The sequence below is a fragment of the Aphelocoma coerulescens genome, unplaced genomic scaffold (assembly GCF_041296385.1).
Source record: "Aphelocoma coerulescens isolate FSJ_1873_10779 unplaced genomic scaffold, UR_Acoe_1.0 HiC_scaffold_121, whole genome shotgun sequence".
NCBI lineage: Eukaryota > Metazoa > Chordata > Aves > Passeriformes > Corvidae > Aphelocoma > Aphelocoma coerulescens.
Genome location: NW_027183479.1, coordinates 91,424 through 162,088, shown reverse-complemented (window position 1 = coordinate 162,088; position 70,665 = coordinate 91,424). Strand labels below are relative to the sequence as shown.

The 70,665-nt window shown below is 46.8% G+C and overlaps 1 protein-coding gene across 4 annotated transcripts; it reads right to left on the bottom strand.

Annotated features, from left to right (window-relative positions):
* Nucleotides 1-45,204: 45,204 nt before the first annotated feature.
* On the bottom strand, nucleotides 45,205-66,808 carry LOC138100627 (kelch-like protein 8). 4 transcript variants are annotated; one of them, XM_068998501.1, is made up of 10 exons: nucleotides 66,738-66,808; nucleotides 58,974-59,279; nucleotides 55,493-56,041; nucleotides 52,894-53,080; nucleotides 52,045-52,188; nucleotides 50,760-50,871; nucleotides 48,931-49,099; nucleotides 48,239-48,398; nucleotides 47,084-47,285; nucleotides 45,205-46,692 (listed from the first exon to the last, which is right to left on the bottom strand). In XM_068998501.1, the coding sequence occupies exons 2-10, from the start codon at nucleotides 59,175-59,177 to the stop codon at nucleotides 46,569-46,571; spliced, it is 1,851 nt and encodes a 616-aa protein (XP_068854602.1). In that variant the 5' UTR covers nucleotides 59,178-59,279; nucleotides 66,738-66,808; the 3' UTR covers nucleotides 45,205-46,568. The 4 variants fall into 4 exon arrangements, 3 of the variants coding, with proteins under 3 accessions (XP_068854602.1, XP_068854603.1, XP_068854604.1); XM_068998502.1 differs by having other exon boundaries at nucleotides 58,974-59,217; nucleotides 66,738-66,806; XM_068998503.1 differs by lacking the exon at nucleotides 45,205-46,692 and adding an exon at nucleotides 47,803-47,861 and having other exon boundaries at nucleotides 47,161-47,285.
* Between the last annotated feature and the right edge of the window lie 3,857 nt (nucleotides 66,809-70,665).

The following is a 70,665-nucleotide window of genomic DNA, read 5'->3' as shown; positions in this document are numbered from 1 at the left end:
GAAAAGCTCTTGAGATGGGTACATAAGGTTTAGGTCTCCAAGCAGCCTCCAAGCTTCCTTGCTCCTTCAGAGCAGCTCTTTGCCTGTGGCTGGACGGAGAAAGGCAGCAAGAAGAGCAATCAAAGATGTCCTGCTAAGGGATGCAGCAATGAGTCTGGCCAAATACAGCACTGTCAAAACCTTGTAAGAATTCCCATCAGGGTCACTTGGGTACCTGCCTTCATCTCCCCAGCGAGGAAAGCTCGTGTTCAGAAGCACAGCTTGGTTGCAAAAGCATTTGTGCCCTGTGGCAATCGTGTCAGGTTAAGGACGCCTGCGCAACCTCAGATCCATGGGGCGTCAGCGAGGTTGAAAACCTGGCCCTGTCCAGGGCATTTGCAAAACTTTTTGCCTGTCTAGTGAAGTCTGGATTTTGCTGCTGGCCACTCACGTGCTTTGTGGCCATGTTAAGGACAAGCTGGTGACAGAGCAGGTTTCCCTGCCATGCTGTCTATTCACATGGGTGCGTGCATCTCTCTCTGCCCAAGTTGTGCCAATGCCCGGTCCATTCAAGAGAAGTTGGAAGAAACCTGGAATGACTCCTCCCAGTATGCGCTTCCAACTTCTCCCACCTTTGTTTCTCTTTAAATCCAAGTGGGCACCTTGTTCTTTCAAGGCAGTTTATTTCCCAGCCAGTGTTACGGTTTTCATGATTGTGAGGAGGGAACAAAGCTGCAGTGTTTGTTTGCTTCCAGATCTGTCCTCTCAGCTTAGTGTGAGTGCCTATTCTGAGGCTTCCCAGCTGCAGGGGGAGGTGGGGGTCTGACAGGATTCCATCCGCAGTGGCCCGTGTGTTTCTGTGGCTTGCAGAATGGTTCCCTGCTGGTCCCTTGCCTGGTGTTAAAGCCGTGGCCTGGAGCTCAGCTGCTGCTTCCCCTCTTCCCCCAAGTGTCTGTGCTCCTGTCTCATGTCAGCTGCCCTCAGTGGGGTGGTTCACAAGACTTCCCACAATGCTCCTGTAGCCTCCTCCCCAGTGAGAATTCATTCTGCTCCCTCTGGACTGTGAGATGCTGCAAATGAAGGTCACAAATTGAAATGGAAATGTTTTCAGTCCTGTTTCTGCCTCTTGGAGATTTTTTGCTTCTGCTGAGGGATCTCATTACCTTTTAATCTAGAGCTGTCTTTTTAGGGCTTTCTTTTCTCCTTTTCTTTCCCTCCCCTTTCCACAGATGCTGCCATTCACGTGAGGCCCATTTGGTTGTCCAAGGGCAGGGTTCTAAGGGCACATTTACACTTAAAATGGAACCAGATATCCTGGAGCGTGTAGCATGGCCTGGTTTGTCATGCTCTTGGCCCAGTGTGGAGCTAGGAGCTGACCTGAAATGCAGCACCAGCACTGGGGGCAGGGGAAAATGGATCTCTTGGTTCTCCCCTTCTCAGCTACGTGGAATCCCCATGTTTGCATGGTTGATGTTTAGGAGCACTGCAGTGACTCCCAGTTGGGCACTCAAGGCTCTGAGTGCAGCAAGTCCCCGGAGATCTGGACCCCTGCTTTAGGTCTGAACTCATGCAGATGGTGAATTCTGTTTGTTCTCTTCCAGAGAAGCTGATCGAACTGAGGCTTCGTAATGGAACCTACGGACAACCTGAACAGAGACAATAGGTAGGAATTAATTTGATGTAATCTTGGCTTCCCAGGTGCTCTGATGAATGTTGAGACAGTTTAAAAAATAATCCCCCCTTAATGCAGTTAAGTAAGGATTGTCCTGTCAGTGGGAGTGGCTTCAGAGCACCTTGGTATTTTCAGAGCTCCTGTAACAGGCTCAGGCCTGGATGATGTCGTGGGTCTGGGCAGGTTCTGGGCTGAACTTTCTGAAGCCAATCTCTTGTTCCTGGGGCCAGGGCACTCCCTTCTGCAGTTTGGGAAGCTTTGGGCCTAGGAGTATTTTCCTGTTTCAGTGTGCAGCAAAGCAGGAGCTGTGTTTTTTGGGGTGGGGGCGCTTTGTGCAAGTTTTTACTTCTTGTGGAACATGTTTGAAGGTGAGGAGGCCTGAGCTGATGTTTCAGGGCAGACATTCAGTTTCACCTGCCTCTTTGAACAGTCGGGATGTTTGGGTTTTCCTGGTGACACATCAAGTGTAGACCAGCTGCAGCAAGTACAGCACTGTTTTTAACTCTCCAATACTGAGCTGTGTTCCCCCTGGAGATGGAGGGGGTAGGACTGTGGAGTCCCCCTGTTCCAAGGTTCCCAGGTGCTGGGCGTGTTGGTGCTAAGGCTGGAGGTCCAGTTCCCAAAGCTTCCAAAGTTCCCTGGCCTTAAGGGAAGTGTGCAGGCTTGTGAGGAACAGCAGAGCGCAGGTTTGCAAAGGTTTTGAAGAGCATCTTGCCAAACACCTTCAATGGCCAGGGCAGAGATGGGCAGCAATGGTGTCTCCAGGGCTGCGGAGGCTGGGAGAGCTACGGGCTTATCTGAAGAAGCTGGGCATTTCAGTAGACAGCAGACTCTTCTACTCTGAATTAGGAATGCCATCCAGTGCAAAAACCTGATTTATTGCCAATAACAGCCCCTCAGCATGAGATGAGGCAGCTGTGCTTCTGCTCTAGGGGTGATTAAACTTTCAGGAGCTGATTATGGGTGTGGTATTTGGGAAGGTGTCATTGCAGGGGCACACAAGGCTCTCCCCTTGCATCCTGGGGCACTTGGGAAGTTGGATGAGTGAAGAAGAATCCAGGAATTGTAGGTATAGAGTAGACTGTGCAGTAGAGTAGAACTAGATTCCTGCATCTACCATGCCTGCTGCCTTTTCCTTCCCCAATGTCCACAAATGTCAGAGGCAGAGTTTCCCTCATTTTGCAGTAGCCTTTCACAGACCAGGGACAGTTTAAAGGATCTGGTTTCCCATGATGGGACACAGCCTTATCAGTGTTTTGATGTGGGGCTGGTGGAATTGAGTACATGCACATGTGGCTGAGGAGGAACAGGGGCATTTGAGCTGGTGTTTTCTGAATGTCTGAGATCTCCTATCTAATCTCGTTGGTGGGAAGGCTTTAAATGCAGCTACATGATTGTCAGTACGCAGCTCTCCGCATATCCGTTTACAGTAGAGAGTGCATTTGTAAGGCTGTTTATAAAGTGGACAAAGTTCAGGCGTTGAAAGTGGCAAGACCTTCAAAAGAGAGGATTCTCTTTGACGCTCAGTGGGAGAGTGGGGTGGGAAGTCAGAAAGAGAACAAGAATGGCAGTTTCTCCCATTGATCACTGCAAGTGGGTTTGCCAGCTCACCTGCTGACCGCCCCCAGTGACTGCTTCCCCATTTGTTTCACAGGGAAATGGGGGGACAGTTTTTCCCTTCCCACCCTTCTTGATGGCTGGGATGAGCAGTAGCAATCCCTGAGAAGGATGCGTGCTGTTCCTTGTGTGTCTCGTTGCTCTGGGGCACAGCACACGCTGGACAGAACTGATTTGGGCACTGTCACCATCCTGTGGATTTCAGCATTGCTTTGCTGCTGGACCTGTGCCCTTGTGTGAACGCCCCAGTGTGTGCAGGGAGTAGAAACAGGGCTTCAAGTGTTAACTCTCCTTTCTCTTTCTCTTTCTCTTTCTCTTTCTGAAAGCTGGCACAACAACAGAGACTTGCTCCGCATTCTGGAGCGAGACAGGCGCAGGAGGCAGGCGGCTCCAGAGGAGAAAGATCCATTCTCGGAGGAGACTCCCCTCTTTGCCAAACCCTACAAAGTAATGGGAGTGGGGTGCAGGCTGGAAGGAGAGGAGGAAGGAGGCTTGGGGTGGGAGAGGGAGCTGTGTCTTCTGCATGGGCTGTAGCAAACTTGAGCCTGACAACTGCAAACACAGCAGCTTCCCATGTGCTCCACTGAGCTTGCCTGACTTCCCTTGTGGCGATGCGTGGGGATTCCATGAAGATCCTGAGGAGTGTCTCTTGCTGAGCTGCATCTTTGCTTGGGGTGGGAGAGGGAGCTGTGTCTTCTGCATGGGCTGTAGCAAACTTGAGCCTGACAACTGCAAACACAGCAGCTTCCCATGTGCTCCACTGAGCTTGCCTGACTTCCCTTGTGGCGATGCGTGGGGATTCCATGAAGATCCTGAGGAGTGTCTCTTGCTGAGCTGCATCTCTTGCTTGGGGTGTTTTTGACATTCCCCCTCTCTGTTGTTCGGCTGCAGACTGATAAAGAAGATGAGCTGTCGAGGCGCGTTAAGAAGGTGCTGGGCGATTGGGACTTCAAGGCGCTTCTGAGCCACAAGTGCCCTCTGAATCCCATATGGATTCCAAGAAAGTCCAAGTCCCAGTCACACACCCGCAGGCATCGGCGGACCTGCAGTAAGACAAAGCCCTATGAGGACATCTGGGGAAAATCCTCACCGGAATCACCAGACCTCTCACCTCGCCCTGAGCAGAACTGTGACAGCGATGAGGGTCCCTCCAATTGGAAGGCAGAAGCCAAAGCGGAACAATCGCAACTCCTGCCTGTCAGGGTGAGTGCAGTTGTTGGGGGCTCTGTTGTTGGCAGCCCCTCAAGGCCAAGGGAGCAGCACACGGGCCCTGCCTTTCTCGGGGCTTGGCCTCGCCAGAGCTCAAAGGCATTTGGTTCCCAGGTGCATGTTGGGGTTTTGGCAGGCTCATCCTTCAGCATCCTGGGATATTGCTGTGCCCTATGGAATGTAGGAGCCCATGGTGCTGAGCCATGGCAGCTGGGCCAGGAGAGCCACAGGGAAGGTTTTCAAACTGTGTTTGGCCTCTGGAAGGAGAAGGAAGAGCTAGAGGCTGCAGGCAGCTTTTCCTGGGAAAGGCTGGTGATCAGCTGCAAGGGACTGTGGGCAATACCTTGTGGAAAATGAGAGGAAGCTGAGAGAAGTAAAGCAGTGCAGGGCCTTGCCTTCTGCAGGAGCCATTCTTCAGCATCAGTTGCCAAAAAGATAAAGCACGATCCTGGCTCTCAAAGTCTTGGGAGTGCAGAGTGCTGCAACCAGCCCTCAGGCCAGCAGAAGTGGGCAGTGTTTGTCCTTGCTGCTGGGAAGCCCAGTTAAGGAGTGTCAGTGTGAAGTAAGGAGCAGGGATGCTGCATCTGCCTTGGAGTGGGTGGTGAGGGGGGGGAAGGAGGGGCTGCGTTTCTGAGAGAGGGGTGGAGTCCCTGCCGGCTTCTGCCATCAGCTGGGGGGCGACTCAGCTCCCTGGGGTAGCCCAAAGGCAACTTGTCTCCACAGTGTGTCTCTGGGCACCCCTGCAGAACATGCATTTGTCCAAATTTGGCTGCTAAATCCATCACTTTGCCAGGCAATGGGAGAGTGAGAAATGGTAGCTGGGGAGTTGCAAGTCCTGCAGGGGCAAGAACAGGATGGATAAAGTCAGCCAGGATTTGCATGAACTGTGTTGCATCTTTCCCGATGTGTGAGATGTCAGTGTCTTGTCCACACTGCTGTGGACTTCAGAAGGACTAGGAGTCTCATTTATTTGGGTGAATGAGAAATATTCCTCTTGCTCTAGGACTGGCTTAGAAGAATTGGGAACTATTATTTCTAACTGTTCTTTTTAACTAAGGAAACTTTTTGCTCAACTCTTTTAAATGCAGAGGCAGCCTGTGCCTTTGAAAGCAAAGCTTGGCTGCCTCAAAGCAAAATTCCATAAAGGAAGCAGACTGCAGGAACATACTTATATAATAATAATAACAACAGTAATGATAAATAGTAGCAGTAGTAGCAGGAGTAGTAGTAATTTAAGAAAGGAAACATTGTTCTCTGACTGCCAGGTTGCAAAGGGAACACTGGCATTTTTCTCAGAGGAAGAGGAGGTGACTGTGGGGATTTCAGTTCATTTTCTACCTGGCCTCCATTAGTAACTCCCCCTCAGATGGGCCTTTTAATCCTTAGCAGCACTTTATTATTAATGGGCTTGCAGGACATTTCTAGAGCTGTTGGTAAGCAAATGCTGGCTGAGTGCATGTCAATTAGTAAAAAAACTAACAAAAAAAACGCAAACAAACTCCTTCTGCCTCCCTCGTTCTTGTTTCAGGAAAAGAAGCCCATTGAGGTGCCATCAACTGAAAACACTTGGAAGGTTGGTGCTCTTCAATAATAGATCTCTGGTTTTGCCTATGTTTTGCGTCCATTAAGGAATTGGGAATTCCTGAAAATTGGGAATTTCCTTGAAAAAGGAATTGGGTGGGGAAGAAATACTTTGCTGAGCTCCTGTTCACTCAGCAGATGTTTCCCTCACTGAAAGTGTGTTTTGGGGTGTGCTGAGGAGAAGTAGAGGTAAAAGCTGGAGTTGTAAGATCAGCCTTCCTCTCAGTCTGTGAGTGTAGCATTCTCAAATGCAGTTCTAGAGCCAGAGTGACAACTCATCCCAGGCAGCCTGAGCTGCTCCTCCCTCAAGCTGGGGGTTGCTTTTCCCGAGTGGCCCTTGTCCAAAGGCTCTGCACCTGCTGCTCATGTCCTGAATGGACGTGCATGACACTTAGAGAGCTGCTGGTAATCAGATGTTTGCTGAGTGCATGCTTGTTTCCTGTCAATGAGTAAAATACCCAGACAAGCTCACACTGCTTCCCTCTTTCTTGTCTCAGCCCATTGTGCACATTTATGTGCAGTCCATTGAAGGAATATTGGAGGTAGGTGCTCTTCAATAACAGATCTCCAGGTGGAAGCCTGTACAAATCCATGAGGAGCTGGATCCCTCTGACTCTCTGCAGGGTGAAACGTTCTCTTGTGTCCATCAGCAAAACTCCTGAGAGCTGCTTCTCTCCCTCTCTTTCCAGAAAATGAGGAACTCACTGTCACTTCTCCTGCCACCTCTTCAGACGCCTCTGAGAAAAGAGACTTTCAATCTTCCATTGCCAGCAAAGGTAAGCCAGCCCATTTTTACCAGGGCTGCTGATAAATTCCAAGAGATCTTTCTGCTGAGCAGAAGTTCAGCTCAGCTGTTTGGCAGCTCTTAGGATGTTTTAAAAGTATTTATTCAAAAATGCACATGTCCCTAATGTGCCAGCAACACACCGTTTAGGTGTCAGTGGATGTATTTATTGTGAAGCTACACGCTGAACTACTTTGCACTTTGTCCTTTAATCCTAGGAATCCCAACGTGATGGGCAAGTGGCCAGGGAGTTTCAGAAGAGTTTTGGCCAAGTGGCCAAGGAGTTTCAGAAGAGTTTTGGCCAAGTGGCCAAGACTTCTCCCAGAAGCTGTGGCCAAGTGGCCAAGGCTTCTCTGGAAGGTCACGTTACAAGCAAACAGAGCTTCCTGAAGCGTCCTGTGCACACTGACGGGCCCTTGCCCAGGAAGACCATGGGTATCAAAAGGCCCGGCCAGCCCCTGGTGCCTGATGAATCCAAGAGAGTCCGGAAGGTGGAGAGTGAGCCTGGTCCTTTGGAGGTCACAGAGAAGCCTTGCAAGGACCAGCCCAAAGTCCTAGAAACAGTGAAGCCAAAAGCCATCAAAAGGACAGAAAGACAAAAAAGACCCACAGACAGGAAAGACCTGAAGCCGGCACCTCACAAGCTCTCTGAGAAGCCAAAGGACAAGGGCTCCCAGCAGGCCAACGCCAAAGGCTTTCTGGAGCCCCGGCCCCTGGGAGCTGGCCAGGAACGTGACGCTCTCATCCCCAGCAGGCACAGGCCTGGCAATTTGCACAAGGAGAAAGTGCCCTTGCCTCCTGGGGAGAAGAAGTTGTTCTCGCCTGCAAGGAAGCCGGACTGGAAGAGGAAAGCCATGAAGAGTCCTGAGGAGCCCCCTGGAAAGAAGAAGGTGAGAGGGGCAGGGGGAGGTGGGTTTGGACAATGACCAAGGTGGTGTTTGGAAAACCCATGTGGAGTTTCCACTTCATAGGTTGGCAGTAGAGCCATGATCCTTCTCTAATGGTGTTACCAAACTTCTAAGGGGTGTGTTCCCACCGCTGTTTCCAATTGGTCACAGATCCCCTCCTGAGCAAATGGAAAGCCCTGTAAGCTGTCTAACATGCTCTGGTGTTTTGGGGCTTTTCTTGGAATCCTAGTTTCCTGCAAGAAGAAATCCCCAGCCCTCCTCTGTCAGAGGAGGTTTTGGCAGCAGGCTGTGGCAGCTTGTGGCTGACCAGCCCCCGCCAGCACTGCTGGGTTTCTCTGGGTTTCAGCCCAAGCAGAGCTTTGTAGGGTGGCGGTGCCCCCTTCCTGTGCCCCCCATTACAAGCAGTGTGGTACTGAGGCACTTGGCACATGGATAAATGGGCAAAAAGCTTGCTTGGGTTTCCTTGGAGCTGCTGTGATGCCAGCAGTGATGCCTGAGAGGTGGCTGGGTGCACTCAGGGGCTTTCCAGGGAGCCCTTTGCAGAGTCCCTCAGCCATTGCAGTGGCTTTCCCTTGAATTCCAAGAGAGCCCTTCATTTAACTGAGCAGGTCGATGCTCCCAAGTGTTTTTTGGGAAGCTGACTCCCAAAGGGGCCTGGGTCAGCTGCAGCAAGAGTTGTCTGCAGGCTTCATGGTGAATGGGCACTGCCTGTGGACTCCCTGACTGCAGGAAATCCCAAGTCAGAGCCTGTATCCCAGACGGGAGTGCAGCCTGGAAGGAGAACTCATTGAGAGCAGCACTGCTGAGAAGCTGCTCCATGGTTCCATGTTTCTCTGCACTCTGGGAGAGAGGCAGAAACCAGCAGGCACACTGTGGGTAATGCCAAGAGATAAGGGCACTTTCTTTTACATTTTCTTGGCTTGTAGCAAACGGTTCTGAAGTTTCTCCTTCAGCTGAGCTGATGATTTGCACACTTGATGCTGCACAATCGATGTTATAAAATCTGTAAAAATCTTTCAGTGATTGGCTCTCTGCCTTAATGGTTCCCGTGCTTCTGGAAGACAATGGCAGCAATTTTCACTGACTGTTTAAATTTCACCCCTCTCAGATTCTTGTCAATACAATCAGAACCCCCTGCACATCTGGGGGATCTCAGGGATCTCACTCTCCTGTGACTGGAGTTTTTCCTTCCCTTCGATAAGGGGTGTCACAAAGCACAATTGCTTACCGTTCTTGACTGTGCCCCAAGGCATCTGAATAAGTTTCTGTACCATTCAGACTGAGTAGGAGGACAAAAAGCCCATCCAGGACAGATGGAATGCTTGTTTTCAGCAATGGAAGGGCCTTACTTTAGATTACAGTTTGCATCGAGAGGTTTAGCAGTTCCATCCCTGCCACTGGAAAGCAATTAATGTATGCAAGCAAGATAGGTAAAATGTCATTTTAGGTTTACTTGTCAGTGAGCCTGAAAGCTCTATCTGCTGTGCTTGGGTTTCCACTTTGTGAGTTCCAGTATCTTATTTTTTCTGTTTTCAACCAGAATCTGTAAAACTGAGCTGTATTGGTCTGTACTTTGTGTGAACTTTCAAGACATGAGTGATTTTTTTTCCTCCTTTTTTCTTTCTTCCTGTTAGAGGGAAGACAAGGGGGATACTCCCAGGAAGAAAAAGGAATGAAAACACCCAACAAAATAATTTCAGCCTTCAGCAAACAAAGGCCCCAATAAACTGAAGTGAGTATGCAGTGGTAGGATGTCAGAAAGAAGTGTAAATCTTAGTTTTTGTTCAGAAGGGTGAGACCCAGAACCCTATCTCCTGTCCTGGCACTCGAGAGTTTGCTTGGAACATCGTGTGCCTTCTGCAACTCCAGATGCTGCAGACTGGCCTTACCAGGCTGGAAGCACCCGGTGCAGAAAGCAGCTCTGTAGGTGTGGGTGGGTAAGGGCAGGGAGTCTTTCCCTTCTGACATCCTCTTAAAGCACAGAGGTGTTGGGGCTGACGTTTGGCTGGGGGAAGGGATGTTCCCATTGCGGTAGGAATGGAAGAGCTTTAATTCTGGAGTTCCTTCCTGCCTTTTTTCAGGGAAAATGAGCAGCTGCCTTAGTCATGTGCTGGCTTCTGGGGTGGGAAGGGTAGGAGGTGTTTTTGGGGAGAGAGGGCTCTGGATCAGGTGGGGGATAGTGCTGTGCTCCGTGTCAAACCGTGCTCTGTGCAGCATCAGCTGTGCCAAGGCAGAGCAGCTGGAGAGCACGTGGGCAGTGAATAGGGACCAAAGCACTGGAAAAGTGGGTGCTGAAAGAGGGGAGAGGACTGTCCCACGCACAGCAGAGTCAGGCAAGAGGTGCAGCCTCACACCCGAGCCTTCCCACTGGGTTTAACTTCATTGCCTCTTCTGATGCTGCAGCCCATGGGCTGGGATTCGCTGTTGGTGTGTTCTTGGAAACTTTGAGAAGCTGACTAAAAATGGTGTCAGTGAGCAGTGGTGAAACAAGGCTGAGAGCTCTTTGGTGCTGCTTCTTGCTGCCAGAGTTCCCTGGCCATCCTGATTTCAGATGACCAGAAATCTGCTAGGCCACTCTGTTAGTGAATGTGAAAGTCTCTGCCAATTAAAAGTCTCTCTCGCTTGAAGCCTCTCAGCTTTGGAAGTGTTGCCTACTTGAGGCACTGGCAAGAACTGGCCAGTTCAGGATGTAGCCAAGTTTGTCAGAAATCCCTACGGTGTGTGTGCATCATATTCATGAATTTGCTTCTCTTGTCCTGACCATCAGAAGCTTCATTCCAAACCGAGAGGAAAACTGTGGTGCTGCCACCACTGCCGGCCATGACTGCTGCACAACGGGCACCAAACTCGACCACGACGGCTCAAAAGAGCCCCAGAACCGAGAGTGACGACCTGGACCTGCCTGCCATGGATAACCCTGCCAGGAACCAGGATCCTTTGTTTGCCACGCTCAGGAAAGTGGAGAAAGATCCCGAGGAACTATCCCAGGGCATCAACACTGGTATCCAGGAGAGCTGGCGGGAGGTTTCCTGCAACCCACGCGTGCTGTGTGGTTCTCTTCAGAAACGCCCTCTCACCTAAGTGACCACTTCTGGTTGTGGGCAACTGCAGATACAAGCCTGGTGGGAGGAGGAGTACGTTTATAATAAGAAAGGGTGGTTTGCTTAAAATGAAGAAACAACAAAGCTGTGGGTTTGGCTGCAACCTGGGCCTAAGGTTTTATAGCTTTTTTTACAAACTTGCTCATGACCCTTGCAGCTTTGCATTCCCTGGTAATAAAATTGGATTACTTGGCTGTTTGCTGATGGCTCGGGGTGCGGGGTCTAGGGCGTTGGGGGGTGTGTGTTAGGCCAGCCTGTGCACACTGTAGTAGCTGCCTTCTCACTGCTTGCTTTTTCCTGACAATTTTCCTGCTTGCAGCCCTCACAGCTCTTTCAGCCACTGAGCGAGGAAACCTGCTGCTGGATTTCTCCGCGCTTGGGAAAAGTGTAATGGTGCAAAGCATTGTGAGCTGCCAGGTGAGAAGCCAAGGTTCCATTTCCATTGTCGGAGGGATTGCTGGGGAAGAAGGCAAGAGGGGGAGAGCCTGGAGAAGAGACTGTGCCTGGGACCAATGAACATTTTCTCTGGAAACTTAGGAGAGCCAGGCTTTGGAATGGCTTTAGGCATCTCTCTCTGACCAGCTTGTTCTCTGTGGTTTTTCAGGGATCTGCAGGGGATGACAGGAATCCTTTCCCAGTGACTTTGCTGCCAAATGAAGACAAGACAAGAAGACCTCAAGTCTGAACAGTAAGTGTTTGTTTTACAGCCCTGCCTGGAGTTTCTGCAGCCACCAGGCAGGGCTGGCCCTGCAGCCACCCTGGCTTCTGCTTCCTCATGAGCACCTCCTTTAGGAGAAAGGAGAGAGATTGGGGAGAGCTGCCCTGTGAGGGCAGCACCTGCTAAGTAGCTTGGCTACAGCTGGGCAGCACTTGAATTTTTGACTCCTTGCTGGGCCTGTGACCAGTATTGGCCAACAGAAATTCCTCGAGTTGCTGCCACATTTTTTATTGTACACCTTAGTCATTACAAATGTTGTGTTGTCCTGTGGTGCAAGCAGTGGGGAATACTCAGAAGCTGTAACCTGCCATCCCACGGGGCCTTTGCAGTGTCATTTTCCATAAAACACAAAGCTCTGTGAGCCCCTCTGGGCAAAGGGATGCATTGCCTTGATCTGCTGGCAAGCTTGCAAAAGAAAATGAGCACGATGTGCCTGGCTGAAGGGCTGGGAGGCTGTAAAAACCCTCTCCCTAAAGCGGCACCTGCTGAAAGCCAAAAGGCTTTGCAGGTCCTCTTGGAGCCAAGTGACTGCAGTCATTGACTGGACTCTGCCAGTGTGCCTGTTGGATGAGTCCAACCAAATGTTTTCTCTTCCCTCCCTTTGTTCCAGACCTTTCTGCTGGACAAAGCCAAGTGACGTGACCAAGAGCCGGACTGACCTCGTGCACCGAATGAGACCGAATTTACAGTGACCCAGACTGGAATCCAGTGTGCCTTGACTGGGTCTCCAGGATGTAAATAGTTCCAAGTTCTCTGTTCTTTTGAAGCCTTACAAACAGTTCTGTTTTGTTTTTATTGTTCAATGCAAAGATCTGCATATTATTTTTGTTTGAAATACAGTTGTAAGTTATTTTGGTTACCTTTGGGAAACTTTGTGGTTTTTGAGGGTAATGCTTTTCTGCCTTGCAAAAGAAGAGATGGAGGGGGGTACCTGCCTTTAAAAAGACCACGTGAAATTTTTGGAAAGGCTGGTTATTTACTTTAAAAATAATGATTGGAACAAAACTGTTAGCACTTTCTGCTTAAAATCTGAGCCCAAAGAAAGGTTGGTGAGTTATGCTGTGGTCTGCACTTCATTAGAATGGCCTAAGCATGGCAGAATTGGGTCTGTTGGCAAACAACCGCAAAGTCAGAACAGAAAACGGGACTGTTTGGGAAACAACTCCTTCTCACACACTCAGCTGTGGTAAATGCAGAGATAGTTGTGACTGGAGTGAAAGGAGCTGGTGCTGACTCCAGCTGTGCACAGCTGTAATTAGCAGCCCTCACTCTGCCCTGAGCCAGTCATACAGTGCCATGCACGAGTGATCCCTACATTGTCCCTTCCTGGTGCAGTATCTGGCATCTGCTGACTGAGATGCCATCATCTAATGTAGCTTCACTTTGGAATTTACTAGGAAAACAAACAAAAACAGAGCAAATGCTCATAAGCTCTGCTCAGTTTTGGCCTGTTAAGAACACCGATCCAAAGGCAGCAGTTTTGTGTAAACAGAAATGATGAAAAGTCAGCTTTGCTGAGGAGTCCCAGATGCAGATTTCCTGTACAGCAGCACAGCTCCTACTGGCACAGGACATGAGTTCCTATTTGCCTGTGACTGATTTGCAAACACCTGCTGAGAACAAGCTGAGTAACCACACTTGGCTCTTCAAAAAGTCCAACAACGTGATATGTGTAGCAGTGTTAACAGCCAGGCCACAGCATGTCACACGTTGAATTGTCCTCGCAGCCCTCGAAGAAATCAGTTAAACTGCTTAAACTTAGCGAACCCTAAAGGAAAATGCTTTAATGCTGAAGCTTTAAAAGTATCCATTTTCACCAAAATGCCATCAAAGAATCCCAATCCAAAACAAACCACGAGCATTTGGTTTTAAAGTAGTCTAAATAAAAACTTTTTGAGCAAGCAGAAGGGAAAGATTTATTAAGTAGCTAAGCAGCACTTCATTTGTAATAGTGGTTGAGTGTACACATGCAGTAAGTGAAAGGAACTAAACCTTAGTCTCCCAAATGGTGTCCTGCAAGTTAGAGAAAATCCCTTTTCTTTCAGTAAGTAAGTAAAACAAGCAAAATACTTTGCTTGTAGATTATTCAAGTGTTTCCCCCAGCATCTGGAAAAAATAAGCTCCCTTTTTAAATGTATTTTCCCGTATTTTGATGTTATTATCAAGCAAACAAATAGGCTCTTATTGTACAATATGGGAAAGCAGTCAATTATTCTGAAGTGCTAGAATCCATTTAAGAATGTTTGAAAGCATTTAAAGCATCGACATACTATTTTTCTAGTGTGGCTTTACAATAGTTTTAATTCTCACTGACTGTGTGCCATGCTTTCCTTGCAGACAACTGCAATTACAGCTTTACCTGTGAGAGCCTCCTGTCCTTATGGCTGGGATCCTCATTAAGATTTGAGACAACACTCTCTGCCACCTTAAAAAATACACCCAAACACATAGAAAGCCCCAACAAACCAGAACCCCCCTCGTGCACATTTACTATAAGCACCAAGTTTTCCATTTGGAAAGCACCAAGTATCAGATTCATCCAGACAGAGGTCCCAGGTCTGCTGTGAAATACATCTTAATTCAAGTCAATGGCAGAAAGAGGCACTTGGGGAAAGGATTCATCTTTTCTTAAGGCAGACTGCTGGAGTAGAGCAGATACAGTATGTTCTAAAAGAGCTTGTTTCTTCTTAGTGTCAATGCAGAAAGGCTATTGCATTTATCTAACAAAACACAGGTCTAATTCACGCAAAAACTCCACTTCAGGAGACCCAGAAAGAGGCACGGGGAATTCTAATTAATCTGACTTTTCTCTCCTTTTATTTCATAGAAATATATATATATGTAAATATATATGTTATATATATATACATCAATCACTTTTTTTTAAGTTGCAAGAAAATCAAGTCTAATTTCTTACGTTTTTCCCTATGCAAAAAGGCCCTCCGGATCTAAAAATGCCTGCCATCCCATGCATGCTTTGTTGACATACCAGGATCTTGAATCTGGGTGAGTCAGCCAGGCATCCATCCCAGACATCCATCCCTGTTCCTGATGGTCTGGCTGTACTTGGGCACTGCACCAGGGCAAAGGAACACCTCAGTGTTGCAGCTGAAGGAGACACAGAGATTCTGAACTGGATCCACCATCACTCACCCATAGATTTCAGATCCTGGTAAAGCGGATTAACACATTTACATTACACCAGTCAATCTAAAATTATTAAATCAGGTTGTTACCACGCTGTTCTCAAAAATTCTCAGGAGAGGAATTACCTAACTTTAGGCATATTTCTTTTTGTATGTAAAGACAGTGTGTTCCATGACCACCACTACTGTTTGATCATGGGTTTTAGTCTTACCTTCTGTTACAATTCATCCTGAATGGTGGCTCTTACAGTGCAGCTCTTTCTAAGGAAGTTCCCTTCTCTTCACTAGAGGGCAGCCCATAACCCCTTATAAGCAACTACCAGCCTGATAACATTACAGCAAGCAAAATAAAGTTCTTTAAGGACAGCTGAGTTTTAGACTGATAAATTGTAGATACAAAAATGCTGCTAGCAAGGATTTTCTTGCTATTTTCTAAGTCCGTGAGAGACTTTTCTCTCTCACAGAAGAGGTGGCAGGGAATGTAAACAACCAAGCCACCTGCAACCTTGAGAAGTCTTGTTTATGGTATAGTAGAAAAATATTTTGGCAATGGATGTTTTAGGATTTTAGCCAACCACCCCCAAGGGGTGGCTGATCCTTTGTCCAATTAGACTATAAAGAAAAAGTCTATAAAAGAGTTTGTAAAATAATTAAATAGATCAATCTTGCTGCACAATTCCTGCCTGCTGGATCTTCTGTCCTCCTCCTCCCTATGGCTGCAGGACATGGTGATATACCCTAGGGGCCAGGCCTGCGGTAATATTTGGTGCTGCACTCTCTGACGTGTCCTGCTGCTGCGAGCCAAGCCGAATTCCTCTAGAGGTACGCTGCTTCCCTTTGCCCCCTGGGACCGGGAGGTCCGACAGGACTGAGAAATGGCGAACAGTGGCTCACAGACCAATGCTGTGGTACTGCTCTGGAAAGGTGTGTTTTCAGTATAATGCACACCTCCACTCCTGAAAACTCAGTTCGGGAATTATTAGACTGGGCTACCTTAAAAGGGATTTCCATGGACAGAGATACTGCCCTGGACTTTGCCTTATGGCAGGAACTCAGCTGTGCTGTCCGACACGAGCTCCCGACTGGGGGGCCAGCAGCGTTAGAATTATACAAAACCTGGCGTTCGTTATTTATCCTGCTGACAGACCTTGACTGTGACAGCAGGGCTGGCTCGCCTGTTTCGGTGATGAGTGATGGAGGAATGTCCGGGGGGACCCCACTGACTGGGCTTCCGGGGCAAATGATGGTGGATTTGGAAAAACCCTCCCGGCTCCACAGGCAGAGCCTGCGCTGCCTCACCCTCCACAATCGCAGGACTCCGCGGCCCCCAGGGACCCCGCACCGGCAGAGGCAGGGGGGTCGGGGCAGCAGGAGGCTACACAGGCTGCCTTGCCGCTCAGCTCGGCGGTGGCCACGGCTTATCCAGGGCCGCAAATTAGCGGCTTAGCAAACTGGACCCCCAGAGCGGCTCCTCGCTCAGTTACGTATGCACCTGGATCTAACTTCTTAGCCAGCATAGCGCCGGGTGTGCCTGCTCCGAGACTGCCTGGGTGTGGTCCGCTGCCCTCCTTGGCGCTGGACTGTTCTGCGCAGTTGCAGAACTGAGCCATCAATGTTTTAATACAGCATCTGCCTTTGCTGACAGAGTTACCGAACATATCCCAAAGGGTGGAGGACCTGTTCAGCTTGGGAAAGCAGCGGATGCCAGAGCAACCCTGCCGTGCGGGGCGCGCCAAGCCTGCGCTGCCAGCACCCCCCGCGCCACCCGCGGGAGCCGCGGCTCCGAACCAGGAAACGGAGCGGCCGGCGGTGAACCCGGAGGCAGCGGCGGCTGAGGAACGGCAGCCAGGGGCGGCGGCGCCGAGCACGGCCATGGAGCAAGGGCCAAGAGTGGCACCGAGTGTGGCTGTAGCCCCAGAGATGGCGGCAGCAGTTCCAGTAGCGGCTCGGTCGGAACTGGCCGAGACAGCATCCTGTAAAGAAGCTGCTGTCCAAACTGCAGTGCAGCCAACTGCAGTCTGTGCTGTCTGTTCTGCCTCTAGCAAACTTAGCCAAAGTGACCCTCCCTGTCCATTTCTGTTCACTCCCAGCACCTCAGAGTTGCCTTTGCCTGATGATTCTTCGTCAGGCAGTGAGGCAGATGAGGTTCTGGCCCCGGGGCGTCAGGCGGCTGTAGCCGCACGGCGAAGGAAAAGGCTGCGCCGGTCTTGCCCCTGGACCTTTCAGGACTGCACAGCAACAGTGCGTCCGACCCACTACAATCGCTTCTTAGAGTCAGTTAAGATGCGAGCATTGGAGGAGGGTGACTGGAGGTTATTGGAAACACTTGGAATGCCAAATAGCTTTGAGGATTCTGGGCGTAACTGGGGAGCTGTCACACTTCATCCACAGGCTGTGCCAGAAGTTCAGGATGGTAGTGACTCCCCAAAAGGGGAGATCCAAGCTTTCCCAGTGTATAAGACTCTCCCAAATTCAGGCAAGCATGACAAGCATGAGGTAATTGCTTGGAAAGTTGCCCAAGACCTCCAATCCAAGGTGGCACAATATGGGCTAGGTTCTGCTGAGGTTATGCAGATAATAAGGGTGATAAATACAGATTTGCTTTCTCCATTTGATATCAGACACTTAGGTCCAATTCTATTTCAACCTGTACCATTTACAGTTTTTGAGAAAACCTGGAGAAAGCTGGCCAACAAGGTTGCATTAGGGAATATGCAGCTCCCTGCAGCTGATCCTAGACGGACAGCAGGAATGGATGCTTTGATGGGGACTGGTCCCTTCTCTGATCCCAGTCTACAGGGTACCTTTTCCTCTAGCATCCTGCAGCAAGCTCAACAGGTCAGCATGGCTGCCCTGTTGAAAACCATAGAGTTGTCTGCACCTAGAAAGCAATATACTGAAATAGTTCAAGGCAAATCAGAGTCATTCCTCTCTTTTGTAGAGAAAGTCGCTGCTTCTCTTGAGAAGCAGGTTGAGAATGATGGGTTAAGACAGATGTTGTTAAGGCAGTTAGTGAGAGATAACGCAAACGAGGAGCGCAGAAAAATCATAGATGCTTTACCAGGGGATCCTGAGGTAACAGACACGGTCGAAGCCTGTGCTAAGGTGGAATATGGGAACCAGAGAAGGTCTGCTTTGGCTGCGTTCCTGCAGCCTGTTCGTGCATCTTCTGGTTGTGAACCAAAGCAACCAAAACAGGTGAAGAAACGGAAGCGGCCTAAGCCGAGCCAAAAAGAGAACACACCGATCCCCCAGTGCAAGAGGTGTGGCAGGCCAGGGCATTGCTCGGACTATTGTAGATCCCCGACTCATGCCAATGGTCGGCCGTTGTCGGGAAACTTCTGCCGGGGTGCAAGGAGGGGGAATTGCTCTCCGATGCAGTCTCTCCCCCAGAGAGTGGCACAGGTACAGGCACAGGCCTACTCAGCCACCCTAGAGACGGCACCCAGGGATCAGACAGCACCCAGGGATCAGACGGGTTTGACGTCCACACCGCAGCCGCAGTCGTCTTAGACTCTAGCGGTATTTATAAGGTTCCCTTGGACGCATATGGACCCCTAGCCATATGCTAGGATACAGTGCAATGCTGGTGGGGAAACCTGACGTTGCCCATCAGGGAATCTTAGTGCACTCAGGAGTTATTGACGCTGCCTTTAAAGGTCAGATTTGCGCTATGGTCTCCACGCAAAAACCCCCTGTAGCTATTCCTGAAAAGACCTGCCTTGCTAAATTAGTGCCTTTTAAGTCTTGTGTCCCCAGGATAGAACAACAAACTCACAAAGATAACGGCAGTGGATCTACGGGACTTCCGCAGGCCTTCTGGACTGCAGACATCTCTGACCAAAGGCCACGATGACATGTACCCTGATCCTGCCAAACGCCCGTCTGCTCCGGATTCAGCTTCGAGGTTTGATTGATACAGGTGCTGATGTAACTGTCATCTCCTTCTCTGCATGGCCTCCCTCATGGCCTTTAGCCCCGGTGGGATTGGCCATCACAGGAGTAGGAGGAACCACACAGAGCTATTGAAGCGAACGGCCTGTGATAGTGAAGGACTCAGAGGGGCACCCAGCTATGATTAGGCCTTATGTTGCCACCACTTCCTGCAACCTTTGGGGGCGGGATGCGTTGGCAGCTTGGGGCGTACGGATTGGGACAAATTTTTAGCAGGGGTCACTGTGCGTAAGGGCACACAGTATCCTACACTGCCTTTGCGGTGGCTGACTAACACACCAATCCGAGTCAGGCTCTGCTCAGTTAGTTGAATTAAGGGCTGTTACCATGGCTTTTCAATGATTCTCACAGAAACCTTTGAATTTGGTTACTGAAGCCGACTAGCAAAAGCTTTGTATACAATTAATCACCTTAGAGTACCACAAAATTCAAATAATCCTGTTATTCTGAATCATTTTCTCTCATTGCAGTCTGCAGGCGAGACACAACTGCCCCGAGCAAAAGTCTGGGTACGGAATTTACTCACTAACCAGTGGGAAGGCCCTCATGAGCTCATCATTTGGGGTCGTGGGTATGCTTGCATTTCCACAGATACTGGGATACGGTGGCTACCTTCAAAATGCACCAGAGGCAGAACAGGCAACCTCCAAATGATGACCAGAACGCCAACCATCCAAATGGTGACCAGAATGTAGATCATCAGCCTAATGACTCTTCTGATGATGACCAAAATGTCAACCATCAGGTCCTTCCACAAGCAGAGACTGGGATGGTCCTTCCACAAGCAGAGACTGAACTTTAAAATTCTTGTTCTGGAGTCAGATAGTTAAAGCCTTAAGGACATATTTAGAATTAATAACTGATATAGATTTCTATTTAGGATTAATAGTAGAGTTGTTACCTTATAAAACAAAAAGGGGGAATTGTAGATACAAAAATGCTGCTAGCAAGGATTTTCTTGCTATTTTCTAAGTCCGTGAGAGACTTTTCTCTCTCACAGAAGAGGTGGCAGGGAATGTAAACAACCAAGCCACCTGCAACCTTGGAAAGTCTTGTTTATGGTATAGTAGAAAAATATTTTGGCAATGGATGTTTTAGGATTTTAGCCAACCACCCCCAAGGGGTGGCTGATCCTTTGTCCAATTAGACTATAAAGAAAAAGTCTATAAAAGAGTTTGTAAAATAATTAAATAGATCAATCTTGCTGCACAATTCCTGCCTGCTGGATCATCTCTCCTCCTCCTCCCTATGGCTGCAGGACATGGTGATATACCCTAGGGCCCAGGCCTGTGGTAATAATAAATCAGGGACCAATTAAAACCAAAATTATTTCTGGTCCAATACTGCCATTACTGTAAGTTTCACTGGAACCTGGTAACAGTTCCCATCAGTGAGTGAGTTCAGTGGGTGTGAGCATATGCCCTGGGCCAGAACTCAGAACAAGACCAAGAATGATTCTCTGTTTTAGATGAGTTATTCTGCATCCCGTCTGCAACTGAGAATAGCTGCATGACCAAGTCAAGGAGCCTCAGTGTACAAGTATTTGATTCCTGCACTTCTGATAGGAATAACCTAAGCAATGAAGTTTGCTTTCAAGAAAATAATTTATTAGAACAGTAGCTATTTTGTATTCCCCAAAGGAAAACTTACCAAAAAGAAAAGACGAAAGTACCGCTATATACAAAGACAACAAACTTTAACAGCAGTTAAAGCATTTTAAACAGCAGTTTCCTTGTTTTAGAAAATTAACTCTTTAGAGAAGCATTACATCTTTAGACGTATTCTGTACAATTCTTATGTGATCTGTTTTCACACAACAAAGGTAACCAATTAACAACTGGTCTTGAAGGCATAAGCTACCAGCTCATTAATTATCTTTCTTTTCTAGCAAAATCAGGCCTTATTTTCCAAGAAGTATGCTTTATTGTAAAAGATTATAACATCTAATTTCAGAAAATTTTCACTGCTTACAGGTAATGGACAAAGTCTAGACAAGAAATAAGCAAGATAAAAGTGGCTCACATCAAGAATTGACTCTGTTCTCCATTTAGCTGATGATTTTCCCAAAATTTGCAAAAAAAAAGTACTCCAGAAGCCTCTGCTTACTGAAAGAGACCATTTAATAAAACCAAAGATTGCTGAGCAACTTTTACTATGCACAATACTAATGTAAGTTTCAACACCTGTTTAATGTCTCACTAATTCTTCACCAATTCCATATTTCAGAACTGGGAAAAGGCTGGAACAGCAGGTATATTACCCTTTTTACAGTAACATTTTCCAGAGTTTTTAAGAGATACTAAGTGCATTCTAAGGAATCCATTCTTTATGTTGAGACTTTAGTACTTTTAGTCCAAAAATAACAAATGGGAAAACTTGATTCCATAAAGCTGAAAAATCACTCAGCTTCCTATTCGGTACTTTGTAGGAGGAATATGAAGGGGCAATTTCTAGGAAAAAGAAGCATTCACATTATGTACTTTACACTTGAATTTTTCAGAGAAACAACACTGAAAATTACAACAAATGGTATCTTTAAAACCGGCCAATATGAAATTAGAAGGTTGCCAGTTCTGCAGTTATGACCATAGAATCACAGAATGGTTTGGGTTGGGAGGGACCTTAAAGATCATCTCGTTCCAACCCTCTGCCATGGGCAGGGGCATCTTCCACTAGACCAAGTTGCTCAGAGCCCCATCCAGCCTGGCCTTGGACACTTCCAGGAGTGGGGCATCCACAACTTCTCTGAGCAACCTCTTCCAGTGCCTCATCATCCTCACAAGAATTTATTCCTAATACCTAATCTAAACCTTTTTCAGTTTGAAGTCATTCTCCCTTGTTTTGCCATGCTCTTCTAAATAGTCTCTCTCCATGTTTTCCTCTTGTCAAAATATATTTCATAAAAGCCTTGAATTTCATAAGAGACAGACGCCTCTTTTTAGTGTTTTCCTAAAAATACTGCCCTAGTTTACTGCTTTCTTGGTTTTATTACTCCTAAGGAGGAGTTGATGTCATGCCAAGTGTTACAAGACCTTGAGGAAAAGGATTAGATTGCTGTGAGCAGGTAAAAGCTGGCCATGTGCTTGGCACATGGATCCTGCTACTACGAAAAATGGATTTTCTTTCTGTAACCCTTAGAGACAGTATGAATATATATTTACCAGTACTAAACTAGTAAAGAACAGTACATTAATAATCCAAATGACAGGTCATTTCTTTTCTCTCTGATGAACAGTCCATCCCACCAGCATCTCAAACTTTGGTTTATTTTGGGTGGTTGGCACTGTTCCTATCAATTCCTTCAAGTGAAATTATATTTATTTACAACAGCTGTCCTGTGAATGCAAGAATATTTGCTGTTGGCTTTGATTTGCTGGATAGCTAAAATTTACTGAAAGAGGTCAGAAAGATAGAAAGCAGTTCAGGGGAATAAACAGTGAAGGAGATAAAAGGAGTGAAAAGTTGGAGAAACACAAAAGGAAGAAAACACCAAAACCCACCAGGTCTGAAAAAGAAAGTAGAAACCTATATGAAAGGGAAACAGTTGCAAATGCTGAAAAAGTTCAAAAGGAAGATGAGAGAGAGTATAAAATCTAAATTAATTTGTAACTTTAGCTAAATAATTAAGGCTTGGTAAAGTAAAAAATGGGGCCTCATCCCCCCAAAACCAAAAGAACTTCAAAGACTATTTAGCAAGAGACAGAAAACAGGTCAGGAAATGCCAGTCTGCTGGGATCTAGGCCGTTTTTGTCTTTATTTTGATGGAAGTTACACTTCTCTGAAAAAAAACCCCAAACCCTCCAAGTGCTGCAGTCACCTTTCAGCTGACTTTGACAGGTTTTGGATCAATGCCATTTGTATAAGTGTAGCGGGTTTAGTTCAGAAACCGGGCAGAAACACTAATTAAGTGCAGTGGTTTGGTTCAAAATATCTATTACTTACTTATTTTCCTTCTGTGAGATAAGAACTAGGAAAAAGCAAAGCAGGCACAAACCTTAAACAGCTGCAGTAAGAGTTTTATTACTAATAGAATTAAAAGTAAAGAGAAATAACAAGAAATTAAAGCAAACCCCCTCCCACTCTCCAGCACTTTCCTCCTTTTATCCAACTCACACAAAGGGTAACAGAACATGGGATGTTAGTCAGTGTTACAGTTCTTGGTAAGTCTCTCTCTTACGCTTAAGGGAAAAAGGGTTTTCTTCAGCTGCACGTGGTTCCCAAACTGCCATCAACAGCAGACCCACCCAGAAAGAAACAATCTGCTCTGGTGTAAAACATCTCTTCCGTGAAAAATCTCAGTTCCTTCACACTGCCAAACATGGGCCATCACACGGGGTTATTAATCTTTTTAAGGACGAGTTATTTTGACCTGAACACAAAGGCGTTCTTCCCCACAAGCCTCTAAAAGCCTCTCACTGCTTCTATATAGCCTGGCATAGGCACTCTTCACAGTCTTCATGGGCCACACATGAATTCTCCATCCCCCCATGTACTTCAAATGGATTAAAGAGACAAACAGATTGTGATATTACAGTTTCTTCCCACGGCAGGCAAGAAAGTTTTTTTAAGCTACACGTGAAAAACGTGGCACCACCCTCTTTTCTCCGGTTGCCATTTTCAGCTTTGTCTCACATGACTCACTTTCTCTTTCTCTCTGGCTCTGAAACTGCCATGTTGAAGAGTGTTCTTGTTCTGGCTTTACAGCAGAAGAAAGCCTCGCTCCCTCTGTGCTGCTGGCTGCATGGTGTCTTCCTCAGTTTAGCACGAAGTGTGCTGACTGCAGAAAGGAGGCTCCACTGGCTCCTGCTGGCTCCACCGGCTCCACGTGGAGAGGAGAGGGACCCGCCAGTCCCAAGAAGCCGCGCCGGATGGGTTTAGCTGTGTGGCAGACCATGGCTGGTTTTAGCTGCCTGCGGCTCTGGGATAGTTCCTCCCCCAGAGACCCAGGGTCCACGCTGCGGCATTGGGAAAAGGGGAAGGTAGCAGGGGGCCCGGCCTGGCCCAGCAGGGCCCAGAGGCTCGAAGCCCCCCCACCTTCTGGCAGGCGAACTGGGACAAAAGGCAATTCCCGCCTTTCCACGTGGTTTAAATATGTAAATTGCGAGAAGCGTCATTAGTCTAAAAGACTGTCCATCAACTCAGGTTCACCCACTACATTAAGGTATCTAGAGTCAAGTTGAAAGAACTGTTAAACAAAAGGTTTCATCGGCACAAATAGTTTCATTGTGCCTCAAACACAGCTGAGCAGCTTCCTTACTACAGTCATATTCCCCTGTATTCCCCCACAATCCACTGTATTTCAGTATGAAAACAAGTTATCAGTAATGGTCATAAGATGGTGAATAAAACATGGCTGCTTGGTATCAGTGAGAGATTCTGGAATCTTCATTTATCACCATGCTAGTCCAGTGTTACAGCAGCAGAAATACAACTAAAAGGTGAAAGCTTTCCATTTTTCCTCCACACTGTACATGTCTTTCATTAATACTCCTGATTCCAAATGGGGCTCAAGAATGTTTCTGCTCAATATTCACATAAAAGCATAAGGAATTCATAGCTAGGAGACAGTCCAAACCTGGGTGCAGCACAACAGACACAGCTGGCTCCTCAAGTTGTATGTCTGGGCCAATTAAAAAAAAAAAAAAAAGGTAGCAAGCAAACAGAGAATGCAGAAATAGTTGCTCCAGAGGGTTTTTAAGGTGGAAAAGGAAATCTCCACCTGTTCCATTAAAAAATAAATAATCACTTCGCACTAGTTGCCCATGCATCACATTCCACAGGCTGCCAGCATTAGGATCATGTGGGTAGATGACAAGAATTCAAACTACTGACATCAATTATAATTCATTGGTGACATCAGCTCCTGGTTGGATCATTCCCTAAGTACTCTATCACTGTTACTCCCACCGTCACCAGGCTGAATATACACACAGGCCTTCTGATTCAGCTACACAGAACATATAAATACAAATGTTTAGTCATAAATTGAAATCATATAGCAAGGATTTGAATAATAGAAGATATTTTCCCTCTGTAAGGAAGTTATTTGAAGTATACCATAGCTGTACTTGCAGGATGTCAAGATCAAGCATAAGAATTTGGATTCTTCTTTCCCAGCTTTCCACAATTACATTAGAACAAAAAAATGCTGGTTTATATAGAAATTATTTTGTTCCATGAGTCAAACCGAGATAAGTTTGAGATTTCCTAGCTAGAATCCAACTATGTCAGTCCATTTTCAAAATAATGTGGGGTAACACAAATGATCCCACTTCATGAAGGGCAGCCACTGAGCTGGCTGGAAGGAACAGGGTATTGTTCCATGAAAGACTTCCAGGTTTCTTCTCTCCCCACAGCCCTGTAACTGTGTCATGGCACTGTGCCATAGGGAACATCCCAAGGAGGCCGGGAAATGCACTGGATTTATGGCAAAGGCAGGAAACGGGCCTGTTCTGTATCCCACACACTTCCAGAGCGCTGCCAAGGCACACGGGGCTGCAGGGACACGCCGTGTGCCAGGCGGGATTTGGTGTCACCCAGGTGCCTCAGCCCCAGGGCTGGCAGGGTTCCAGGCACAGGGCAGCTGCCCCCGTCCCGTTTCCCGGCAGCCCTCCCGGCTCCACGGGGGCCACAGGCCTTGCCCACAGCCGGACGCCGCTGGCAGCTTTCCCCTTCGGCCACGCACAATTCCCTCTCCCTCCGTGGCACCAGCGGCCCCCGGGCTGCCTGCCTGAGCCCTCCGCACCCCCGGCCTCTTCCCGGGCACCTTTGAAGCCCTCTCTACCCGAAAGAACGGCAGCAGCCCCCTCCCCGGTGCTGTGGGATGCGGCAGGAAGCTCCTGGGAAAGCCGCTCAGCCCTCCTGAGGCCGGGTGCCACAGCTGCCCTCAGGCTGCGAGGGAGAACAGCAGCGGCCTCTGCCAGCACCTGCCAACTCCCGCGGGTGCCTCCCGAGCCTCCTCTGCTCCAGGCTGAGCACCCCCAGCTCCCTCAGCTGCTCCTCATCACACCTGTGCTCCGGAGCCTGCACCAGCTCCATGCCCATCTCCTGGACGCGCCCCAGCCTCGTAGTGCGCTCCCAAAAGCGGGCCCGGGATTCCAGATGCACCCTCAGCAGTGCCGAGCACAGGAGCATTGCTCCAGGTCACAGAATCATAGAATATTCTGTGCTGGAAGGGCTCCACAAGGGCCCTGAAGTACAACCAAAACCTCTCACAGCGATGTTCAAATGTCAGAAGCAGCAGAAGAAAGGAAGACATTTTTCTTATCAGAGCATCAACCAACCTGAATTAATACAATGAAATGAAAAAACAGGTTAGGATGGAACACTCTCAACTTATTTACATACTGCCTTCCATCATTTTAAAACTTGACTTTATGTGGTTGGTTTCTAGCATTTTTCACTTTCCTTTTCCTGGCCAGAAATGAAATAGTTCCCTTAAAAATAAGACCAAGACGTGCCCACCGCTGGCCATAAAGGAGCCCATCAGCAATGGCAGTAATGCCGCTGGGATAAAATACTCAAGAGGGGGAAAAAAAGGTATGGCCCAGATTGCAGCCGGAGAAGAAACCACGGTGCCAAGAGAGAGCCTCAGGGAAATTGACTTTTTTAGATTATTTGTGTCTATTTGGCCGAGAGGATTTAAGACTGCATTCCCCATCTGATGGAGTCACTCAGTGTGCAGAATGCTTTTTCACATGAAGTCTCTCAAGACTTATCTCTGCTTGAAAGAATCAAGAACTTGCGAATGATATACATAAGTTGGGTTGTTCTGGTGTCTTGGTTTTTTATCCCATTACCAAGTAATTTACATGTGAAATTCTTGTTGCAGAGGCCCCAGTCCAGGGGCTCTCCTGTCTGGACCGGGACACAGCCTCCCTGAGTTTCCATCAGTGCTCAAGGGCCACAAGACGTGCAAGTCCCATCAGTGAATTTCTTGCCAGCTTTACTCATGGGATGCCCCTGAGCCTTTGGACAAAGCAGCTGCAGCTCTGGCCCTGGGCCCTGAGGGCTCCCTCAGTGGCTCCTTCTCAGCTGCCGGGCAGGGCCCTGCGGCTCGGTGGCGCAGGGCCGTGCGGCCCCGCCTCGGGCACAGCCCGTGTGCGGCTGCCGGGCAGGGCTGGGCTCCCGTGTGCAGCAGGGGGTGCGGGCGGGGCTCCAGCAGGGTTCCGTGCCCTCTGAGCCCCGCCCTGGGCACCTGGACACCGCCCCGGCCGTGCCTGTGACGCTCCGTTGCCACCGGGGCCATGGCAACAGCAGAAGCGTCTTCGGGAATCGCCCCGCGGGCTGCAGCAGCACGGAGCGAGCGCGGCTGCCATTGTGGGAGGCATTCCTTGGCCAGAGAGCCTGTTGGCAGCGCCACTGCCGTTCCCGGAGGCATTCCTTGGCCAGAGAGCCTGTTGGCAGCGGCACTGCCGTTCCCGGAGGCATTCCTTGGTCAGAGGGCCTGTTGGCAGCGGCACTGCCGTTCCCGGAGGCATTCCTTGGTCAGAGGGCCTGTTGGCAGCGGCACTGCCGTTCCCGGAGGCATTCCTTGGTCAGAGGGCCTGTTGGCAGCGGCACTGCCGTTCCAGGAGGCATTCCTCGCCCGCAAGGCCCACTTGTGCCAGGTGATTCTCCCCTTGGCTGCGCGGGGGCAAACGGGCCAGCCACGGATGGCTCTGCTGCCTTCCTGCACCGTGCAGCAACAGGAACAGCTTCAAATGCGGGTTCTTACTGCTGCCTCTGCGAGCTGACAGCAGTTTGCTGGGAAAGAGGCCTCTGACCAGAGCGACTGCCTTTAAGGCCTTGTTTGTGCAATTATTTCAGAGTATTATTACCCAGCCCTCAGTGGGACAAATTAATGTCGGGTGGAGAGGGCAAGGTTGCAGGAGGGCTTGCTGCTGATTCAGCTTTAATCCTCAGTGTCTTTGAGGCGCAGCAGAGCCAGGCAGTCCCTGGGAAAGGAGGGCAGCACAGAGGCCCCTGGGTTCTGCCCCGTGTGCTGCCAAAAGGTGCCAGCACTGAGGAGGAGAGGCTTGAGCGGAGAGCCAGCAGATGTGTGGCAGGGGAAACTCTGGGCTTTTCCTGGACAGTGCCTGCAGCAGCTGGGGCCTGGGATTGCCCTGTTGTCGGGATTGAGAGCGGCTGCGAGGGGCCGCTCTTCCCGTTGAACTGTCACAGGCAGTGACTCCAGAGAGAGGTGGCAAAGCCGGTGTGGAAGAACCCACATCCCAAAGTGAAGCCAAAGCTATGGATTTATTACTTTCCACTTTTAAGAATCAAGGCCATTTTAATCACAATGGTCTTGTACATCTACTGGTATATTATATGTATATAAGTCCAATGGCCACCAGAATATTTTAATACTTTGAGTTCAGGTTGGACAGGCCTTTGAGCAGCCTGGTCTAGCGAAAGGTGTCCCTGCCCGTGGAAGGAGGGTTGGAAGTAGATAATCTTTAAGGCCCCTTCCAAGCTAAAACGTTCTGTGGTTCTGTAGTTCTGTATTTCTACGAATCCGGTGTGTTCTCTGCCTGTATGTCAAGGTGACCCTTCAAATACCTGAATGTGTGCAAAACAGCATGCTTTGCCCATAAAAAGAGCATGTGAAGGTCAGTGATAGCAAGATCTGAAGGAAAAGCTCTTGAGATGGGTACATAAGGTTTAGGTCTCCAAGCAGCCTCCAAGCTTCCTTGCTCCTTCAGAGCAGCTCTTTGCCTGTGGCTGGACGGAGAAAGGCAGCAAGAAGAGCAATCAAAGATGTCCTGCTAAGGGATGCAGCAATGAGTCTGGCCAAATACAGCACTGTCAAAACCTTGTAAGAATTCCCATCAGGGTCACTTGGGTACCTGCCTTCATCTCCCCAGCGAGGAAAGCTCGTGTTCAGAAGCACAGCTTGGTTGCAAAAGCATTTGTGCCCTGTGGCAATCGTGTCAGGTTAAGGACGCCTGCGCAACCTCAGATCCATGGGGCGTCAGCGAGGTTGAAAACCTGGCCCTGTCCAGGGCATTTGCAAAACTTTTTGCCTGTCTAGTGAAGTCTGGATTTTGCTGCTGGCCACTCACGTGCTTTGTGGCCATGTTAAGGACAAGCTGGTGACAGAGCAGGTTTCCCTGCCATGCTGTCTATTCACATGGGTGCGTGCATCTCTCTCTGCCCAAGTTGTGCCAATGCCCGGTCCATTCAAGAGAAGTTGGAAGAAACCTGGAATGACTCCTCCCAGTATGCGCTTCCAACTTCTCCCACCTTTGTTTCTCTTTAAATCCAAGTGGGCACCTTGTTCTTTCAAGGCAGTTTATTTCCCAGCCAGTGTTAACGGTTTTCATGATTGTGAGGAGGGAACAAAGCTGCAGTGTTTGTTTGCTTCCAGATCTGTCCTCTCAGCTTAGTGTGAGTGCCTATTCTGAGGCTTCCCAGCTGCAGGGGGAGGTGGGGGTCTGACAGGATTCCATCCGCAGTGGCCCGTGTGTTTCTGTGGCTTGCAGAATGGTTCCCTGCTGGTCCCTTGCCTGGTGTTAAAGCCGTGGCCTGGAGCTCAGCTGCTGCTTCCCCTCTTCCCCCAAGTGTCTGTGCTCCTGTTTCATGTCAGCTGCCCTCAGTGGGGTGGTTCACAAGACTTCCCACAATGCTCCTGTAGCCTCCTCCCCAGTGAGAATTCATTCTGCTCCCTCTGGACTGTGAGATGCTGCAAATGAAGGTCACAAATTGAAATGGAAATGTTTTCAGTCCTGTTTCTGCCTCTTGGAGATTTTTTGCTTCTGCTGAGGGATCTCATTACCTTTTAATCTAGAGCTGTCTTTTTAGGGCTTTCTTTTCTCCTTTTCTTTCCCTCCCCTTTCCACAGATGCTGCCATTCACGTGAGGCCCATTTGGTTGTCCAAGGGCAGGGTTCTAAGGGCACATTTACACTTAAAATGGAACCAGATATCCTGGAGCGTGTAGCATGGCCTGGTTTGTCATGCTCTTGGCCCAGTGTGGAGCTAGGAGCTGACCTGAAATGCAGCACCAGCACTGGGGGCAGGGGAAAATGGATCTCTTGGTTCTCCCCTTCTCAGCTACGTGGAATCCCCATGTTTGCATGGTTGATGTTTAGGAGCACTGCAGTGACTCCCAGTTGGGCACTCAAGGCTCTGAGTGCAGCAAGTCCCCGGAGATCTGGACCCCTGCTTTAGGTCTGAACTCATGCAGATGGTGAATTCTGTTTGTTCTCTTCCAGAGAAGCTGATCGAACTGAGGCTTCGTAATGGAACCTACGGACAACCTGAACAGAGACAATAGGTAGGAATTAATTTGATGTAATCTTGGCTTCCCAGGTGCTCTGATGAATGTTGAGACAGTTTAAAAAATAATCCCCCCTTAATGCAGTTAAGTAAGGATTGTCCTGTCAGTGGGAGTGGCTTCAGAGCACCTTGGTATTTTCAGAGCTCCTGTAACAGGCTCAGGCCTGGATGATGTCGTGGGTCTGGGCAGGTTCTGGGCTGAACTTTCTGAAGCCAATCTCTTGTTCCTGGGGCCAGGGCACTCCCTTCTGCAGTTTGGGAAGCTTTGGGCCTAGGAGTATTTTCCTGTTTCAGTGTGCAGCAAAGCAGGAGCTGTGTTTTTTGGGGTGGGGGCGCTTTGTGCAAGTTTTTACTTCTTGTGGAACATGTTTGAAGGTGAGGAGGCCTGAGCTGATGTTTCAGGGCAGACATTCAGTTTCACTTGCCTCTTTGAACAGTCGGGATGTTTGGGTTTTCCTGGTGACACATCAAGTGTAGACCAGCTGCAGCAAGTACAGCACTGTTTTTAACTCTCCAATACTGAGCTGTGTTCCCCCTGGAGATGGAGGGGGTAGGACTGTGGAGTCCCCCTGTTCCAAGGTTCCCAGGTGCTGGGCGTGTTGGTGCTAAGGCTGGAGGTCCAGTTCCCAAAGCTTCCAAAGTTCCCTGGCCTTAAGGGAAGTGTGCAGGCTTGTGAGGAACAGCAGAGCGCAGGTTTGCAAAGGTTTTGAAGAGCATCTTGCCAAACACCTTCAATGGCCAGGGCAGAGATGGGCAGCAATGGTGTCTCCAGGGCTGCGGAGGCTGGGAGAGCTACGGGCTTATCTGAAGAAGCTGGGCATTTCAGTAGACAGCAGACTCTTCTACTCTGAATTAGGAATGCCATCCAGTGCAAAAACCTGATTTATTGCCAATAACAGCCCCTCAGCATGAGATGAGGCAGCTGTGCTTCTGCTCTAGGGGTGATTAAACTTTCAGGAGCTGATTATGGGTGTGGTATTTGGGAAGGTGTCATTGCAGGGGCACACAAGGCTCTCCCCTTGCATCCTGGGGCACTTGGGAAGTTGGATGAGTGAAGAAGAATCCAGGAATTGTAGGTATAGAGTAGACTGTGCAGTAGAGTAGAACTAGATTCCTGCATCTACCATGCCTGCTGCCTTTTCCTTCCCCAATGTCCACAAATGTCAGAGGCAGAGTTTCCCTCATTTTGCAGTAGCCTTTCACAGACCAGGGACAGTTTAAAGGATCTGGTTTCCCATGATGGGACACAGCCTTATCAGTGTTTTGATGTGGGGCTGGTGGAATTGAGTACATGCACATGTGGCTGAGGAGGAACAGGGGCATTTGAGCTGGTGTTTTCTGAATGTCTGAGATCTCCTATCTAATCTCGTTGGTGGGAAGGCTTTAAATGCAGCTACATGATTGTCAGTACGCAGCTCTCCGCATATCCGTTTACAGTAGAGAGTGCATTTGTAAGGCTGTTTATAAAGTGGACAAAGTTCAGGCGTTGAAAGTGGCAAGACCTTCAAAAGAGAGGATTCTCTTTGACGCTCAGTGGGAGAGTGGGGTGGGAAGTCAGAAGGAGAACAAGAATGGCAGTTTCTCCCATTGATCACTGCAAGTGGGTTTGCCAGCTCACCTGCTGACCGCCCCCAGTGACTGCTTCCCCATTTGTTTCACAGGGAAATGGGGGGACAGTTTTTCCCTTCCCACCCTTCTTGATGGCTGGGATGAGCAGTAGCAATCCCTGAGAAGGATGCGTGCTGTTCCTTGTGTGTCTCGTTGCTCTGGGGCACAGCACACGCTGGACAGAACTGATTTGGGCACTGTCACCATCCTGTGGATTTCAGCATTGCTTTGCTGCTGGACCTGTGCCCTTGTGTGAACGCCCCAGTGTGTGCAGGGAGTAGAAACAGGGCTTCAAGTGTTAACTCTCCTTTCTCTTTCTCTTTCTCTTTCTGAAAGCTGGCACAACAACAGAGACTTGCTCCGCATTCTGGAGCGAGACAGGCGCAGGAGGCAGGCGGCTCCAGAGGAGAAAGATCCATTCTCGGAGGAGACTCCCCTCTTTGCCAAACCCTACAAAGTAATGGGAGTGGGGTGCAGGGCTGGAAGGAGAGGAGGAAGGAGGCTTGGGGTGGGAGAGGGAGCTGTGTCTTCTGCATGGGCTGTAGCAAACTTGAGCCTGACAACTGCAAACACAGCAGCTTCCCATGTGCTCCACTGAGCTTGCCTGACTTCCCTTGTGGCGATGCGTGGGGATTCCATGAAGATCCTGAGGAGTGTCTCTTGCTGAGCTGCATCTCTTGCTTGGGGTGTTTTTGACATTCCCCCTCTCTGTTGTTCTGCTGCAGACTGATAAAGAAGATGAGCTGTCGAGGCGCGTTAAGAAGGTGCTGGGCGATTGGGACTTCAAGGCGCTTCTGAGCCACAAGTGCCCTCTGAATCCCATATGGATTCCAAGAAAGTCCAAGTCCCAGTCACACACCCGCAGGCATCGGCGGACCTGCAGTAAGACAAAGCCCTATGAGGACATCTGGGGAAAATCCTCACCGGAATCACCAGACCTCTCACCTCGCCCTGAGCAGAACTGTGACAGCGATGAGGGTCCCTCCAATTGGAAGGCAGAAGCCAAAGCGGAACAATCGCAACTCCTGCCTGTCAGGGTGAGTGCAGTTGTTGGGGGCTCTGTTGTTGGCAGCCCCTCAAGGCCAAGGGAGCAGCACACGGGCCCTGCCTTTCTCGGGGCTTGGCCTCGCCAGAGCTCAAAGGCATTTGGTTCCCAGGTGCATGTTGGGGTTTTGGCAGGCTCATCCTTCAGCATCCTGGGATATTGCTGTGCCCTATGGAATGTAGGAGCCCATGGTGCTGAGCCATGGCAGCTGGGCCAGGAGAGCCACAGGGAAGGTTTTCAAACTGTGTTTGGCCTCTGGAAGGAGAAGGAAGAGCTAGAGGCTGCAGTCAGCTTTTCCTGGGAAAGGCTGGTGATCAGCTGCAAGGGACTGTGGGCAATACCTTGTGGAAAATGAGAGGAAGCTGAGAGAAGTAAAGCAGTGCAGGGCCTTGCCTTCTGCAGGAGCCATTCTTCAGCATCAGTTGCCAAAAAGATAAAGCACGATCCTGGCTCTCAAAGTCTTGGGAGTGCAGAGTGCTGCAACCAGCCCTCAGGCCAGCAGAAGTGGGCAGTGTTTGTCCTTGCTGCTGGGAAGCCCAGTTAAGGAGTGTCAGTGTGAAGTAAGGAGCAGGGATGCTGCATCTGCCTTGGAGTGGGTGGTGAGGGGGGGGAAGGAGGGGCTGCGTTTCTGAGAGAGGGGTGGAGTCCCTGCCGGCTTCTGCCATCAGCTGGGGGGCGACTCAGCTCCCTGGGGTAGCCCAAAGGCAACTTGTCTCCACAGTGTGTCTCTGGGCACCCCTGCAGAACATGCATTTGTCCAAATTTGGCTGCTAAATCCATCACTTTGCCAGGCAATGGGAGAGTGAGAAATGGTAGCTGGGGAGTTGCAAGGCCTGCAGGGGCAAGAACAGGATGGATAAAGTCAGCCAGGATTTGCATGAACTGTGTTGCATCTTTCCCGATGTGTGAGATGTCAGTGTCTTGTCCACACTGCTGTGGACTTCAGAAGGACTAGGAGTCTCATTTATTTGGGTGAATGAGAAATATTCCTCTTGCTCTAGGACTGGCTTAGAAGAATTGGGAACTATTATTTCTAACTGTTCTTTTTAACTAAGGAAACTTTTTGCTCAACTCTTTTAAATGCAGAGGCAGCCTGTGCCTTTGAAAGCAAAGCTTGGCTGCCTCAAAGCAAAATTCCATAAAGGAAGCAGACTGCAGGAACATACTTATATAATAATAATAACAACAGTAATGATGAATAGTAGCAGTAGTAGCAGGAGTAGTAGTAATTTAAGAAAGGAAACATTGTTCTCTGACTGCCAGGTTGCAAAGGGAACACTGGCATTTTTCTCAGAGGAAGAGGGGGTGACTGTGGGGATTTCAGTTCATTTTCTACCTGGCCTCCATTAGTAACTCCCCCTCAGATGGGCCTTTTAATCCTTAGCAGCACTTTATTATTAATGGGCTTGCAGGACATTTCTAGAGCTGTTGGTAAGCAAATGCTGGCTGAGTGCATGTCAATTAGTAAAAAAACGCAAACAAACTCCTTCTGCCTCCCTCGTTCTTGTTTCAGGAAAAGAAGCCCATTGAGGTGCCATCAACTGAAAACACTTGGAAGGTTGGTGCTCTTCAATAATAGATCTCTGGTTTTGCCTATGTTTTGCGTCCATTAAGGAATTGGGAATTCCTGAAAATTGGGAATTTCCTTGAAAAAGGAATTGGGTGGGGAAGAAATACTTTGCTGAGCTCCTGTTCACTCAGCAGATGTTTCCCTCACTGAAAGTGTGTTTTGGGGTGTGCTGAGGAGAAGTAGAGGTAAAAGCTGGAGTTGTAAGATCAGCCTTCCTCTCAGTCTGTGAGTGTAGCATTCTCAAATGCAGTTCTAGAGCCAGAGTGACAACTCATCCCAGGCAGCCTGAGCTGCTCCTCCCTCAAGCTGGGGGTTGCTTTTCCCGAGTGGCCCTTGTCCAAAGGCTCTGCACCTGCTGCTCATGTCCTGAATGGACGTGCATGACACTTAGAGAGCTGCTGGTAATCAGATGTTTGCTGAGTGCATGCTTGTTTCCTGTCAATGAGTAAAATACCCAGACAAGCTCACACTGCTTCCCTCTTTCTTGTCTCAGCCCATTGTGCACATTTATGTGCAGTCCATTGAAGGAATATTGGAGGTAGGTGCTCTTCAATAACAGATCTCCAGGTGGAAGCCTGTACAAATCCATGAGGAGCTGGATCCCTCTGACTCTCTGCAGGGTGAAACGTTCTCTTGTGTCCATCAGCAAAACTCCTGAGGGCTGCTTCTCTCCCTCTCTTTCCAGAAAATGAGGAACTCACTGTCACTTCTCCTGCCACCTCTTCAGACGCCTCTGAGAAAAGAGACTTTCAATCTTCCATTGCCAGCAAAGGTAAGCCAGCCCATTTTTGCCAGGGCTGCTGATAAATTCCAAGAGATCTTTCTGCTGAGCAGAAGTTCAGCTCAGCTGTTTGGCAGCTCTTAGGATGTTTTAAAAGTATTTATTCAAAAATGCACATGTCCCTAATGTGCCAGCAACACACCGTTTAGGTGTCAGTGGATGTATTTATTGTGAAGCTACACGCTGAGCTACTTTGCACTTTGTCCTTTAATCCTAGGAATCCCAACGTGATGGGCAAGTGGCCAGGGAGTTTCAGAAGAGTTTTGGCCAAGTGGCCAAGGAGTTTCAGAAGAGTTTTGGCCAAGTGGCCAAGACTTCTCCCAGAAGCTGTGGCCAAGTGGCCAAGGCTTCTCTGGAAGGTCACGTTACAAGCAAACAGAGCTTCCTGAAGCGTCCTGTGCACACTGACGGGCCCTTGCCCAGGAAGACCATGGGTATCAAAAGGCCCGGCCAGCCCCTGGTGCCTGATGAATCCAAGAGAGTCCGGAAGGTGGAGAGTGAGCCTGGTCCTTTGGAGGTCACAGAGAAGCCTTGCAAGGACCAGCCCAAAGTCCTAGAAACAGTGAAGCCAAAAGCCATCAAAAGGACAGAAAGACAAAAAAGACCCACAGACAGGAAAGACCTGAAGCCGGCACCTCACAAGCTCTCTGAGAAGCCAAAGGACAAGGGCTCCCAGCAGGCCAACGCCAAAGGCTTTCTGGAGCCCCGGCCCCTGGGAGCTGGCCAGGAACGTGACGCTCTCATCCCCAGCAGGCACAGGCCTGGCAATTTGCACAAGGAGAAAGTGCCCTTGCCTCCTGGGGAGAAGAAGTTGTTCTCGCCTGCAAGGAAGCCGGACTGGAAGAGGAAAGCCATGAAGAGTCCTGAGGAGCCCCCTGGAAAGAAGAAGGTGAGAGGGGCAGGGGGAGGTGGGTTTGGACAATGACCAAGGTGGTGTTTGGAAAACCCATGTGGAGTTTCCACTTCATAGGTTGGCAGTAGAGCCATGATCCTTCTCTAATGGTGTTACCAAACTTCTAAGGGGTGTGTTCCCACCGCTGTTTCCAATTGGTCACAGATCCCCTCCTGAGCAAATGGAAAGCCCTGTAAGCTGTCTAACATGCTCTGGTGTTTTGGGGCTTTTCTTGGAATCCTAGTTTCCTGCAAGAAGAAATCCCCAGCCCTCCTCTGTCAGAGGAGGTTTTGGCAGCAGGCTGTGGCAGCTTGTGGCTGACCAGCCCCCGCCAGCACTGCTGGGTTTCTCTGGGTTTCAGCCCAAGCAGAGCTTTGTAGGGTGGCGGTGCCCCCTTCCTGTGCCCCCCATTACAAGCAGTGTGGTACTGAGGCACTTGGCACATGGATAAATGGGCAAAAAGCTTGCTTGGGTTTCCTTGGAGCTGCTGTGATGCCAGCAGTGATGCCTGAGAGGTGGCTGGGTGCACTCAGGGGCTTTCCAGGGAGCCCTTTGCAGAGTCCCTCAGCCATTGCAGTGGCTTTCCCTTGAATTCCAAGAGAGCCCTTCATTTAACTGAGCAGGTCGATGCTCCCAAGTGTTTTTTGGGAAGCTGACTCCCAAAGGGGCCTGGGTCAGCTGCAGCAAGAGTTGTCTGCAGGCTTCATGGTGAATGGGCACTGCCTGTGGACTCCCTGACTGCAGGAAATCCCAAGTCAGAGCCTGTATCCCAGACGGGAGTGCAGCCTGGAAGGAGAACTCATTGAGAGCAGCACTGCTGAGAAGCTGCTCCATGGTTCCATGTTTCTCTGCACTCTGGGAGAGAGGCAGAAACCAGCAGGCACACTGTGGGTAATGCCAAGAGATAAGGGCACTTTCTTTTACATTTTCTTGGCTTGTAGCAAACGGTTCTGAAGTTTCTCCTTCAGCTGAGCTGATGATTTGCACACTTGATGCTGCACAATCGATGTTATAAAATCTGTAAAAATCTTTCAGTGATTGGCTCTCTGCCTTAATGGTTCCCGTGCTTCTGGAAGACAATGGCAGCAATTTTCACTGACTGTTTAAATTTCACCCCTCTCAGATTCTTGTCAATACAATCAGAACCCCCTGCACATCTGGGGGATCTCAGGGATCTCACTCTCCTGTGACTGGAGTTTTTCCTTCCCTTCGATAAGGGGTGTCACAAAGCACAATTGCTTACAGTTCTTGACTGTGCCCCAAGGCATCTGAATAAGTTTCTGTACCATTCAGACTGAGTAGGAGGACAAAAAGCCCATCCAGGACAGATGGAATGCTTGTTTTCAGCAATGGAAGGGCCTTACTTTAGATTACAGTTTGCATCGAGAGGTTTAGCAGTTCCATCCCTGCCACTGGAAAGCAATTAATGTATGCAAGCAAGATAGGTAAAATGTCATTTTAGGTTTACTTGTCAGTGAGCCTGAAAGCTCTATCTGCTGTGCTTGGGTTTCCACTTTGTGAGTTCCAGTATCTTATTTTTTCTGTTTTCAACCAGAATCTGTAAAACTGAGCTGTATTGGTCTGTACTTTGTGTGAACTTTCAAGACATGAGTGATTTTTTTTCCTCCTTTTTTCTTTCTTCCTGTTAGAGGGAAGACAAGGGGGATACTCCCAGGAAGAAAAAGGAATGAAAACACCCAACAAAATAATTTCAGCCTTCAGCAAACAAAGGCCCCAATAAACTGAAGTGAGTATGCAGTGGTAGGATGTCAGAAAGAAGTGTAAATCTTAGTTTTTGTTCAGAAGGGTGAGACCCAGAACCCTATCTCCTGTCCTGGCACTCGAGAGTTTGCTTGGAACATCGTGTGCCTTCTGCAACTCCAGATGCTGCAGACTGGCCTTACCAGGCTGGAAGCACCCGGTGCAGAAAGCAGCTCTGTAGGTGTGGGTGGGTAAGGGCAGGGAGTCTTTCCCTTCTGACATCCTCTTAAAGCACAGAGGTGTTGGGGCTGACGTTTGGCTGGGGGAAGGGATGTTCCCATTGCGGTAGGAATGGAAGAGCTTTAATTCTGGAGTTCCTTCCTGCCTTTTTTCAGGGAAAATGAGCAGCTGCCTTAGTCATGTGCTGGCTTCTGGGGTGGGAAGGGTAGGAGGTGTTTTTGGGGAGAGAGGGCTCTGGATCAGGTGGGGGATAGTGCTGTGCTCCGTGTCAAACCGTGCTCTGTGCAGCATCAGCTGTGCCAAGGCAGAGCAGCTGGAGAGCACGTGGGCAGTGAATAGGGACCAAAGCACTGGAAAAGTGGGTGCTGAAAGAGGGGAGAGGACTGTCCCACGCACAGCAGAGTCAGGCAAGAGGTGCAGCCTCACACCCGAGCCTTCCCACTGGGTTTAACTTCATTGCCTCTTCTGATGCTGCAGCCCATGGGCTGGGATTCGCTGTTGGTGTGTTCTTGGAAACTTTGAGAAGCTGACTAAAAATGGTGTCAGTGAGCAGTGGTGAAACAAGGCTGAGAGCTCTTTGGTGCTGCTTCTTGCTGCCAGAGTTCTCTGGCCATCCTGATTTCAGATGACCAGAAATCTGCTAGGCCACTCTGTTAGTGAATGTGAAAGTCTCTGCCAATTAAAAGTCTCTCTCGCTTGAAGCCTCTCAGCTTTGGAAGTGTTGCCTACTTGAGGCACTGGCAAGAACTGGCCAGTTCAGGATGTAGCCAAGTTTGTCAGAAATCCCTACGGTGTGTGTGCATCATATTCATGAATTTGCTTCTCTTGTCCTGACCATCAGAAGCTTCATTCCAAACCGAGAGGAAAACTGTGGTGCTGCCACCACTGCCGGCCATGACTGCTGCACAACGGGCACCAAACTCGACCACGACGGCTCAAAAGAGCCCCAGAACCGAGAGTGACGACCTGGACCTGCCTGCCATGGATAACCCTGCCAGGAACCAGGATCCTTTGTTTGCCACGCTCAGGAAAGTGGAGAAAGATCCCGAGGAACTATCCCAGGGCATCAACACTGGTATCCAGGAGAGCTGGCGGGAGGTTTCCTGCAACCCACGCGTGCTGTGTGGTTCTCTTCAGAAACGCCCTCTCACCTAAGTGACCACTTCTGGTTGTGGGCAACTGCAGATACAAGCCTGGTGGGAGGAGGAGTACGTTTATAATAAGAAAGGGTGGTTTGCTTAAAATGAAGAAACAACAAAGCTGTGGGTTTGGCTGCAACCTGGGCCTAAGGTTTTATAGCTTTTTTTACAAACTTGCTCATGACCCTTGCAGCTTTGCATTCCCTGGTAATAAAATTGGATTACTTGGCTGTTTGCTGATGGCTCGGGGTGCGGGGTCTAGGGCGTTGGGGGGTGTGTGTTAGGCCAGCCTGTGCACACTGTAGTAGCTGCCTTCTCACTGCTTGCTTTTTCCTGACAATTTTCCTGCTTGCAGCCCTCACAGCTCTTTCAGCCACTGAGCGAGGAAACCTGCTGCTGGATTTCTCCGCGCTTGGGAAAAGTGTAATGGTGCAAAGCATTGTGAGCTGCCAGGTGAGAAGCCAAGGTTCCATTTCCATTGTCGGAGGGATTGCTGGGGAAGAAGGCAAGAGGGGGAGAGCCTGGAGAAGAGACTGTGCCTGGGACCAATGAACATTTTCTCTGGAAACTTAGGAGAGCCAGGCTTTGGAATGGCTTTAGGCATCTCTCTCTGACCAGCTTGTTCTCTGTGGTTTTTCAGGGATCTGCAGGGGATGACAGGAATCCTTTCCCAGTGACTTTGCTGCCAAATGAAGACAAGACAAGAAGACCTCAAGTCTGAACAGTAAGTGTTTGTTTTACAGCCCTGCCTGGAGTTTCTGCAGCCACCAGGCAGGGCTGGCCCTGCAGCCACCCTGGCTTCTGCTTCCTCATGAGCACCTCCTTTAGGAGAAAGGAGAGAGATTGGGGAGAGCTGCCCTGTGAGAGCAGCACCTGCTAGGTAGCTTGGCTACAGCTGGGCAGCACTTGAATTTTTGACTCCTTGCTGGGCCTGTGACCAGTATTGGCCAACAGAAATTCCTCGAGTTGCTGCCACATTTTTTATTGTACACCTTAGTCATTACAAATGTTGTGTTGTCCTGTGGTGCAAGCAGTGGGGAATACTCAGAAGCTGTAACCTGCCATCCCACGGGGCCTTTGCAGTGTCATTTTCCATAAAACACAAAACTCTGTGAGCCCCTCTGGGCAAAGGGATGCATTGCCTTGATCTGCTGGCAAGCTTGCAAAAGAAAATGAGCACGATGTGCCTGGCTGAAGGGCTGGGAGGCTGTAAAAACCCTCTCCCTAAAGCGGCACCTGCTGAAAGCCAAAAGGCTTTGCAGGTCCTCTTGGAGCCAAGTGACTGCAGTCATTGACTGGACTCTGCCAGTGTGCCTGTTGGATGAGTCCAACCAAATGTTTTCTCTTCCCTCCCTTTGTTCCAGACCTTTCTGCTGGACAAAGCCAAGTGACGTGACCAAGAGCCGGACTGACCTCGTGCACCGAATGAGACCGAATTTACAGTGACCCAGACTGGAATCCAGTGTGCCTTGACTGGGTCTCCAGGATGTAAATAGTTCCAAGTTCTCTGTTCTTTTGAAGCCTTACAAACAGTTCTGTTTTGTTTTTATTGTTCAATGCAAAGATCTGCATATTATTTTTGTTTGAAATACAGTTGTAAGTTATTTTGGTTACCTTTGGGAAACTTTGTGGTTTTTGAGGGTAATGCTTTTCTGCCTTGCAAAAGAAGAGATGGAGGGGGGTACCTGCCTTTAAAAAGACCACGTGCAATGAATTCTCTGCATGGCCCCATGGGATGATGGTCTATAAACATGTTCATTATGAATTACCAACAGGACAATATTCACACCTATTCTTGACTAGGACATCTGCGCTTGAGCTGTGTCGCTGAGGGTCTTGCTCAGTTTCAGCCTTGTTAGACCTAAGTTTGGGTGGCAAAATGACACCCAAGGTGTGCTTGGAAACAGCTCTGCCTGTCTCCTGTGGTGCAGGGATGGGACTCACAGGGAGGATTCCTTCCCTGGCTGCATTTTGGCATTTGGGTGGGTGGGGGTGGAAAGCTGCCCTGGGTCCCTGGGATTGCTTGGATATTGTTGTGAGTCTGAGAGCTTCCAGGGAGAGGAATCTCTTCTGATTAAGGAGGGATTGAGTGGCTGACTGTAGAACATGAGGCACATTTTGCATTTGGATATTTGCCTGCAAGCACTGGTGGTCTCAGTGAGCATCCAAGAGTAGAATCTGATATCAAAGTCGGGTGTCCTTCCTGCGGGAGAGGACTCGGGCTCCCTCTGAGCCACACTCTGGGATGGCCCCAGTGACTTAGAAACCTGTCAAGGGAACCCAAAAGGGAATAATGAGCTGTTTGCAAGCACTTTTCCCTTGCCACAGTAACAGGGGAGGCAGCATCCACAGCACTGGTGTGTCAGGAAGCTGACACCCTTCTCTACCCAAAGATTTCCTGTTGTGTGACAGCAGCATCCTGCCATCCTCTCATCCAATGGTGTGCCTGTCTTAGCCCTCTGCTGCCCTCTGTCACATCCCTTCCCCTCTCTCTGACAGACCTGTGGGAATGTGGAGAGAAGGATGGGATCCCAGCATAATTGTGCTTACAAGAAACAATTATCTCCCTTTAGCACATCATTTTGTGATGTAGGAGCAGATCTGCACAAGTTTTAACAGTGCCCCCTTTGTAAAATTCCTGTTTGTGGGTTTGAGGCTCAAGAAATTGAACAGTAAATAAATACCAGCAGAATGCCTGCATTTCCAAAAGGAGTTTCTGTAGAAAGGGCTCCTGCCACATGGAAGCCTGGAGTCATTCTGCTTCCTGGCAGTGCAGGACCACCGGGATCATGGCTGGGTCTCCCTGCACCTTCAAGCGCCTGGCCTTTTACGTTGACTTTATTAAAAGCCTTAGTGCATTTCAGGGATAAGCTGCCCTAATGAGTTGAAGGAAGGTCCATGTTCCCCCTCCCCATTTTACCTATCAAGCTTTTTTTACTCCTCCTCTCTGGAGCTGTCCCTGTACATAGCAAGAGGGTTGGAACGAAACCATATCTAAGGTCCCTCCCAACCCAAGCCATTCTGTGATTCTATGAAATAATAGGAAATTAAATAAAAATCCATTGTATTTCAACCTTGAGCCAGGTCAGGGGCCTGCAAAGGGTTAGAAAAGATGCTCACTGTTTTCACTTGGGCCTATTCTAGGACATGAAAAAGATGACAGAATTAGTCTTTCTGTTTTACCTGTTCATTTAGTCTGCCAGCTTTGACCTATCAGTGAGGAAAACTTTCATTAAGGGCAGTAACTGACCTTCTGCTCAAAACCAGTGACCAGTGAGTGTGAATCAGCACCACAGACATGCAGAGCAGTGACTTTTACCCTGATGCCAAGGAGCTGGAGATAGCAGTGCCCTGCTATGACTTCAGCAGGGCTGTGCTGGCTGTCCCTGTGGCCACGGGCTTTACAGAGCATCAGCCAGTAGCCTCGGGATGCTGCACAGAAGAAGGATTTGCATGGATTTGCAATTACTTTCTCCCAGCACCTGAGTTAGGTGTGCTGATTTGCACTGTCCTATTTTTTTTCTCTCTTGTAAAATGCATGCAGGCAAAGATAATGTATGAGCAATTCTTGGCCTCTGTTAAGTCTTGCCCATCAAGCAGATGTTTCTTGTTGGCTCTGCTGCCTCTCCCAGAACAGCCAGAGCTGCAGAGTTGCCTGCTTAGAGTATAGTTGCACTGAAGTGCCACAAAGTGGCAGCAACACCAACCTCGCTGACTGAGCCAAGGAGGAATTACAAGTTTTATCTCCTGGTTGGCTGTGCTTTATTTGCTAGCAGTTCCAGTAGAGAAAACGTGCAAATCTTTAGAAAACAAATACAGATGTGGTAAAATCAGCCAGCAAAAAAATGTAAGCGAAGCATCTGGAACAGAGTACTTGGGTTTGCAAAACTGCACTGCAGTGATGCTGAAAATAGTTCCAAAACCAGTTTCAGCCTAAATGAGGACAGAAATCCCCATTTAAGGGTGGGAGCAATTTGGAGTTAAGAATTTCCCAGGCATTTGTTCTAATTAAGCTTGAATGGGCTAATTGGCTGAATTTTTATCGCCTGTTGACATCTTGTTTGTAAAATGAATCTCGGTGTCAGTTGATGTGAGAGCCACGGTCCCATCACATGGGATCATGCCGAGCATCCTGCAGCTGTCCCAGCAGGCACAGCAGAGACACAGCAAACAAGGTGCACACAGCTTCTTCTGGTTCTCATCCTGGTTCAGGGCAATTAGGTCGGGCTGGAGTTGGGAAACCGTGCCAGTGTTGCATTCTGGGTACTTGATTTTATCTTTGACAAACCTTTATTTACTCAGGAGTTTCCCCGGGTTGGTGGGGCTTGATTTCATTCTTCAGTGACTGCTGTTTGTAGATTTTTTTTTGCCTCTTGGTGCGTGTTTCATGCAGCTTGTTTCCAACTCCTAGAAGAGAAGGAAACGCTCCACCATTTAAATGTTGTTGCAAGTGGAGGTAAGGACACAGAACTGATGTCCTGCAGCCAGGACACAGGAAGGCCCTCTGATTTTAAATAACTGCACCCAAAAATTCATGGCAGCAAAGTGATCTCAGAAAATCTGGTGCCTCGATAGCCTTAGAACTGCTGGGCTGCCTGCATCGCTATTGCTCACCCTTGAATGCAGTGAGAAAGAGGCTGCTCACTCAAGTGCTGCCTTCAGAATCTGCTGCCAGTCCTGCTTTTATTTAATTGCCTTCCCACGTCTCTAAAAGAGCCTTACCACATCACAGGCAAAACCAGTTTCCTTGGTTTTGATGAATAAATTGTTTCTGACACGTTCAGTCTGCTCTAAGGGCATAGTATGTTAATCCTACAAGGGTTATCAACACTGCAGTAACTGCCCCCAAATCCCACCGCCTCTGAAAGGTCCTGGAGACAGGCAGGGATCCCTCCCGGCTGGGATCATTGCTGCCTCCTGCTGCTTCTCCCGTGCAGCCTCCCGGGGCCGCTGGTTGTGTTGATAAACACACGGTGTGTGTTCATCTGCCAGATCGGACTCGGTTTTCCGCAGGGCTGCATCCCCCTCTGCAGGCAGGCGTTTCTGGTGGAATCATTTTCCCAGCCGGTGTTCAGGGAAATCTGCAGTCTTTCTGATGGGAGTGCACGCGTGTATTTGGTTTGTATTTTAAAATATGCAAGTATCATATGCTTTGCCTTCTAAAACTTTCTGTTCTTAGCAGAGTATTTTAGCAGGATGTCGAATCCAAAGAGTTTTGCTGCCAGCACAGCTGTATTAGGAACGAGATTTTGTTGGGGAGTATTAAAAAGTACTTGAAGCTGGAAAAGTATAACCAAATGGACCACAATCCCCTGTGAACGTAAATAAATAAGGGGTGTGGGGGTAGAGCCTGCTGCCGTTGTGGGGCTGCTCTGTCCCTCAGCATGGAGTGGGGGGGGGTATTCCTTTGTCATCACTGTCCCCTTGCCAGGACAGCTGTTAAATCACAACAGCTTTATGTGCAGGTAGGTCACTGCAGTTTGTCACCACAGTAATTCTGTATTTTTATTTCTTTTTATACTTTGTCGTCATTAGCACATTTTCAGCAATGGCGTTTCTAAAATCAGTTCTGTACAAAATATATTTAGCTGTGGTGCCATCCAAGATTAACAATGTGGGACTGTTCTGGGAACAGTGTTGTTCCTTGTGAACCTGCTTTGCAGTTTTCTTGCCAGTCCCTAGGGATACACCTCCAGAGGCCTGAACATGAGTGTTGGGGTGGGGGTGTGCATTGAAATACAAATGAGATGCCCGTTTTAGGATCCTGTTCTGAGCTAGTACCATGTGACTTCCAGCTCTTCCCACAAGCCAGAGAATCCCAGAGCTTTCGCTGTAACCTGATTTCCCTGCTGAACGCTTCCCCTTTTGGTGCCTGGCAGGTGCTGTGGTTAGTGTGGTCCAGGTATGTGAGTCACACACAGGCTGCACCCACAGGTGTCACACTCTCCCACCCAGAGGAGAAAATGGATCAGCTGGCAACCTGCACTTGGTTTCACAGTCAGGGTCACTTGGTAGAAAACTTGGGGTTTTTGTTAGCCAGGACATCCATAGAAGGCAGCATTTAGTCCCAGAGAGGGAACCTCTATCCCTCCTTTCCACCCTTCAGTCAGGTGAAGAGCCACAAGAGTAACCACATCCTTGAGAGGAGGGCAGCGGGGTGGAACAGCCCATGGCTGTAATGCAGGATTCTCTCTGCCAACAGAAGCTTCCTGTTGAGAAATACACACTGCAGAAACCAAAAAATACTCAGTGTTGTAATGTTTCCCAGCACCAGCAAGCTCCAGACACACAATAAACAAGGTGCTTTGAAGTACAAATGTTTTATTGCAGTGTTTCATTATTTACAGTACCGTTCACTTTGTTCCTGGGTGCTACCAAAGTGCAAAGCCATTTCGGGCAGGGAAGCTAAATGATGGTAACTCGGCAGAAAAATACAACTGTGCCTTGCTCCTGCTGTCCTGCCTCTCCTGGTTCTGAATGCAGAGAAATTTGCTGCTCTCCCTGGGCATTTGGAACGACTTGGTAACTGTGAAACTTTGGTCACAAAGGATTGTCACTTGGTCTGTTCAAGGTGATGCAGGGCTGTCATGTTGCTGTCTCAATTTTTGATGGAAGTACTGGTTTATTACCAATTATCTTTCTGCTGACTCTCTTTGGTTCATTTAAGGTTTTGCTCCCTTTTATCTGCTCCCTTAAAAGAGCCAACCTTGAGAATGTTACCAGAGCTGCTACTGGATACTGAAATCAGTCATGTCTTCTAGAGTTGCACTTAAAAGTTTTACAGAATACCACAAATTTTATTATGCATTTCCATTTTGTATAAAAATGGTGATTCAAACACCACTGAAGCCTACATTTTCACACAGTACCATCTCAAAGTAGGACAAATTCAGGAACGATCTCTCAACAGAAACACTCCTTTGGAGAAGAGGGTAGTAACTACAGATTTTACTGAAGACTAGAGAATCCCAGTATTCCAGTGGCTAAACTCAGATCAAGAATCTTTCCAGCTTTTAACAAGTTTATTAGCTCAAGAAAGTACTTTTTAAGACAGTTTTCAGACTGAATCCCTGCAATTTCCACTGCTGTCAGCATTCCCTTGGGAGGTGAGCAGTGAACTTCTCTGCCTCAGCTATCTCCGTGTGCATCAGGGATGTCGTTACCTTCTAAAACTTGAGACACCTTCTGTTCCAAAGGTCTTGTACAACTGGGAAACGTTTAAGACTCCATTCCAGAAAACAAGTTATATGAAATGGCACTCGAGCTCTCCAGAGAACATGCAGCAGGGCTGTTGGGGGAAGCTCAGCAGCAGGAGCTGCTGCAGCGCTCCTCACCACATGCCTGATTGATTTACAGTTCAATACTGAGTCCCTGCAATAGCTGCCTCAAATGATTCTGAAATTATAGCTTCTCAGAAATGGGATGATTGCAGTTCTTGGCAGGTTTGTTCCTGTGAGTCACACTTTTATTCCATGTTTTCACAGGCTTTTGTGTATCACTACTGACAGAAAGCCACCAAAAGCTTTACAGTTGCAGAAGATACCATTTTCACAAAGAAAATGTATTTGATTTATTCCTTAACCTACCATACAAAACCCAGTGTTTAAAAGCTGCACAGTGCCTCCCTAGTAGCATTCCTTTGGAATTTGGTGGAGGCAGCAGAGCTCACATGCAGTCCACAACATTGCTGGACCCTTGGCCCACATCCCGGATCTGGCTGCTGAGACAGGAGCACACGGCCACACCTGCCCCTGCCCTGCAGTGCGACACTGAGCCCACGAGTTCCCACCTACGGCAAAAAAGGAAAGTTAAGTTCCTGCCCTTTCTGAGCAACCTGGAAGTATTTTCCGTGCCTGAAATTCTGTTACACTGCCTAGCTGTTCACTCTGCACAAAAACGCACCCCACTTAGTGCAAAATCAGATTGAAACAAGCAGGAGAATGTTACTGAATGAAAGGGTGAGGACAAGGGATAGAGAGGAGCAGAGGAGGAGGTGCTTAAATATTTAGAAGACTGCCCTAGTGATATAAGCAGCAGTCCTGCATTGATAGTTATGGATATTATTCAATTATTACCAGGAAACAACAGCTAGACTCCTCCTGCACACTGTTTCTATGCTGGTGTTTTCATACAGGCAGATTTCCTTGTCTTATTAAGCCAAGCAAAACATTTGAAATTACCTGTTCACTATGGGATCAAATGCTTCCACTGTGTTCAGGTACACGTTGCCATTATGACCTCCAACTGCAAAAATTTTCCCCATCAGTGTCGCTATGCCAACACCACCCCTCGGAGTTGTAAGCTCTGCCACATATTCCCATTTGTTACAGCGTGGGTCAAACCGCTCCACCGAACTCAGGGGCGAGTTGTCATCAAAGCCACCTGCAAACAACCATCACAGGGTCAGCTTTTGGCACTTCTGGTGCAGGGAATATCCAAGACTGGCATTCTCAGCATTCAGGGGGTCCTGTCCAGCTCTCTCTTTACTGGAACTTTACATGCTCCTAAAAATTACCCTAACAGCTCTCCCTCCTCTCACTGCACAAGCATCACTCAGAGTGACAGTTTTATTCTACTCAAGTTGCAAGGATTCTAATTTTATTATTTTTCTCCTTGAATTCATCATACTTATAATGAAACAGCTTCCCATTTGGAAGAGAAAGAAACCTAACACCAGCAAAAGGATGGTCTCAATCGTGAACTTATTTTACTTTATGCAAAACATACTCTAACAGCATTCTCAAATTACAGCATTGGCAAATATATGAGTAGGGAAAAAGAAATCCTCATGTAAGACTCAGTGATGCATTCCCCTTGCTGGGGAAGCTGTCAGAGGAGCATTTTTTTTGAAACCTATTTAGCACTTAGAGCTTTTTAACTATCACTATGGCACACCTACCTGGCATCTTCCTCTCTCAGGAAAGCAGGTAAATACAAGGTAGCACACAAGACAAGAAGCTGTGGAATAAGTGCAAAAAAAGCTACTGTTGTCTACACTCAGAACACAACTCGAGTGCTTTGAAAGCATGTTAATTTAAGAATAGTTTGCTAAAAGGAAACTCAAGAGTAGTGAATCTTGGGAGGATTTTCTAATACGGACATATTGCCCTTAACAGATCAGCCCTCCTGAAATGTGGGTTAGGAGCTGCTTTTCATTTCCTTGCTAACGTACCTTCGTTTAAGCGTGCCCTGGTTGTGCCTGCTTTCTTCTCCTGCCCAAGAACACCAAGTACAGGTCAGCTCTATCTGTTCCCGGTTCCTCTAGCAACAACAGCCTCTTCCAAAGGCCAGCACTTGGCAGCAGCAGCACTATAAAATGCCACATCCCTACTCACCCACAACATACAAGCAGCCATGGAGCTCACTGACACCGTTCCCAGCCCTTCGCTGACCCATCTCTTTCACTTCTATCCACTTATCCAAGTGGGGATCGTATTTCTCCACACTGGAAAGAGATGCTACACCATCATTGCCACCCACAGCATAAACATGGTTCTGGAAAACAGTTGCACAAAGATTATTTGTGATGTAGTTGCCTTTACTCAGCTTTTCATAAGCAGCGTTAAAATTATAGGAAAATGTGGTATATCCACTTTTATTTAAGAATTCCAACAACAGATGTAATTATCGAACATAAATGCTATCTCTTGCAATTAAAAGAAGTGAAACTGTTACGTAGTGTTGCAGCTCTTTTTCAGAGAATAAAGGGATTAAAGTACAGCATGCATTTGGTACTTTTGAACACAGTGACCATGACAAACCAAGCTGCTGAGTGAGACAGGAAGCACTATACATGTCATTAGAAGGGTATTCCTCCCAGTATCTCAAACACTGTTGAAACAGTTCAATTTGATATGAGTATTATCCTAAATATCCCTACTTTTTGCACAGGGTTTTGATGACCAGAGGCGCTCAGACCCACCAGCTGCATTTTGTTCAAGACCTTGTGTTCTGCCTTGTGAAAGCAGCTCCGAAAAGCAGGTGGGTTCCCCAGCTGGCCACAGCCTGGGAGGAAGCAGTGACTCACCACCAGGGCTACGGAGCCAACGCCGCCCCGGGGAGTGTTCATGGAGGCCACGGTGCTCCAGCGATCCGAGTCGATGTCGTAGCGCTCCACGTCGCTGAAGCACGTGTTGTCATCCAGCCCCCCGATGGCGTAAATGGGGCCACCCAGGGACGCCAGGGCGATGCCTCTCCTAGGGAAACACAGCACCAACACCTCAGTGCAAATCCTTAACCAGAGGGAGCCACACAGCAAATGCAATGGTACATGAATGGTGCCTCTTTCAAACTAGGGGGGAAAGAGTAATGCAAATTTTAAAAGTGACGTTTATAGTAAATCATGTGGCTGGCTCTCTGCACACCCATGTCATTTTGACTGAATGTCAACTCTAAGGCCAAGTCCTCTGCTGACATATCTGGATATGTGACAATGTCTTAGGTATGATTTCTCTATCTCAGTACTGAACTTTTATGCCTCCTATTTTCTTTTACTGAATCTGGTGATGAACCAAAACCTGCTGGTTTTAACTTTGTTGGTATAGCTGGCTGCTACCATTTGAGAATGACTGGGGGTGATACTAATACATATTAAAAGACAAACCTGTGCTGGATAATAAATAGCTGAACTCTAGCAAGATTTAATTGCAATTTCTTCCATTCTGGTGTATTTTTATTAAGTGTTAAAATGGTTGTCAGACTTGCTTGTACTATATCTACCAATATGAGAGTACAATCAGTACTATAAAATTGAAAGTATGGTCTAGAATATGAGCATTAAGTTTCTGCTTTAACTACCAAGAGAGGTGATCTACCATGTCATTGACAATATTCTTGTCTCATTAAAGAGGAGGCAGGAGCAAGGGAGGCACAATCTTTCTACAGAACAAACAGTGTGGCAAGATCTTGGGCTTATCTTAAATTGCCTCAGCAGATAACACAGACACCACTTAATGGTGGCAGTTGTTTTCTCTACTAAGTGTTCCAATGCCTCCATGAATGGGAGGAGTGGAGCTGGGAGGTAGCCAAGGCACAGCAACCCTTCCATTTACCCGGGTACTCAGTAATGCCACAAAAACCTAGGGCTGATTGTTGCTGAGATTATGCCCCAGGGTGGTGGCAAGAGGGAGGAAGCAGAGCAAGCCACTTCCAGAGTGTGGGTCTTCTACTTTAATTAGGTGACAGCTACAAATAGCTTTAGGACTTAGCCATACTTAATATTTCACTCCTACTTGTGGGTGATGCTTTTCAAAAAAACAAATAACAAAATGGAATGCAGAATTAAGGATACTGATTTAAATAACAGCAGAAACAAAAAATTACAGACCTTTGAGTCCAGTAACTCCTTAAAAGAATCTTAAATGTCAAGGCAAGAAAAGTCCTCAATCTGACTTTCATATTGAGTACTTCTGGACTTTTGTGTGAAAAACATAGGCAGCTATTTGTTTCCTGGTGTAGTATTTCACTTTTTTTATTTTCACTATGAAGTATTTCACTTTTCATGTTATGCTGGCAGTTATTTTGCTCATTCTTAAAAAGAGCAAAAAACCCACAGAACCAGTTCATCAGTTCCAAGCTGTTTACTGGGCATAGCAGACAGGCCCTAGATGCCAGAATGCAAGCACATAGCTGGAGTAGAAGAGGTCCCTGCTCCAGAAGCCAGCTCCTCCAAAAAAAAAAAAAGAACAAAAGGGTAATCTATTTATAGCATAAAGCTCCAAAATGGGGGGGGGGAAATCCTAGAAATAGAACAGTTTGAAAACACCCAAAAAAGGCAGAACAGGCAGGATGTTTTTCAGCATCGGCAAGAAATGGCACATCACAGACTAGGACTTGGAGCGTGAGACATATGTATACCTCTTTGTGTTCATTGATGCCTTCATCATCCACTTGTTTGTGAGAGGATCAAAGACTTCCATGCTTCCTAAGTGTTCATTTCCATCATGTCCACCTACTGCGTAGACTTTACCTGAACACACAGACATCTTTTGATACAGAGATTGCTTGGCAACATTTTAGTTTTCATTTATATAACATCCCTGCCTATGTGGAGACAAAGAGGTCAAACACAGGTAAAAGTTTTAGAATGTTTTCAATATCAGAGTTTTATATGCTGTACTCAACCAGGAATCTGTTCTAGTGTGGACTTTTACACAAAGCTTGAGATTATGTAGACAAAAAAATCTTCCCCTAATTTAAGTACTGCAGGTCAAATCAGTTTGGACACATGTACCAGTCTCTTCAGATTTTCTATGGAGAAAAATTATCTCTGTTCTGCTGCAGCAACAGAGAGGCTACCATGTACAAGGGAAAGCTGTATTATTGGTGCGAAGCTGCTCTGGACTGCACAGACCTGTTTTCACAAGATGGAGACCCAAAAATAAAGCTAGGTCTGCTCTTGGAAGAGTTATGGTCTTAGTAACTTTCCAGTATGGATAAAGAAGGGAGCCAGTATGAGCACTAGAAAATTCTGGGTGACTGCTGTGTAAGGCTGTTTCTTTATAAATGGATTTTTAAAAAGTAAATCACCTATTTAAGGCAAGAGGCTATATACAGTTCAGCTGGGCTGGGAGGAACCTTTAAAGTTCATCTAGTCCAGCCCCTCTGCAATAAGCAGGGGCATTTTCATTTTCAGGTTGCTCAGAGCACCATCCAGTCTGACCTTGAACGCTTCCAGAGATGTGACATTTACCACCCCTCTGGGCAACCTGTTCCAGGTTTTCACCAACCTCACTGTAAAAACTTCTGCTTGATATCTAGTCTAAATCTACCCTCTTTTAGTTTAAAGCCATTACCTCTTGTCCTGTTACAACAGGCCCTACTAAAAAGCCTGTCCTCATCTTTCTGGTAAGCTCCCTTTAAGTACTGAAAGGCCACAATAAGGTCTGCATGGAGCCTTCCCCCTTCCCAAGTCTGAAACAGCCCAACTCTGTCAGTTCCCAGTAATGTCTTTTCCATAAACACAGTCTCACACTGGCTCAGGACCAAACACTCCTTCAAGAGGGAGAAGCTTTACTAAATTGAAGACTATCCAACAATTAAGCAATTTGTTTACTACTTGTACAGCTAGTGAAAGTACCAATTCAGCAGAAGGAGCAAACAAGTGCCTTTTGCCTGGGGTTGCTTGAATAGGGTTACTGACCTCCCACGGAGATCACACCCACGTGCCTCCTCCTGCTGTTCATTTCAGGGCCGAAGAACCAGTTGTTCTTACTGATAGAGTAACACTCGATGCTGCGGAAGGGGTCACCCGATCCACCTCTGCCACCGACACAGAACAGCACACCTGGAGAACACAAATCAGGTTTCCAGAGAACTAGCAGGAGGATGGGGAAAAACAGCTGTATAGCAGAGCAACTGAAAATTATGTAGCTCGGGGCAAATTTTATTTCACTTCAAGGAGCACAGTCACTGCCCTTTATAACTGGATACTGGATTTTGGCCTTTGCTTGACATGCTGCTATGGCAATTAGCTATCTAGGCTCTCGTAAAAACAATGCATATTTTAAATATGCTTTTTGTGATTTGGCTTAAGGAGGTAAATCCATTGTTTGTTAAATACAATGATGGAGAAATTATGATTTGCAGTCTAATATTCATCACTCACTTTTGGTGTAGGTTAGTCAAAGACTTTAAAAGTTAGCTCAGCCTTCAACACTGAAAGAGAACTGTCCACTGTTTTCAGTACAGCTTTGAACAGATTGCCTGGTCATAACATACTTAACAGCTCTGGCTTTAATACAGATAGAGCCAATCAGGATAAATTATTAATGCTTTAAAGAAAGAAAATGACTGCTAAAGCTCTGCTAGGAAAATGCAGCACATTACCTAAATACCAGAGAGGTACATAATGGCTTTCCCAATTTTGCATTAAGTCATGAACAACCCTCGATACCAAGCTATACCTGCTTGCTATCAAGACACCTGCACAGATGTGCTGCCTTTTCTTCACACCACTCCCTACTGGGTAACCAGACACACATTTAATTACCAGCAGTCTGCTTCCTTGGTGTTGTGCGAATGGAGTACTCAAAGTCAGGCACTGCCCTGCTGCTCAGGTGAAGGTGGTAGTTTCTTGCTTCATCCAGCAAATCCCTACATTTTAGATTCTGCTTGACAATCTCTTCCTTTGCCACAACACCCATAAGGAAACAAACGGGCAAGAGAGGCAGCCGTACCTGACACAGAAATGAACACAGTTGGAGAAAGTGGCTGAACTGCTGAGTGTCACCAAGCACTGCTGCACACGCACCAGCTGGCAGCTCCGGAGCCAGCTGGCAGCCCCATGCTCTTCAATAAGGAGAGCAGCTCTCAGAGTTGCTCCAGACAACAGTGATATGAACAGTTCTTTTTAGTGATAATGTTTGCTACAACCATTTGCATTTCGGCCACAGAGGAGAAGTGTCCCTTGGCCCAGGCCATGCTGAGGAAGATGAGCTGCTGCCTGTGCTGCACCTGCACCTGCCCAGCATGATGCAGGCAGCACCCGTGGCTTTACCAGGGCTTTATCAGGTTAGTGTGCTGTTGGGTATGAATTTTCAGCTCACTGCTATGCCACTCTAAGAGGGCTTGTGCTAGAATGGTTCATTTTCTTTGGGTGGCAAGTCAAAAAGCAAACACTGTCACCATGAACTAAGTGTCTATGAAGGAGGTATTGCTAGTGCAGTAACACCTTTCTCTAAGGCAGACTCCACAGACTTCAAGATTAAAAAAAAAATACATGTTGGGAGTTAATTGTTTCCTTCTCAAAATCCTTCCTGCCATTTATTTCAGCAAACCTTTCATTCTTCTTTGTAAGACAAACAGTGCAGAATATGAAGTACAATCAGAGGCAAAGGTGGGACAAATATTAGTGGGGGGAACTGAAGCAATCCACCTGACTTCTTAAGGGTTGGAGTCAACGCTGTCAAGCAGCTCTCAGTTGGCTCAACAGCAATGGCGAAGAAGTCCAGTAGCTCCAGTGCTTCTCAGAGCAGCAGGATGGGCCTGTTACAGCACTGACAAGCATCCCTGTATTGAAGCAAGCATGTGCCTCTACCTGTTCTTCCTTGCCTCCTTGCTTTCAGTCCCACTTCTTCCTTTATTTTGTCCCAGCTTATTTGAGGCTACTTTAAAGCACCACTGCAGCCCTGCTGACAGGCTCCTGAGGTTAGTGATGTGGTAAGAACTCCAGGCAGACAGACTCAGAACCTCATTATGGGAGTAAAACCCGTAAGGCTGATTATGACACGGATAATCACTGCCTAGAAGCCCAGGCATGTTTTCAGCTAGCAGTAATGTCCAAGTCAACTGATGACTCCCTATGCTCTGGCAAATAACCCATATTTATAGGAAGGGGTTTACTTTTTCATTGCTTGAATCTAGACTCTGGTTTCCATCAATAGAATAAAACTGTTAATCTCATCTACTAGCACAACTGGGCAATAAATATAACTTTTCTTTCTTAAATCTCTAATTATATTGCTTGTAAGTTTAAGCATAGTGTAAGAAAGAAGGGGTTTTTGTACCAAAAACCTCATGCTAGTCTAGATGAAACTGAAAGTTTTTGGAAGACAGCTAATAAACCATGGTGACCTTTTCCTAGGAAACGTAAAAAATGATTCATGAAGACAATGACAGCAGCATTTTAGTGGACCTCTCCTTACTCACATAATGCCAACGTTATCAATTCAGCCAAATGCAAAATAATCAAGTTGGAGTTCAGTGACAACTAAAACTGCACAGCCAATCCTACCTGCTAAGACACATGGCATGTTTTGCAGCACATGGCATGCAAATCCTTCCCAGTACAGGTTCTCCACACGTATTCTCTCACAAATACTGTATTTAAACCCCCATACCCAGCACACAGGGAGCTTGAGTAAGTGAAGCAGCTAATGCTTTGACAGGAGGAAGTCCGATGGGTGTTCAAGTAAGTCCAGCTGAATGACCTTTTGATACCTGTATGTGTTTTCTTTCAGAAGCAGTGAGCTTGCATCAGGTCTAGACAATTAAACTGCCAACTCCTTTTGGCTCCTACTGTGGTAGTCTAGTGAGCATTAAAAAGTCTGTCATGTTTCATAGCCTACTAGGGCTAACACATCTTGCTCTTTCGTTAACGAAATACATGAAATATTCTAGAAGTAGCACAACTTGATGTGACACATCTCTGTTAGTTTCCTTTCCTAGCCATGTAAGAAAACTCAGCAGTTTTGCCTCCATTCTGAAGTACAAATACGTAACAGCAAGGGCAGTGAGCATATTAGGCTGTATGAGTGGCAAGCCAAGTGAAGTGATGGCTTTATTTTCTATTTTATGTCAATATAAAACGTTTCTGCTCAAGCGCAGATGTAGCTTTTTGTTGGTCCCCCACCTCCCAGCCATGTATAAAGTGAGTACCCTTCTCTCTACAGAAACAGGAGAATATCACTTCTCCCTGATATTTAAGAAATCTTAACTTGCTTACACTGTCAACTCCCAACCGTGAACTGGACGAGGCACCAAAAGCTATGAACATTTTCAGCTGGAGACCTACCCACGTACAAAGAGCTGATTGATTACACAACCAAACCAGCGATGAGACAGGCACTTGGTGCCTCTGTGTGCCCTACCTGTGCAAGGATCTCATCCAGCCACATAGCGTGATGCTGTGGATTGGCCAGCAGCCACTTGATAGCAGCATTGTAAACTTGCTTTTCATTTTCAATATTCAGGTCACTGGAGGACAGGAGTTTATGGAGGTGCTGTGGTGACACACTGACAAAGTCCTCGCACTCCATCACTTCTGTAAAATGTTCACAAGCAAACTGATCAGCCATGTCCATCAGGTCGATGCGGTTGTGGCTCTCAGCGAACGCCCTGACTGCCAGGCAGTTGGAGGGGTGGAAGTGCAGCTTCATGTATTCACAGCAGGCCTTTGCCACCAGTTCCACCTGCAGGATGCAGGCAGCGTACAGGAGTGGCTGGACGTTATCCACTGTCAGCGTGAGCCGCGAGGAGTACGCGAACTTCACCAGGTCCTCGATGGCATCACCGTCAAAGTCCCTGATCTCGATCAGCTTCTGCTTGGCTTCAGCCATTTCCGAAAGAAACATGGCTCGGAAGTATGGAATAACACAAGCTAGCACCAGTTTGTGGCAGGAGATTAGCTTTGAACCAACCTGAAAAGAAAAGAACAAAAAACCTCTGATGTTTTACTGGAATGTCGGTTTTGGCTGTGAAAGGAGGAGCAGTGAAGCTGGAATAGAATTCTAGATTCGATGTGTTTCGTCTGTACTTTGTCCACACAAATTAACCCCATTTGCCTTGGAATTCTGACACTACATCCATGTATCCCAAGGAATTCTAAGCTGTAACTTGGCGATCAGAGGAGAGCAAAGCCGTAACACAAGGAAGCAAAAGCACTGATGCACTGAACCTGACTTTCTTTAAAAGGCTTATGAAGCCTCTGTAGAAATATTCTAGATGCACCTTGTAGACAGGAGACACTTGTTTTATATACACTCAGAGATTTTAAGGGCGGGAAAATTAGAAAGTGACATTTTTAGACTACTTAATTTAGACTTCTGGACTTCCATTACTGTCAAGGAACTGATGTTTATAGAAGCAAATTTATGTAAAAACATAGGAATAACAGCTATTTCAGGGGTTATTAAAAGTTACCAATCACTTCAGTATTTTTAGAATGTTTAGCCACAAAAGACAGTGTATTCCCCATAAAGAGAAGGTATTTCTCAAAATTCTGAGCAGAAAATGTAAAATAAGCTTTTCACATACAAAATTCTAGAACTCCATTACATTAAAAAATAATCTAAATATTGAAGGTAAATGAACAATCCACTGCTATTTGTGTTCCAGGAGTGCTTTCTTACAGCCTTTGTCACTTTGCAGTCTGCACTAACATAAAGGGATGGCTGACTTAAGAAACCAGTTTCCCTGACCGACTCAAACAACATGTTCATTTTCAGATGAAGGTGTTACAGAGAGCTGTTGTGCACTTAAAAAAAGATACTAAATTATAAAGGATATTTTGGAGTTTTTTCTAGCTCTGATTCAATACACAATTGCTCTACCTTTTTAAAGAGTATGATCAACACAAGTGTAACCTACCTGGTGAGCAGCGAGTTGAGTACAGAAAGCAAACACACAAGCAAGAGTATGCAGATTAAAAAAGAGGAAAAGATGGATGCTTCAGTGTGATTACATCAGATCACCCCAGAAGGAACAATTCAGACCTACCAAATGAACAAAAAGCAAACCAACAGGAGAAAAGCAGATGGTATTCATCTGCCACTCTCTGCCTTCTAACAGCCTCCTAAGACTGTTCGTATGACAGCAGCAGGAGAGTAGGTGAAATTCCAGAATTTTAAATTAATTCCAGAGGGAGTCTCCCTGTGTGTTCCCACAGCTTATTACTGTTACCAGCACTCCAACCAACTAACTACAGTACTGATACAAAAAAATGCTACCAGTGGTCTGCTACGTAAAGCTCCCAGGCCATTCTTACCTTCAGACACTTTTATTCTGCCCATCATCCCACTCTCTAACTAAACCTTCCTTTGAATTAAGTGGCTTTACTATGTTACCCAAATCTGCTTAATTTTAAATCACAGAATGGTTTGGGTTGGAAGGGACCTTAAAGGTCATCTTGTTCCACCCTCTAACATAGGCAGGGACCTTCCACAAGTTATCTAGCATATTCTTGGTATTTTGAAATCAGAGTTCCCCTCCAGTTACTAACAATCCTATTTTAAGAGCCAGCAGTTAAAACAATAATCAGTCTGACAACAGCAATGCCAGAATTGCTCACTATCACAGTCACACACAAAAGCAAAAAGTTCAGTAGAGATCTGATTATTCTTAAAACCTGAGTGAGGCCCGAGCACTACAGGAAGAAAAATCAAGCCCCCATGAAAACTGTAATTCAAGTACATAGTTACCAGTCACTTGGAAATCCCTGATTTAGGAAGCCATACAATAAGATTTCCACAGGTTGCTCCAGCCTTCACTGAAAGCCAAGTCATGTCATCTAATATTCTTAAATTACCAAAGCAGCTCCACACAGATCATACAAATGAACATTCATACAAGCCTAACTTAGGGAAAGTTAAACTGCAGCTCCAGTAAAGTGTTTTTTCCAAGGCAAGTTTCCCTAGCAGGAGTATACATTTGACTATGTTTATAAAATAAGACTGTCTGCCTTTTTTTTGCAAGGGTAACTGGAAAGGAAGGAAGGTAAGAATGAGGTCAACAAGAAAAGGGATGAGGAGAGTTTGTAACACCAGGGATATACATCTGTCAGGAATCTTCCCTGTTCATATCTAACAGTCAAAGTGGCAGGCTAACAACTTCTCCTAAAGGCATCTGTCATTTGTTCTTGGTTTAGGAACTGTGCTTCATCATTATTCCTTAAGCAACTATCTTGCACTAGTAAGCTGTTTAGCTAAGCAATACTTAATATTTAGAGGTGCTGTCACCCACTTCTGTGCATGCTAGATACAAACTTATTGTGATCAGGATATAAGTAATATACAGCTGAGTTTAAAACAATGCATTGAAGCAATGCTATGCAAGAATCATAAAATTTCCTTCCTCCCTCTCCTCCTTTACTCTTTGATCAGCTATAGAACACAACTGTCTGGGTTGTTTTTTTTTTTCTTTCTTTGAAGAATGCTGGAAGATAGATTTGTTCCAGAAATCCTGTTTGCTGAAAAGAATCTAGCAAAACAACACAAAATGCAGAAATTGAGGTAAAATTAGGGATGAAAATGCATTGAGAACAAAGAGGCTACAAGGAGCCAGAATTGCACAGTAATTACTGACCAACTGTGGAAACTTGCTTAGAAGGAAAGATGGATGAGGCCAAAATCATGTACTTCCTCTCTCAGATTGTCAATATCTTAAGTGTTTAAATTTCAGCTGTAAACTTCCTAAATAAGGAGAAAAATATGAGCATCTCTAGAGATGCCTCAGATCCAAGAGGGATTCTGTGGCTTCCATATCCCTGCCAATATTCACAGCCACTTCCCAACACACTTATTTGCAACTTAATCTTCAGACTGCTACATGCAATGGATGTGTGACAAGTATCACCTTTAATGTAACATCACAGAGCTCTCCAGCTTCAAAGAAGTGAAGAAGAGAGCTGTGAAAATCCCTCCAAGCCTCATTTGCCTCAAACACGAAGACATCGTCATCCCCATCACTGTTGGAAGACCGAGCTTGCTGCTGCTGCCGCCTTTTTCCTTTCATCAGATGTTGTTTTGCCTGCTCAGGGACCATGGATTCTGAAGCCATTGGCTGCTTCTTCTCTCACTGCATCAATCTTCAAAAACTCCTGCCAAGATAAAATCCAGCCCATCAGGAGCTAGGTACTAAAATTCAGTTCTGTTCATCTTCCTGTTTAAAAATACACACAAAAAAGAAAATTAGACATTAGGTAATGCTAGTACATAACACTTTGATTTCGTTATATTACTGCCTATGGTCTTACCTGGGGAAGGTGAGAGCAGAAGGGACAAAAATAAAAGACCCACTTGAATCTTATGTAAGTACCTTTAGGAAAAGACATTATTTACCAACTTGTTGTCCACACTTCTTGAAAAGGACATGAAAAAGAAAAAGCAAATAGATAGAATAGAATCATAGAATGGTTTGGGTTGGAAAGGACCTTAAAGATTATATAGTTCCAGCCTTCCACTAGACCAGGTTGCTCAGAGCCCCACCCAGCCTGGCCTTGAACACTTGCAGGGATGGGGCATCTGCAGCTTCTCTGGGCAACTTCTTCCAGCGTCCCGCCACCCTCACTGAGAAGAACTTCCTCCTAACATCTAACCTAAACCTCTCCTCTTTTCACTGGAACTGTTCCCATTTGCCCTGCGACCACCTGCCTGTGTAAAGTCACTCTTCCTGTAATAAGCCCCCTTTAAGTGCTGGAAGGTACTCCAGAGTATATTGAGAAGCATGTTCCTCTTACACTGACTACGTTTGGTTTCATGCCTTTTTAGTCAATTTATGATGCATTCATTCTTCATTCTATGCTAAGAGTTGATGATTGCTGTAGTTCAGTGATTTCTGCTCATGGACACCGGTGTTGGAGGAAGTGGACTGACCAAAAGAACAAAAAGTTCTTCTGCAATAAAAATTTAAGTCATATGTCTGGGAGCAGAACTGATTTTCCTTTGGGAGATTTTGAAAGTGTCCATGCCTCTTATTAAATCTACAACTCTTCCTGCATCAGTACCAGAGAAAAAGCAGGAAGTGACCTGAGGCGACCATACTCGTTCCTGCTGTAGGTCACAGGGTTGCTGCCAGCTCCATGTCCTGTGTGGTGACAGAGCTGGTGGCTGCACCAGGCCAGGCAGGTTAAAGTGGGATCAAACATGCCTGGAATATCTGCCTGTGTGGTGCTTTAAGCAAGATAAGTATTCTTCCTTTAAAAGATAAGTAAGAGAAAGATCTTACTTCTTCCAAAACTACAGAGTACCTCAAAAATGTTATGTGTCACAGGATCTTTATATAGTTTATAGCAATGAATACCTTTTTCTGCTGAAAACCTAGCTGCATTATGCCAGATTTGACAAATTACTAAGATATTTTTCTATATCTTATATATATATTGTGTGTATATATATACATATATAGTTCATTAGGATATTATGTTTCTCAAATTAATCCTCCATGACTGGTACTCATGTTTAATGTGCCCTTCAAAGAAGTCACTATTAGCACTGAGATCTGAAGCTGACACAGAGCTTCAGACACAATCTCTTGAGGTTATAAAAATTAGCGTGAACAAATGAAAGGGAAAAGACTGTAGTTGAAGTGCTGTACAAGGATGTTGAAAGGCATCATGTGTTATTCATTCACATGATAATGGAGGTAAGATATAGCATCTCTAGCCCACACTTGTAGGGAACTCATGCTTATTTTGGTCTTTGACACTCTGGCTTCACCACGTCCTGGTTACTCACACCTAACCATTGCTACAGTGAGCAGAAACACTGCTTTCAGACAGAACTGACACTGACTGCTAAATTAGAGTATACAGCTCCCAAGCCATAAGGTTTTTCCATCTGACACATAAGCTACATTTATCCTCATGCTTTAACTGCAGCTGCACACATACTTTCCTCATCTATTCTGTGTCTCAAGGTAAAAAATGCTGATGGTGTGCATTTTACCTGTTCTGGGTATGCCATTGTAAACACCAACATAAAACCCATGAGTCTTATGAAGAAATCAGTGCTGCTGTTGGGGTGAATTTTTTACGCTATAAATGAACTAAGCAATAATACAAAAGCCAAACATAACTGATTTTAAGCAATGTTTTTCATCCGTATCTCATGTTCATAGCAAATAATGGTCTCAGAGATGCTCTGAGCTCTTGCCTGTAAGAAAAGAAGTTGAGTGCATACTTGGATTTATATATTTGATACATACTAAGTACACACTTGATATTGTAGGGGAAGAAACTAGAAATGATACCAGAGGAAACCAATGGCATTACTCAGGCACACAGCCATAGATAAGAAAACCATGTATGAGGGAGTGCCCAGTACTGTGATATCAAATATGGGTATGGGAACATGAGAGCAGTCAGCTACTGTTCCTCAGGTAAAGAGAAGGTTCTGCACCTTGTTAAAAATTTAAGGTGTAACATAACCTTCAGAAATATTCAGATAGCAGTAGACTGACATACTTCAGCTTTCTTTTGATGAGACTTTGTGACAGGTATCTTAGATTTTTATTCTTCCCCCAAGTCACCAATTCAGGAGCATCTTGTTTCTGTCATACACCTCGGTCATGCAAATCTTTTTAGACACCTATCCCCAAATCCTCTAGTGCTCTTAATTACAGCATCTCACAATTTGAGTCTTCAAACAAATCATCATCTGCTATGGGAAGTACCAGCTGTAGCCTTGTGTCATTTGGAGAAAATACTGGCTTGGACTCATGTTTAGCCATAGGCCTTTTCTGTTCTCAGATTTTAAATGAAGAAGAAATTAATTTTAGTAGCACTTGAATCAAGATACTAAGCTCTGGAAATCTGAAGATCACATCACAAAGTCATGAAGGTCAGTATATTTCAACTCCACAAACTAAGAAAGAAGAGCCATTAACAGATTTGCTCCCCAAATCAACAGAAATTCAACAATAACATCCCACTACTTGAGGTTAATTTAGTCCTGGGTGAATGCCACACACACATAGTCTTTCCTCTCCAGAACAAAACACTGCCATAGCCATTCAGAACTTCAATAACGTGCTCCCTTTTTCATCTTGGCCTCCATACAGTCTAATATTTTCACAACATTAAGAGCATAAGTAACCATTACAGTAAGTGACTGACTCTAAGGAAACTAAAGGAAGTGCTTCATTCATAACATCATCTATCATTCCTTGTAAACAGCTGCTTGACACTTTTCATGAAGAAGTAGCTGTCTGAATAAAAAACCCAAACAAACCCCACACATGTTTACAGCTCACCATCATTTGCTGAGAGTCAGTCAGCAATTTTCTTGCTCAAGTTAAAAATTTAGAAATATTGATGATGTCTGCTATTCTCAAGAGTGCAGCTGTTCCAGACCCCAAAGTGTGTTCTGGTCATCAGTGCTGGCCCTCAGGCAAGGGACTGAGGATCCCCTCCTAGCTGTTCCTCACACTTATAGAAGCAAGAAAGGATGGGAGGTCAGAGCACAAAGAGGTTATCTTATAGCTGCTGCAATTCAGTCCTAAAGTGATGTGATTTTGATTCAAACATTCTAGCTAAATCTTCAGCTGAATTAAGTGTAAAATTACTCAAGTCATACAGAGTACTTATGTTCAGTAGAGAAAAATTACCTCCATTTTGAAGCAAAAAGAAATTGAAGACAACAGACAGTGGTAGGACATGAATAACATTGCTCTGTTTTCCCCCCATAATGAAATTAAATCCCAGGAATCCTGACCAACAAGCCAATCTAGACGTTGGAGTACATGGCCTCTTTCCTCTGTGAAGCACCTTGAGAGATGGTGTCCCAGAAAGAATGGATCATTCTTATTCTTCCTCTGACACGTGGAAGGAAGACACTTCAGTGATGCAAAACTAACAAAACCACAATTCCCACTTATAACCAAAACTAGGCAGCCTTCAGGTAAGAGGTATTATGATACCTATAAATCCAATGTTCCTTATGATCAGTGGTACTGAAGCTGGAAAAAAGGTGGCAGAAATGCTGGAGAAATCAAGATACAGATGAAATTTCACCAAGTATCCTGTATGTAATTTCAGTTACCCACCCCAAAGATGAACGAAAATCACATCATGATCTGTGCAGAGAAGGGCAGTCAGCCTCCCTCAAAAAACAAAAAGGCCTTTTAATCGAAGGAGATGAGAAATGTGCCTTTGTACGTGTGGCTGTGTAAAACTAACTTGTCTAACACAGAGCCTGGTGAGTCTCTGTGGGTAATGAAATGCTCTCACTGCTGCCCACAAGATCAGAACAGCAGAGGCAGCAACAAGATCTTCTCCAGTTTAATCCACCTAACAGAGCAATTTCAGTTGTTGTCTTGTGTTGTGCTAAGAAAACTTGAACGTTTGGAAAAAGGACAGCTGGCAGAGCTAAGGAAGACACAGATGGAGAGAAGTGGGAAGTGTAGGAGGCAGCTGCAGTGCAAACTGCAGACAAGCAGCAGCTTTGGCAGGGACTGTGCAAGCAGCTGTTTCACTGCTCAGTCTGGTTACAGCTACATCAGCAAGAAGGAACATGGAGGGAAAAAAATTAATAGATGAAATAGTGTAGAAAATCCTCAGCTCTCTCCCATTCTCCATTCACTAATTCTATCAAGGATGATGTGGAAATTTTATGCAAAACTGTTCAGATGCCCATGCTAATTAGGTCAAATCAGATGAGGCTGGAAAACATGGGAATATTCAAATTACACACTGTATTACAACCCTAAGCCTACTGCACTTTTCAGCAGAAAGTTATTTAACAAAGAAAAATAGTCAGAATCCACCCACCTAACTGGTTTAGCTTGTTTAAAACCACCAAGATTGCTTTTGTAGAAACACATAGGAAAGTTTCTTAGACAACACTAATACAGTTTCAAAATCCTTTCAGCATTTCCAAGGTTCTTTGCAGCAAAAAGTGACATTATGGTTTTGTGTTACTTGTCACACAGGTAGCTCAGTAACAGTAAAAGAGGTACAGCTGGCACCATCTCTCATCCAAATCATCAATCAAATGATTTTTATATGTATAATCAAAACCCCATCAGTGCTGTAGACACACAAGCAGTGAATGAGGACTGCTCTTCCTTAGAAAATGCAACAGAAAAGGTGTTTTGTAGAGCATGAGAAGCATAATCAGATAAAATTTCTTTTTGGAAATAATTCTTCCTGGCAGTCCCTTCATGCTGTTTTGAGACAGCTTCTTCCCAGCTCCCTTTGATTCAATGCTCAGTGAAGTTCTACTGAGGTTTAAACCTGGTTTCCATGAAACACCAGAAAGGCCACCTGTCTCCTGGGATTTGTAGAATAACAGGTTGGCAATTTTGTTCAATTTTGCATTATAAAAAACAAACAAAACCCTAATATGCCATGATTTATTTATGCTTGATTTACTTTTGCTTCAGAACAACCAGCAAAATCCCTCAGAAGTCACAGAACAGCAAAGTAGGACTCTGCTTTGCAGATACAAGGGTAACTAAGACATGGTTTATTTATGCAATGTAACCTTGGGAAGACCCAAAAAGTAGAACACAAAATAAAAACCACTGAAAATCGGTGCAATGGGAGCACAGTGAAGTGCTGATGGATAGATACGAAAATTTAACTAGCCTACTACATCACGACAACACAGAACAGTCCCTTACCAAGGAGAGGCACTATTGTCTTCTCTGATGGACCATATTAAAAATAACAATAGTTTAATAGTCTCCACAGCAGCATTTAGTCCAGCCATTCCCGGGAAGTATTAACAGAGAGCAAAATTATTTCTAAGTCATTTGGCAGCTTCCTGTATCCTGGATGTGTATATCAAGGCATGGTACCCACCAGAGCATTCCAGAACTGTAGTGAAACAATGCTTCCCACACAGACACCAGTCCCTTTCTCCCAGGACTCTCTGCCTTAGCTGCCAACTATCATCACATTCTCTCATTTAGAGATTCACATGACAAACAGCTCAAATCATAAAGCAGTATCACCTTCCTTTTGTCCCAGAGCTGCAAGCTCCTTCAAAATCTGAAATCAAGAGGTGGCAGAGGGAATACAAGACAAAAGGCTTCACAACCCAAGATGTTATAACCATTGCAGGAAATGATTATTACAAAATCTGTTCGGTGAAACCTGCTGGGGAAGAACTGAAGCACTGGGTAATGTGGTACTGTGCTGCCTTGCATCAAGTTACTGGCAGTCATTACACAATGATCCTGTCTTCGTGTCACTGGTTACATTTGCCTTTACAAATAAATGGCCAACTAGAAAACTGGATGCCAGGCTACTGACATCCTACTAACAATTAACAAAATAAATGAGGTAATGAACACCCTGCACAGAAACCCCAAGCACAACCTCGCCATGTAACAACGCAGTCAGGCTTTTTTCACAGCACAAGAATTTGCACAGAGATTACAGGGGACTCAGCCCAAACTGACTCAAAAACCTCAGACCACGTTGCCTGAAGAAGGTGGCTGAACCGTTTGCAGCTTAACCTCCATTTCCAGCAAAGACATACGTGACATGTCTGTTGTGGTTTTGTTTACCAACACTTGATCAGCTATTTTACTTGTTGTTGGTACTTCTCTGTAGTGATTTGTTTCTTGATTATCCTTCCCGAAGCCTTTGCACCCAGCACAGAAATCACAGAAAACCAGGTATCCCTGAGTTTTGTAACTTTTACAAGTGTAGGATATATAGGAATGACTTAAGAAAAGGAGGAAACACAGATCTACTTCCCAGTGGCCAGTAAGCAATTGCCTTGAATGGAGATGGGAAGGGGGGACCCATCAAAGGAGGAACGAAAGCCAAGCAGGCGGGGGGAGCTGTGACATCCTAAATTCTCATTTATTTGAGAAGGAAGGAAAGGCTAGGAACTCCTGCGGCTCTCCCCAGTAGCAAAGGGCAATTTCTTGCTGGTTTTTTTTAGCACAAATATTTGTTTTGGGGTAAGCTAAGTGACTACTCGTTATCTTTTAAAAAACGCCAATAGTGAGCTGACTAAGGCACTATCTTTGGCTGTGGTCTGCACATGGAGCATCTTGAAACGCGTGGAATCCGGGCTCAGTTAATTTTTAATTAACGTTTATCTCTTTCTCGAGTGGCGTGGCTGCCAGGGTTCTCTCTGTGGATGCCCCCGCACCACAAGCCCCCCGATGCCGAGCCCGGGCACCGTGCCGCCTCTGCGCTCTCTGAGCACAGCCCGGCCCTGGTACCCATTTGCACGGATTCCACTTTAATTCACCACACACCCGCGCTCGGTCCGGCTCCCTGGCTCCGATCTCGGCGATCCCCGTGGCCGAGGAGGGAGCCGGGCCCGGCCCGCGGCCCTCCCGGGAGCGGCTCCGTCCCGCCCTGGCCAGGGTGCCCCGGGGGTAGCAGTCCACGGCGGTGCTGCGAGGAGGGGGAAGACCGCGGCACCGCCCGCCCCGCCGAGCCCGCTGCCGGGACACCTGAGCGGAACCTGAGGGCAAGGGGCGCGTTACATAAGGGCGGGGGAGCCGCCATGGCGGTACGAGCGCGGTAGGAGGGCGCGGGACGGCGGGGGAAGAACGCAGAGTGGGGTGCAGCCCTCCGGCTGCGGGGGCAGGGGAGGTGTGAGCTGAGAGCCGGGGTGAGAGCCGCGGTGCCCGCCCGCTGCCCGCCCCGCTCACCTGCGCTGCTGCTGCCGCTGCCGCCGCGGCGGGTCCGGCGGAACGCCCGCCGCCCGCCAGGGGGCGCGCCGCGCGCATGCGCCGAGGGGCGGGGGCACGGCGGGAGCCCCGCAGCGCTTCCCGCGCTCCCGCCCCCTCAGATCCCCGCGGGGAGGCGGTTCCATCCCTTCGCTCAGTGGTGTGTGTGGAAAATAGACTTTCCAGGCTGGTACTTGCCGGGTAGAAGGGCTGACCTTCAGTGGGAAGCAGAAGCAGGCAGAGTAATTCCTGAGAATTACCCTGTCCCCCAGTTAGGGCAATCTCCGCGAGAATAATCTTCCCTGTTCTTGAGGGGAAGCCGTCTGAGCAGTGGCTGAGGTCACTTGGTCTGTTCAGCCTGGAAAAGAGGAAACTGAGGGGAGACCTCATTGCAGTTACAGCTTCTTCGTGAAGGGAAGCAGAGGGGCAGGCACTGATCTCTTCACTCTCCTGACCAGTGACGGGACCCGAGGGAGCGGCCTGAAGCTGTGTCACGGGAGATTTAAGTTGGATAACAGGAAAAGGTTCTCCCCCCAGAGGGTGTTTGAGCACTGGACAGGTTCCCCAGGGAAGTGGTCGGAGCACCAAGCCCGACAGAGTTCAAGAAGCATTTGGACTATCAGGCACATGGTGTGACTCTTGGGGATGTCCTGTGCAGGGCCAGGAGTTGGACTCGATGATCCTTGTCCGTCCCTTCCAAATCAGCATGTTCTGTGGTTCTTCGGTTTGTAATACAGATCAGAGTGATCCTGCTTCAGATTTTGGAGGAACTGCTCTCCGTGAGTTCAGAGAGAGAAGGATGTAACAGAGAGAGGAAGAGGCTGTACCAGCTCCTTCCTCTCCACCTGTCCACCAGCTCTGCTCTCTACGGTGTAGATTTTTTATATATACATATCTCACACAGAGAGATACATACACCCCCTCCAGTGCAGGAAAACATTTCCCCAATACACACTTTCCCCCTGGTTTGATTCAGTCTCTTTGTTAGTAGTACCCTTCTCTGCCTGTGGAATAATAAGTGTAAGTCTTGATCCCATTTGGTAAAAGCTTGACTTCAGAACTTGGAAAGAATTGGCCAGGAAAGTTTTGCAGGCTGTTAGAACCAAAGAAAGACCTTATGAAAGAAATGGATGCCCTGGGGAGTATGGAGTCTTCCTTGAACAAAAGCACAGCTTGCCAAGTGAAAATGCCCTCTACCCCCAGCCCCACATAAGAGCCCAGTAGATTTCAGTTCCATACAGTAGATTTCCCAGTTCCATACGGCAGAGCTGAAAGCTGGATTCACACTGGATGGCAAGTCCACCTCTACAGACGTGCATAATAATTCCAGGATTTCCTTTTTTCCTGAACCCAACACAATTCTGCTGAAAAGCAGGAAGGTGTTTTAGAAATCCATGCTTATCTGAGAAAGAGTGGCTGGAGGTCTGCAGTTTCCCACAGAGTACACATACACTGTTTTTAGGAGGAGAAGTACATCTATTTAGGAGTCTTTAAAGGCAAAAATGAACTAAATAACACTGCTATTTGAGGTGGCCTGTTTGAGAAAGAGCCAGAACACTGTCCATGAAAATATGGGGATCATTGTTATTATCTCAAATATATCTGTTTGATGGGTTTGGGTTGTTATTCTACACCCCTGTGCCATTAATTCCATAGAGGTCAGAGACGGTGAAAATTCAGTGGAAAACAGCTGATTTGATTATATGATGTGCTTCTCAAAAAGTTGCACTAGTTGTGATCAACCCAGCACATTTTAGGTTTTGCATAAATACATCTCAGAAAATTCCTGTTCAGCAATGCCTTTTTTCTAGTTTTTTTTTTTTCTGAACATAAAAATCCCAAGCAATCCTCCCCACATTCATCCATGTTTTTGAAAGGTACTAACCTGAATGTATGTGGCAGAGATGCTGCTGTCCATGTGCAGTTTCCAAAAGGCTGGAATTGGGCAAAGTGACCTGTACAGACTTGTGTTTTGTGGATTTCCCCTCCTCTTCTATCACAGTGTACACTTATATTCCCTGTTGGCCTCAGAGTTTCTACATCATATATCCACAATGTCCAGCCTGGCAGCTGCTTTACTTCCCCAGACTAGTTCTCTTCAAGATGAAAACATGACACTTAAGATGTGCCGAGGGAGGAAATGTTACCTGCCAGCTTCCTCAGATGAGTTCTGGGGATTGCAGCAAGGTCTGTGAAAAGGTGGGAGTTGTCAGTGGGCAGACTACTGTTATAATGACTTTGTGCTCTTATTTCTGGCTTTGAAAGTTAGTGATACTGCTTGCAGTGTATTGTGGCTCTCATCCAATACCCCTGGAAACCACCAAAAAGGCTTCCATTGACTTCAGTCATAGTTTGATCAGGCTTTCAACCCATAAAGATGCCATTGTCTGGTTTTACTGCCATTGGGGCACTTGGCATAGTGCTGGTTCTGCTCTCACATACATTCAGATACCTACATCCACTAAGTCCTCACAGCAGTGCTTTATAGGGGTGAGGTAAAATCCCTGATGACAGAAAGAGGTTACCTTTTCCTGAATGTGGGCAGACTTTGAGGCTGGATTCCTGGGGATCTATTTTGACTGTTCTGGTAAATGCTTTACCTCTTTCTCTTAGTAAACGTAAAATAACTATTTGTCTGGATTCTCTTAAAGCCTTGAGTTTAAAACTGTAGTAGCTCTTTGGATTAGCAATTGTAGAGACCTGTAAGATTTCAGTACTTTATCTTCTGCTCTAAAAGGCAACAAATATAAAAATATTGCTATTCCCTGATAGTAACAATCCTCAAAAGAAAAAAAAAGAGAGCCAACTGTGAAAACTTAAATAGCTGGATTTTTGTGTGTATGTGGTTTGGTTTTGTTTTTTCGGTTGTTTCAGAGGGAAAAAAAGGAAGCTAATTTGGTCCAAAGAATCAAATCATGACCTGGTAGCTCAGAGACAAAGCATAACCTTGGGTGAAAAAGATCTTTGGGTGTTGAGTGACTGTGGCTTTGTGTGCTAGTCTCAGCTACATCAGTATGTGACAGATATGCCTACAAGGTGGAAACCCAAGGAGCATCAACACCTTCCTTGAGGAGGCTTCAAAGAGAAACTGAATGCCAGGTAGCTACGTCTTGCCATGAAGGTGTCATGCACTGAGTAGAGCTTTGCACCATGTCACTGGATGCTGACTTTCTGGCAGGGGAAGCCATGCAGACAATCAATGTGATTGATAAAGCAAGCTTCGTTTATTGGCAATACAGAGGCACTTATAAAGTGTGAAAGTACATGCTTATCAGTTCTTTAATTAGTTTAAACTTACAAAAGCGCATTCTTACTTCTATGTAATTGGGTTAGATAAAAGACTACATCTGGCAAGCTTTATGTTTTGTCTTGAGAGATCAAAGTTTTTCCTCCCTTCTCATGGTCAGCACATCTTTATCAGAACAGCACTGTACCTCCTAAAAACTCCCTTTTTGTTCCCAGGCCTGTTTCTCACGCAGGCATTTTCTCATGGAGGCTTTTTCTCATGCAGGCCTTTGCTTGCAGGCCTTTGCCTGTACAGTTCTGTTATTAATTTGTATCCTTTATCAATAATCCATGTCCCTGATCCTCTAACCATTCTCCAACAACTTGACATCTTCCAGAGATCCTGGATTAGCTGCTGAATGAAGAACAATCCCTTTCCCAAACCTGTTAGTCCAGAACTGCACTAGCTCAACCATACCCATTGCCAGGCTCCAAGGCTGCAGGTAATCATGGGGCTATACATACATGCAAAACATCTCTTTCTTAGTGCCTTTGAGCTAGCACTGAGGTAGCTCAGCACTGCACAACACAGGCATTATCTAAAATTGCCTTTAGAGTATTGAGGATCATGCTTTAGTATTTGTCTGCCTATGATCCATATTATGTTCGTAAGAACTTGAGAAGA

Excerpts from the sequence above, each read along its gene's own strand:
- LOC138100627 (XM_068998501.1), bottom strand. The coding sequence starts at position 59,177 with ATGGCTTCAGAATCCATGGTCCCTGAGCAGGCAAAACAACATCTGATG. Across the intron at positions 49,100-50,759 it reads GCATCAATGAACACAAAGAG|GAGAGGCATCGCCCTGGCGT; the intron begins GTATACATATGT and ends GTGTTTCCCTAG. Across the intron at positions 47,286-48,238 it reads TGGCTGCTTGTATGTTGTGG|GTGGCTTTGATGACAACTCG; the intron begins GTGAGTAGGGAT and ends GGTTGTTTGCAG.